This window comes from Microtus oregoni, unplaced genomic scaffold, assembly GCF_018167655.1.
Source record: "Microtus oregoni isolate MIOR12 unplaced genomic scaffold, Mior012 000165F_ref0000029, whole genome shotgun sequence".
Classification (NCBI taxonomy): domain Eukaryota; kingdom Metazoa; phylum Chordata; class Mammalia; order Rodentia; family Cricetidae; genus Microtus; species Microtus oregoni.
In genome coordinates, this window is record NW_024544820.1 from 42009 (window position 1) to 114097 (window position 72089).

Here is a 72089-nt window from a genome sequence, read left to right on the forward strand (position 1 = left end):
TATGGGATTAGTAGAAATATGACAATGTGAGTACCATTCTATGCCAATAATATTCGTGAATTATCCATTCATGAAGTCACATTTTCATACTTTAGTCATCTATCAAGTTTTGTACCTCTCAGTAACACTGCATAGAGAATTTTATCTCAATATACATATTTCTTGAGAATATGAATATTTATTCCATAGCAAATTTAAGTATTTTTAAAGAATATTTCTTTTTTATTTTTTCATTGAGCTGTACATTTTTGTTCACTCCCTTCCCTCCCTCCTCTCTCCCATTCCACCCTCTCCTGTCACCTCCATGCCCCTCTGTAGTTCTTATCTTTTCCTCCTTCCTATGTAGATCTCTCTTAGAATCCTCTTTGTTGTCTAGGTTCTCTGGGGTTGTATTCTGTAGGTTGGTTTTTCTTTGCTTTATGTCTAAAAGCAAATTCAAGTATTACTTACAAGAAATTAGATTAAATGAGAAAAAATCTACATGGAAGTGAGTGTCAGGTAGCAGGACTTTTTAAGAAAAAACTTAGATCTATTTACAGATGAGAAGAAAGTAGAGATGGAGAGGTTAATAAGGAAGGGAGATTTTGCTCTGAAAACATATGTAATCACTGATGGAGTAGGAACTTTGAAAGGAGTGGAGACAGAACTCAGAGCTAAGGGCATAATGAATCGTTAGCTTGAACAGAAAGACTACCGCTATTTCTGGTATAGAAGAGTGGAATGACACAAAGGAATACTTTCATATTCAGATCCAGGATCCATATGATTCCTAAACTTACAAATATTGCAGCATAAGCCGGGCGGTGGTGGCGCACACCTTTAATCCCAGCACTTGGGAGGCAGAGGCAGGCGGATCTCAGTGAGTTAGAGACCAGACTGTTCTACAAGAGCTAGTTCCAGGACAGGAACCAAAAGCTGCGGAGAAACCCTGTCTCAAAAAATCAAAAAAAAAATATTGCTGCTTACTGAGCTCTTACTATATTGTATAGGTCTCATGACAAGTGCTTCTGATTACATGTTTCTAAGTACTTGCCTGGTGCCCCCATGTGTCTATGAGCTGATTTAAATCAAATAGTGTGTTATTTGTATGTAAATAGATCGATGTTTCAGTATGGGTACATCCCCAGGTTGTGAAAAATAGTACCTGAACCCGGAGACACTTTCAAATGCCAGCAATCAAAAAAGAGTCAGAGAGAGATGTGCAAAGCGAATCTCCAAAGTCATTAGTTGAAAGAGAGCATAATGAAGTCCTCCTCATAAGGACAGGGATTTTTATTTGTGGCATATTCCCAGTGTCTAAAACAATACCCATTGTATAGTATCCATTAAAAATATTTATCAAAGGAATAAATAATGATGTATAAACACATACATGAAATTAAGGGTAATAAAAACATCATCGGAAATTTTGGACAATATATTGTTTAAAACTAGGCATTTATCCTTTGTAAAACAATCTAAATTTGCTAAATAATAATAATAATAAAAAAAAATCCCTAATGCCTAGCTTGGGGCTCTTGTACTTTTTCATTGGTCTCTTGCGCCACCTGCCTTTCAATAAAAATAATGCTGAAGATCTGAAGATCGCAAAGCAATTGTTTTTTACTCCTACATTAGTTTCCCCTTATGTAATTAACACCTTAACTTTTTTAATTGTGCAATTTTCTGGAATTATAGCAATTATAATGTCAAACCAGAACTTTCGTCATCCCAAACAGAGATTTCATCACAGACTCTAGTAAAGTCTACATTCTGTCACCAGAAGTTTCCCTATTCTCAGCATGTCATCTAACTGCTAATAAACTGTATCTGTCTGTCTTTGTCAAGTTCATTTGACTTAGCTCTCTTTAAAGATTATTTATGCTGTAGTCTGGAGCTGTATCAGAGTTTCATTTTTTTAAGGCTGACCAACATACTATATGATATATATATATATATATATATATATATATATATCCCATACATCTATATCTTCTGGCTTATATTTAACTTATCCTTCCTTTGTACAAGTGAATAATACTGTTATCTGTACTAACATGAGGTCATCAATCCTTAATATTAATTTTTATGTACCTACTGTGAACAGGATTGCTAAATTGTGATAATTGTGTACTGAGATGTTTGATGAATTGATAAACTATTTTGGACAAAGCTGCACCACTTTTCATATTCCCTGAGAAATATTTCAGGCATTTATTTATTTCACATCCTTGCCAACACTTGTTACATCTTGGTTAAAAATCTGAAAATATGCCTTAGTTTGTATTTTTTGTTGGTCTTGCTAATTGCTGTCCTAATAAATCTGAAAAAGCATCCAATTGTATTTTTTCTCATTTTTCTAATCACTAATGATATTGGCCATCATTTTCTATGACTATTGACTATGTATGTATCTGCTGAAGAGAAATTTCTACATAGTTTGTTCATTTTAAAATAATGCTCTTTTCATTTCTATATTGTAGGATTTATTTGTATAATCTGAACATTACTCTTTTATGAGTATCTTTTAAAAACATTTTCTCCTTTTCCCAGGGCTATATTTTTACCTGACATAAACTTTTGATAAATAAAAGCTTTTATTTTTCATGACCATCATGTTTTTTTTTCCATTGCCAGTGCTCTTGGCATCATGTTCAAGTGGTACTAAGGGTTATTTAAATAATCAAAATTTGCCTACTTTTGTTACAAAAGTAGCTTGTGAAATGATACATATGTTAGTCTGCTTCAATGTAAGAGAAAAAATATAAACTTATATGCCATAGCCTCATATTTTCAAAACTCAAATACATACATTGTAACAATAATCCATACAAAACAATATTAGAGTAAACAAAACACTAGTACAGTTAATAGTATAAGTTAAATATGCAAAAATCATTAACATTTCTATACACTAGCAACTAATAAATTAAAAATAAAATTAAGAAGATAATTTCAGGTATCTGGAGGAATAATAATAAAGATGTAAGACATACCTAAGTCAACTAAATCCTATTTTATGTTTTAAATACTTAGTGTTAAAATAGCAATACCATCTAAAACAATCTATGAATTAATGTAATCTGTATTTTAAAACTTTGAAGTACTCTTTAATATTTCAAATAAAAAAGCATGGATCCCAAAGACTTATATAAAATTTTAAGGTTTCTCTAATTTCCTCAAGCGTTGCTGTGAGTAGAACTCATATGTGCTTACTTCAGTTTATCAGGAACCCACAGTTATCAAGAGAAATGCAAGGATAAGTACATAAACAGATTGTTTCAAATACAGTATAAAATAAAGCTTTACTTCCATGCTTATGATTCAATGAAATATGCTAGAACAATTTAATACTCACGGATTAAAAAAAAAAGAATTTAGAACCTTACCTTAATCCACACAGAGCAATTAAATGAAAGTAAGTCAAATATCTCAACGCACAAAAATTCTAATAAAGAGTATGTAATTCTTTGTAATCCTTGATTTTGACAATAGTTTCTTTGATATGAAATTAAAATTTCAAACAATGAACAGGTAGGAGATACTTTTAATATCATAAAATAGAGAAACTATTTATTTATTAAAAATTTCCACCCCCTCCCATCCTCCCATTACCCTCTCACTCCCCCCATTCCCACTCGCCCCAAGCCCCTCCCCCTCCATCCAGGTCTAGGAAGGTGAGCATCCAAACAGACTAGGCTCCCAATAAGCCAGTGCATGAAGTAGAAAAAAAATCTGGTGTCATTATCATTGGCTTCTCAGTCCGCCCTCATTGTCAGCCACATTCAGAGAGTCCAGTTTGACCACATGCTTGTTCAGTCCCAGTCCAGCTGGCCTTGGTGAGCTCCCATTAGATCAGTCACACCGTCTCTGTGGGTGGACGCACCCCTCGCGGTCCTAACTTCCTTGTTCATCTTCTCCCTCCTTCTGCTCTTCAACTGGACCTTGGGATCTCAGTCCAGTGCTCCAATGTGGGTTTCTGTCTCTATCTCCATCCATTGTCAGATGAAGGTTTTATGGTGATATGTAAGATATCCATCAGTGTGGCTATGGGACAAGGCCAGTTCAGGCACCCTCTCCTCTGCTGCCCACGGACCTAGCTGGGGACATCCCCTTGGACACCTGGGAACCCCTCTAGAGCCAAGTCTCTTGCCAACCCTAAAATGGCTCCCTTAATTAAGATATCTTCTTCCCTGCTCCCATATCCACCCTTCCTCCATCGCAACCACCCCATTCCCCCACTCTCTCCCCATCTTCCCTTTCTCTCTTCTCTCTCTCCATCTCCCCTTCCCCTCAACACACCATCCTGTTCCCAACTATTTCCCAGCGATATTGTCTACTTCCAATGTCCAGGATGATAAATATGTTTTTCTTTAGGTTCACCTTCTTATTTAGCTTCTCTAGGATCCCGAATTATAGGCTCAATGTCCTTTGTTTATGGATAGAATCCACTTATGAGTGAGTACATACCACATTCCTCTTTTTGGGTCTGGGTTATCTCGGTAAAGTGTTTTCTATTTACATCCATTTGCATGCAAAATTCAAGATGTCATTGTTTTTTACTGCTGAGTAGAACTCTAAAGTGTATATTGCCACACCTTCTTTATCCATTATTCAGTTGAGGGGCACCTAGGTTGTTTCCAGGTTCTGGCTATTACAAATAGTGATGCTATGAACATAGTAGAACAAACGTTTTTTTTGTAGTATGAATGGGCATCTCTTGGTTATATTACGAAAAGTGGAATTGTGGGATCCTGAGGTAGGTTGACTTCCAGTTTACTGAGAAACCGCCACACTGATCTCCAAAGTGGTTGCACAAGTTTGCATTCCCATCAACAATGGATGAGTGTTCCCCTTACTCCACAACCTCTCCAGCGTAGGCTATCATTGGTGTTTTTGATTTTAGCCATTCTGACAGGTGTAAGATGGTATCTCAAAGTTGTTTTGATTTGCATTTCCCTGATTGCTAAGGAGGTTGAGCATGACCTTAAGTGTCTTTTGGCCATTTGAACTTCTATTGAGAATTCTCTGTTCAGTTCAGTACCCCATTTTTAATTGGGTTAATTAGAGTTTTAATGTCTAGTTTCTTGAGTTCTTTATATATTTTGAAGATCAGACCTTTTTCTGTTGCGGGGTTGGTGAAGATTTTCTCCCAATCAGTAGGATGCCTTTTTGTCTTAATGACAGTGCCTTTTGCATTACAGAAGCTTCTCAGTTTCAGGAGGTCCCATTTATTCATTGCTGCTCTTATTGTCTGTGCTACTGGGGTTATATATAGGAAGTGGTTTCCTGTGCCCATGTGCTGCAGTCTACTTCCCACTTTCTCTTCTATCAGATTCAGTGTGGTCAGATTTATATTGAGGTCTTTAATCCATTTGAACTCGAGTTTTATGTATGGTAATAGATATGAATCTATTTTCATTCTTCTACATGTTGACATCCAGTTATGCCAGCACCATATGTTAAAGATTATTTCTTTCTTCTATTGTATAATTTTAGCTCCTTTGTCAAAAATCAGGTGTTCATATGTTTGTGGGTTAAAATCCAGGTCTTCGATTTGATTCCATTGGTCAACATCTCTGTTTTTATACCAATACCAAGCTGTTTTCATTACTGTAGCTCTGTAATAGAGCTTGAAGTCAGGGATGGTAATGCCTCCAGAAGTACTTTTATTGTATAGAATTGTTTTGGCTTTCCTGGATTTTTTGTTTTTCCATATAAAGTTGATTATTGTCCTCTCAAGGTCTGTGAAGAATTTTGTTGGGATTTTGATGGGGATTGCATTGACTCTATAGATTGCTTTTGGTAGAATTGCCATTTTTACTATGTTGATCCTCCCAATCCAAGAGCAAGGTAGATCCATCCATTTTCTGGTATCCTCTTCAATTTCTTTCTTCAAAGACTTAATGTTCTTGTCAAATAGATCTTTCACTTCCTTGGTTAGAGTTACCCCAAGATACTTTATGCTATTTGTGACTATCATGAAAGGTGATGCTTCTCTGATTTCCCTCTCTGATACTTTATCCTTTGTGTATAGGAGGGCAACTGATTTTTTGGAGTTGATCTTGTATCCTGCCACATTACTAAAGGTGTTTATCAGCTGTAGGAGTTCTTTGGGTGATGGGGGAGAGTCTTCTGTTTTGTGTTAATTTCATTGGTTAAATAAAGAGACTGCCTTGGCCCTTTAATAGGTCAGAAAATTAGGTAGGCGGAGTAGACTGAACAGAATGCTGGGAGAAAGAAGCAGATTGAGGAGTCACCATGATTCTCCTACTGGACACAGACACAGGTTAAGATCTTCCCTGGTAAGACACCTCGTGGGGCTACACAGATTATTCGAAATGGGTTAGGTCAATATGTAAGAGCTAGCCAATAAGAGGCTGGAACTAATGGGCCAGGCCGTGTTTAAAAGAATACAGTTTCCGTGTTATTATTTCGGGGCATAAGCTAGCCATGCGGGCGGCCGGGTGCTGGGGATGTAGCCTTGCTGCTCCTAATACAACATTTGGGGGGGGGGGGGCTTCATATTAAACTTGTAGTTTTATTCGGGTTTGATTTTTAACAAATGTGTCGGAGAACTGCAGGAAAGGGTGAAGCCCATGGGGGCAAGACCCTCCCAGATGCCTAAGGAGGGATCATGTCTGACCCCCACTCTTCTCTTTACCCCTAAAGGGGCTTGGGAAAGAGATACAGGCAGAGAAGGGGGCTGGTTCCCAGTCTATACAAGTGATGCTTGGGGGTGAAGGACTATGGAGAGCAGGAGAGCAGACTGGGATAAAGGACACAGACCATTTGCCAGAATCCACAGCTTTCTGATTCCAAATTGAATTAAAAAAAATAATGGAGGTGGGGGGACCTAAACCACAAGCAATACCTTTCCCCCTTTCCCCCACAAGGGCTGTGAGGGCAGAGGCAGGTGGCTTCACCAAGGCCATGGCTCCCTCATTCCTGGCCAAGGGAGCTAGGTGAATTGCAGGGTCTCCCCGACAGTTTGAAGGGGTGAGGAAAACCAAAATAAAACTTCAAATAAATTGTATAGGAGTCCAGCCAAGGCCCCAGCCAGAGCAGAACCCAACTGGGGGAAGGGCCTCTGTAGGCTCAAGGATCACTGATGCCACCATCACCACCCTGGGAGCCAGTTATTTTGCCATGGCCTTGATTGCAACAGCTGCCTCCTCTGTCATGGCAGACAGCACCATGATCAGGATCTCTTCTCCACAGTCATACTTCTGGTCAATCTCCTTGCCAAGGTCTCCCTCAGGCAGACGAAGGTCCTCTTGTACCTCCCCACTGTCCTGGAGCAGGGATAGGTATCCATCCTGGATGCCAATCAGCTGGAAATCGTTCCTTTTGATGTTGGGGACATCCATATTGTGAGTTGATGGGCAGATATCTTCATATTACCTGGCAGGGGAGATACCATGATCACGAAAGTGGTTTTCCCAGGGCGAGGCTTATCCATTGCACTCCGGATGTGCTTACCCCTGCAATTTCCCCAAATGCGGGAAACTTGACTGCATAATTTGTGGTAGTGGGGGACTGCGTTCACGCTCTCCAATTAAAAAAAAAAGACAAAAAAAATGTCAATACCAACCAGGTGGACCTTGGCATGGCCATGCTTGCCAGTCTTTGAAGTAGACATCTCAACGATCTTAAATGGCTGGCCTTTGAGCACCACAAAACCATTCTTACGTAATGCTGAGCCCTGCATGGGGAAGGTGGCTGAGGCCCCTGCATCACCTGTCTGGAAGTCCAAGTCATCTGCCATTTTTTTGTTTTTGTTTTTGTTTTTTTTTTTTTGGTTTTTCGAGACAGGGTTTCTCTGTGGTTTTGGAGCCTGTCCTGGAACTAGGTCTTGAGGCTTCGATTCCAACTACTGACTCAACCCCGTCTGCTCGCCTTGAGCCCAACTGCTGCCTCCGAACCCGCTGCCGCTGCCTTTGCTGCCTCTAGCGCCGCTGCCGCCACTGCTGCACACGGGTCTTAGTACGCAGGTGCCAACTCCCCACTTTGTAGGAGTTCTTCGGTAGAGTTTTTGGGGTGGCTTATGTACACTATCATATCATCTGCAAATAGCAAAAGTTTGACTTCCTCCTTTCCAATTCAAATCTCCTTGATCTCCTTATGTTGTCTTATTAATATTGCTAGAACTTCAAGCACTATATTGAAGAGGTATGAAGAGAGTGGACAGCCTTGTCTTGTTCCTGATTTTAGTCGAATAGCTTTGTGTTTCTCTCCATTTAATTTGATGTTAGCTTGCTGTATATTTCTTTTATTATATTTAGGTATGAACCTTGTAGTCCTAATTTCTCCAAGACCTTTATCATAAAGGGGTGTTGAATTTTGTCAAATGCTTTTTCAGCATCTAATGAAATGATCATGTTTTTTTTTCTTTTTATTTATATGATGGATTACATTGATAGATTTTTGTATCTTGAACCAGCCCTCCATCTCTGGGATGAATCCTACTTGATCATAATGTATAATTTTTTGGATATATTTTTAGATTCGGTTTCCCAGGATTTTATTGAGAATTTTTGCTTCGATGTTCCTGAGTGAGATAGGCCTGTAATTCTTGTTTGAGTCTTTGTGTTGTTTTGGTATCAGTGTAACTGTGGCTTCATAAAAGGAGTTTGGCAATGGCTCTTCTGTTTCTATATTGTGAAATACATTAAGGAGTATAGTTATTAGTTCTTCTTGGAAGTTCTGGTAGAATTCCGCTTTGCAATCACCTGGTCCAGGGCTTGCTTTTTTTTTTTTTTTTTGGTAGGAAGGTTTTTGATGACAGCTTCTAATTCCTTGTGACTTACAGGTCTATTTAAATTGTTCACCTGCTCTTGAATTAATTTTGGTATGTGGTCCATTTCTTTTACATTTTCTAATTTTGTGGCATACAGGCTTTTGTAGTAAGATCTAATGATTCTCTGACTTTCCTCTGTGTCTGTGGTTATGTCCTCATTTTCATTTATGATCTTATTAATTTGTGTGTTCTCTCTCTCTGCCATTTGATTAGTTTGGATAGGGGTTAGTCAATTTTGTTGATTTTCTCCAAGAACCAGCTTTTTGTTTCATTGATTCTTTGGATTGTTTTCTGTGTTTCTGTTTTGTTGATTTCAGCCCTCAGTTTGATTATTTCAAGTCTTCTACACCTCCTGGGTTAGTCTGCTTTTTTTCTAGAGTTTTCAGGTGTGCTGTTAAGTCTCTAATGTGTGCTTTCTCTGTTTTCTTTATATGGGCACTTAGTGCTATGAACTTTCCTCTTAGCACTGCTTTCATCGTGTCCCATAGGTTTGAGTATTCTGTCTCTTTATTTTCATGAAATTCAAGGAAGACTTAAATTTTTTTTATTTCTTCCTTGACCCAGGGGTGGTTAAGTAGTTGACTGTTCAGTTTCCATGAGTTTGTAGGCTTTCTGGGGGTAGAACTGTTGCTGAATTCTAGCTTTATTCCATGGTGATCCAATCGTACACAGGTGGTTACTACAATTTCTTTGTATCTATGGATTTTTGCTTTGTTACCAAGTATGTGTTCAATTTTTGAGAAGGTTCCATGATATGCTGAGAAGAAGGTATATTCTTTTCTGTTTAGGTGGAATGTTCTATAGATGTCTGTTAAGTCCATTTGCTTCATTACCTCCATTAATTCTCTAATTTCTCTGTTAGGTTTCTGTCTGATTGACCTGTCCATTGGTGAGAGAGGAGTGGTGAAATCTCCTACTATTAGAGTGTGGGGTTTGATGTATGCTTTGAGTTCTAGTAATGTTTTTTTACATATGTGGGTGATTTTATATTAGGGGCATAGATATTCAGGATTGAGACTTCATCCTGATGAATTGTTCCTGTTATGAGTATAAAGTGTCATTCTCCATCTCTTCTGATTGATTTTAATTTGAAGTCAGTTTTGTTAGATATTAGTATAGCCATACCCGCTTGTTTCTTTGGTCCATTTGATTGGAAAACCTTTTCCCAACCCTTTACTCTGAGGTAGTGTCTGTCTTTGAGACTGAGGTGTGTTTCTTGTAAAGAGCAGAATGTTGGATCCTGTTTTTTGTATCCATTCTCTTAACCTGTGCCTTTTTATAGGTGAATTGAGTCCATTAATATTAAATCATATCAATAACCAGTGGTTGCTAACTCCAGTTATTTTTTCTGGTTGTAGTGTTTGTGTGTTTCCCTTCTTTGAGATGTGCTGGCAGAGGATTGTTAGGTGCTTGTGTTATTATAAGTGTTTTTGGCTTCCTTGGTTTGTGGTTTTCCTTTTAGTATTTTCTGTAAGGCTGGGTTTGTGGCTATGTATTGTTTAAATCTGATTTCTTGCTGGAATATCTTGTTTTCTCCATCAATGGTGAATGCAAGTTTGGCTGGGTATAGTAGTCTGGGCTTGCATCTATGGTCTCTTAGTGTCTTCAGCACATCTATCCAAAACCTTCTGGCTTTCATGGTTTCCATTGAGAAGTCAGGTGTAATTCTGATAGATTTCCCTTTATATGTTACTTGACCTTTTCCCCTTGCAGCTCTTAATATTTGTTCTTTATTCTGTATGTTTTGTGTTTTGATAATTATATGGCGAGGGGATTTTTTTTTTTGGTTCAGTCTATTTGGTGCTCTGTATTCTTCTTGTACCTTCATTAGAAATATTCTTCTTTAGATTGAGGAAGTTTTCTTCTATAATTTTGTTGAATATATTTTCTGAGCCTTTGAGCTGTAATTCTTCTCCTTCTTCTATTCCTATTATTCTTAGGTTTGGTCTTTTCGTGGTGTCCCAGATTTCCTGGTTGTTTTGTGCTAAGAATTTCTTGGATTTGTTATTTTCTTTAATCAATGAGTTTATTTCCTCTATAGTATCTCCAATGTCTGAGATTCTTTCTTTTATCTTTTGTATTCTGTTGGTTATACTTGTCTCTGTAGTTCCTGTTCGTTTACCCAGAATTTCCAAATCCAGCCATTCCTCTGTTTTTGTTTTCTTCATTACCTCCATTTTATTTTTCCAGTCTTGAACTATTTCCATTACCTGTTTGGTTACTTTATCTTGGTTTTCTTGGGTATCTTTGAGAGATTTATTCATTTTAACATCCTGTTTAAGGTCCTCTATTATTTTCATAATGCTACGTTTAAAGTCAATTTCGTCTGCTTCTTCTGGAATAGGGTGTTCAAGTCTTCTTGTTGCGTGATCCCTGGAATCTGGTGTTGTCATGTTGCCTTTCTGGTTGTTGGAGGAATTCTTGTATTATCACCTGCCCATCTCTTCCTTCAAATGCAGCCAGGAGACTCTTGGCATATTGGTCCAATCTATGCTGTGACTGACCCTAGGTGGATCTCCTCAGTGCAGGAGCAAGAACTGTTCCTGAGCCAAGGTCCTCACAGACAATAGGGCAGGGGGAGGCAGGGTCATGTGGAACAAAGAAGCCCCTGCAGCAGGAGCTGGAGGGGCCCTGTGCTCCTTTCCCAGACGTTCCACCCTGCCCAGGGATGGCACCCACTCACTGGTCTGGATGGTTCTCCTTAGTACAGGGACAGGGACTCCTGGAGGTCCAAGCACCCCACAGACAAAAGGGCAAACTTGAGGGTGAGGGGAGGGTCATGTGGAACAAAGAAGCCCCTGCAGCAGGAGCTAAATGTGCCCTGCACTCCCTTCCAGCCAGGAGGGTGCACACTCCCTCCTCTGGGTAGATAGCCTCAGTGCAGGAGTAGGAACTGTTCCTGGGACAAGGATCACAGACAATAGGGCAGGCTTGGGGGAGGCAGGGTCCTGTGGAACAAAGAAGCCCTTGAAGCAGGAGGTGAAGGGGCCCTGTACTCCTTTCCCAGACGTTCTGCCCTGCCTCGGGATGGCACCCACTCACCCATCTGGATGGTTGCCCTTAGCACAGGGACAGGGACTCCTCAAAATTGAGAAACTTCTATCAGCCAATAAAATTTTCTAAAAAGTGAAAAGACAGCCTATAATCATAGGACATTTTATATTTAATTTTAAAAAATTGTCCAGGAGATAAAAGAATTTATGTAACTTAAAAAGAAATGTTGGAAATGTAATTTAAAATGAGTAGAATATGAACTAGTATTTCTTCCATATAGTTGTACAAAGGGCTAACAAAAACAATTAAGGAAACTCAGCCATATTAAAATTAGTGTTTAGTGAACTTCGAATTTAAAGGCACATTACTTTTTAAAGCAAATTACAGCTGATGTTGAGAACTTGGACCAATTGAAACCCAAGTACACGTCTAACAGGAATGCAGAATAGAATTCTCCCATGCAATGCACTCTAGCTTTCCTCAGTATGTTAAATGTGGAATTACCTCATAATCCAGCTATTTAATTATTTTGTTTATGTAGAAAATAATTAAAAACATATATACAAACAGAAATTCATTTATGATCATTGAAGCATTATTCAAATAACTAAAAGATGGTAATAATCCAAATGTCAGTTGACTGTCAAACTAAAAACAAAAAACAAAATTTGATATATCTATATGGTGGAATTCTAATCCATAGAAAATAAAGTGGTGATACAAGTTAAAACATAGATTACCTTGAGTCCATATATAAAGGCTCAAAGAGTGTATGTTTCTATTTATATAAAATATTCATGAGATACATTCATGAAAGCGAAAATCAGATTAATGTTTTCTAGATGTTGAGGAAAGTGACAATGTGAATGACTATTCATATGGGGTTTCCATTCTTGGTGAAGAAATTTTCCTAAAAGTAGATATCAACAGTGATTGCACTGCACTGTGAATATACCAAACACTATTAAGTATAAATTTTATGCTATGCCATTTTTACAGAATATAAGATGACAAGAAAATTTTTAATAAAGAAGGACAAACATTTATTGAATAATGCAATGAGGGGTAGGCTATAAACCACTCTATAGATATAAGGTATAAAATATTTGTTTGGCCTGAAAACAAATGAGTTAGGTAATTTGATAAATGAGTAGTAAGTTAGAAACGTAAGATTAAATACAACCCACTGATTAGTTACTTCATTATATAATTGTAAAAATAAAGGAGAAGGTGGGAGAGGGGAGGAAGGAAGGAGAAAAAGGGAGAGAAGGAAGGAGAAGGAAAAGAAGGAGGAAAATAGAGATTATTTTTAAAATTTCTCAGCAATGTTTGGTTTATTCCTTCTCTTTCCACCATTTGTATTAGGGAACAACTTTTTGAATGTAGTTTATCTGCATCATGTCAGCAATAAAAAGTATGACGTGCATTTCTGGTCTACATACAAAACCAAACACTAAAGGCAAATAATGCTTTTCATTTGATTGTGGTGTGTAATGATGTAACTGAGGAAAAGAATGCTGAGAGAAGCTGAAACACAGAAAGATGGACCACAGCTCTCAACCTGCTAATTTAGCTGCTAGAAAATTCCCAATTTAAACTATTTTCTCTTCACATTTGAGAGGTAAAATATTTTACTCAGTTATCAGTCATGTTGCAGATCCAACCCCGATGTTTCTACAAACATATTATAAACTTATAAGCAAGAATTTTAGAGGAAACGTGTCGCAAGCTAAATGGATCAGCATGTTTAAGGCATGTGAAGGACTTACGTCTCACGTATCTTGATGTTTTGTTAGCCCTGCATGTGGGAGAAGGGGATAGCTAGCTCTTTGAATTTTCTTTCATATGAACACTCTCTCAACAAGTCAACATCATCATTATGACATAATCAGGTTCCAAAAACTCTACCTCCTAAGACCAATACAATGGGGACTGTGAGCTCAGTCCAGTGCTCTGATGTGGGTCTCTGTCTCTATCTCCATCCATCACCGGACAAAGGTTCTATGGTGATACTCGAGATATTCACCAGTGTGACTTTGGGACAAGGCCAGTTCAGGCACCCTCTCCTCTGCTGCCCAAGGAACAAGCTGGGGACATCCCTGTGGACACCTGGGATCCCCTCTAGAGCCAAGTCTCTTGCCAACCCTAAAATGGTTCCCTTAATTAAAATATCTTCTTCCCTGTTCCTATATACACCCTTCCTCCATCTCAACCCTCCCACTCCCCCAAGCTCTGCCCAATCCTTCCCTTCTCCTTTCTCTCTCCCTCTCTCTACTTCCCCCAACCCCACACCTACATCCACCCCCTTGCTCCCAACTTTTGCCCTGCAATCTTGTCTGCTTCCAATTTCTAAGAGGATCTATATATGCTTTTCTTTGGATTCACCTTATTATTTGGCTTCTCTAGGTTTGTGAACTATAGGCTCAATGTCCCTTGTTTATGGCTAGAGGTCCAATTGAAGGGCAGAAGGAGGGAGATGAGCAAGGAAGTCTGGACCACGAGAGGTTGGTCCACCCACTGAGACAGTGTGCCTTATCTAATGGGAGCTCACCAAAGCCAGCTTACTGGGACCGAACGAGCATGTGACCAGACCGGACTCTCTGAATGTGGCTGACGATGGGGGCTGACTGAGAAGCCATTGATAATGTCACTGGGACTTTTTTCTACTACATCTACTAGCTTTTTGAGACCCTAGTCTGTTTGGATTCACAGCTTTCTAAGCCTGGTTGGAGCGGGGAGGGCCTTGAATTTCCCACAGGGCAGAACCCTGACTTCTCTTAAGACTGGAGGAGGAGGAAGGAGGGTGAGTGGGGGAGCGGGAGGGGAATGGGAGGAGGGGAGGAAGTGAAAATTTTTAAATGGAAAAATTAAAAAAAAACAATAGGGATTGTGATTTCAACGTAGGAGGTAATATAAACATCAATTACAGCAATACAATGATGGCATTTCATAGTTATATAAACTATTTTATCAGTGGAGTGGGATAAAATATCTAACATTTCATAGTTTCACTATTCTGGATGATTTATTTAGGTTCTTTGTCCCTGTACCTTTCATCTGTAACAGAGATAATGAAGTCATCTATTTCATAGGGTTGTGGGAGTTAAATGAGTTAAAATATATACATGCAAAAATTTTAGAATAGTTATTAGCAATTTTTAACTGCTATATAACTATTAAAACATTTTTTGTCTTTTAATCATGTCTCATTTATTATTTCTATGTTCTTTTTATCAATTTTTTAAATTTATTTATTTATTTATTAAAGATTTCTGCCTCCTCCCCGCCACCACTTCCCATTTCCCTTCCTCTCCCCCAATCAAGTCTCCCTCCCTAGTCAGCCCAAAGAGCAATCAGGGTTCCCTGCCCTGTGGGAAGTCCAAGGACCAATCACCTCCATCCAGATCTAGTAAGGTGAGCATCCAAACTGTCTAGGCTCCCACAAAGCCAGTACATGCAGTAGGATCAAAAACCCATCGCCATTGTTCTTGAGTTCTCAGTAGTCTTCATTGTCCGCTATGTTCAGCGAGTCCAGTTTTATCCCACGCTTTTTCAGACCCAGGCCAGATGGCCTTGGTGAGTTCCCAATAGAACACCCCCATTGTCTCAGTGTGTGGGTGCACCAAAACTCAAGTCCAAATGGATTAAAGACCTCTATATCAGTCTGAACACACTGAACCTGAGAGAAGAGAAAGTGGGAAGTACTCTACAACACATGGCACAGGAGACCACTTCCTATGTATAACCCCAGCAGCACAGACATTAAGGGCAACATTGAATAAATGGGGCCTCCTGAGACTGAGAAGCTTCTGTAAAGCAAAGGACAATGTCACTAAGACAAAAAGGCAACCCACTGACTGGGAGAAGATCTTCACCAACCCCGCAACTGACAAAGGTCTGATCTCCAAAATATATAAAGAACTCAAGAAACTAGACTGTAAAAGGCTAATCAACCCAATTATAAAATGGGGCACTGAGCTGAACAGAGAATTCTCAACAGAAGTTCAAATGGCCAAAAGACACTTAAGGTCATGCTCAACTTCCTTAGCAATCAGGGAAATGCAAATCAAAACAACTTTAAGATACCATCTTACACCTGTCAGAATGGCTAAACTCAAAAACACCAATGATAGCCTTTGCTGGAGAGGTTGTGGAGTAAGGGGTACACTCATCCATTGCTGGTGGGAATGCAAACTTGTGCAACCACTTTGGAAAGCAGTGTGGCGGTTTCTCAGGAAATTTGAGATCAACCTACCCCTGGACCCAGCAATACCACTCTTGGGAATATATCCAAGAGATGCCCTATCATACAACAAAAGTATATGCTCAACTATGTTCATAGCAGCATTGTTTATAATAGCCAGAACCTGGAAACAACCTAGATGCCCTTCCACGGAAGAATGGATGAAGAGTGTATGGAATATATACTTATTAGAGTACTACTCAGCAGTAAAAAACAATGACTTGAATCTTCTGTTTAATCCTAATGCTCTTAATAGTACTTCTCATCATATAGTTTCTATACCAGCTTTCCCTGATGGATCCATAAGACATAAACTCATGTTCTTGTCCTCTTCATAGTCCCAAGTCCTATCTGTGGGAACACAGATTAAGCACTAATTTCCATGATGATTTTCCCCATAACCTCTTCTGCTCTGTGCCATTTCCACACTCCGTGGCTTTGCTCTGGTAACACAAGTTCATTCACTGGCTTTCTCTGCCATGTACCATAAGAACAGATCTTGCTCCAGTGCCTTGATATGATACCTACTTCTCAATACACACATTGCTTAGCCATTTTCCTACTGCAAAAACCTCGGCTGTCAGAGTTATCCCCATGTCCCCAGTCCTACTTCTGATCACACCGTTATGTAACTGCCTTGCCTTGTGAGTGCCCCTATTCCATATACACCTCCTTTATCTCCAAATATAAAGCCCTAGACCTGAATGCAGAATCAGTCATCAGTTTTCCTCATGACACTCAACTTATCCTTTGCTATGTCTGGACTAGCCAACTGTGCATTGGCTTTGCATGGGAATTTTCCAAGAATAACATTTCACAGCCTCAAAACCACACTTCTTTTTTTTTTGAGATACAATAATATTTACTTTTTTTTAGAATTTATACATGCTTTTTTAAATTTATTTATTTATTAAGGATTTCTGCCTCCTCCCCGCAACCGCTTCCCATTTCCCTCCCCCTCCCCCGATCAAGTCCCCCTCCCTCATCTGCTCGAAGAGCAATCAGGGTTCCCTGACCTGTGGGAAGCCCAAGGACTGCCCACCTCTATCCAGGTCTCGTAAGGTGAGCATCCAAACTGCCTAGGCTCCCCCAAAGCCAGTACGTGCAGTAGGATCAAAAACCCACTGCCATTGTTCTTGAGTTCTCAGTAGTCCTCATTGTCCGCTATGTTCAGAGAGTCCGGTTTTATCCCAGGCTTTTTCAGACCCAGGCCCGCTGGCCTTGGTGAGTTCCCGATAGAACATCCCCATTGCCTCAGTCTGTGGGTGTACCCCTCGCGGTCCTGAGTTCCTTGCTTGTGCTCCCTCTCCTTCTGGACCTGATTTGGACCTTGAGATTTCTGTCCGGTGCTCCCATGTGGGTCTCTGTCTCTGTCTCCTTTCATCGCCTGATGAAGGTTAATATTCAGGAGGATGCCTATGTGTACCCAACCAGTAGTCATGCAAGTCCTACATCAGATTTCATCAAATACAAATTCATCTGATCCATCTCTACACTTCAGTTCGACCCCGTGTTTGCAGGAATCTAACACATGATTGGCTCAGGACAAAAGACGGATACCACATGAGAACTGAAGGAGACTTTGAAAGGACAAACAAGACCCATACCCATTCAAACCAGACCATATGCCAGTATTATTAACTGTGTAGCAGACACAAAAAATCTCCACTAACCAAGAAGATATTTGCAATTGATACTTGCTGGAAAAAGAAGATCAGAGCTGCCACCGTGCGTCCCTGCATGTGTGCACATTACCTCAGCTGGTCCGCCCGAGACCCCCTGAGCGCAAACCCTAGTCCCCCGAATGGCCCCATTTCCACTCCGACAAGATGAAAGAAATGATCATGAACCAGGAAAAACTGGCCAAGCTGCAGGCACAAGTGCGCATTGGTGGGAAAGGAACTGCTCGCAGAAAGAAGAAGGTGGTTCACAGAACAGCCACAGCAGATGATAAAAAACTGCAGTTCTCCTTAAAGAAGCTCTCTGGTATTGAAGAGGTGAACATGTTCACAAACCAAGGAACAGTGATCCATTTTAACAACCCTAAAGTTCAGGCGTCTCTGGTAGCAAACACCTTCACCGTTACAGGCCACGCCGAGACAAAGCAACTGACAGAAATGCTTCCCAGCATTCTAAACCAGCTTGGGGCAGACAGTCTGACTAGTTTAAGGAGACTGGCTGAAGCTCTGCCCAAACAATCTGTGGATGGAAAAGCACCCCTTGCTACTGGAGAGGATGATGATGATGAAGTCCCAGATCTGGTGGAAAATTTTGAAGAGGCTTCTAAGAATGAGGCAAACTGTACGGAGGCGTCTTCTGAAGAACTGACACTTGCAGAAGTTACAGGAGCTGCTATTTTATATCATGGCTGCTTTTAAAAGGTCTTTTGTTTATGGATCTGATCAAATCTATATCGCTAATATTTTTAAGCCCAAGCCCCTTGGACACTGCAGCTCTTTTCAGTTTTTGCTTAAACACAATTCATTCTTTGCAGCAAATTAAGCTGAAGAAGCCTGGGAATAAAGTTTGGAAAAGGGTTAATAAAATTCTTTGCCTAGAAAAAAAATAAAAAAAAAATCAGTTTTGTTGAATGGAATATAACTGGGAATACTCAATACATTCCAGTGTAGGCTTCATAACTAGCAGTAGCTGGCCAATGCAAACCTTATGCCATGTGTTCATTTTGTATTTTCATCTTTCTAGTATTAAGATTTTTTCAGGGAGATAGAGAAAGCAAAGACTGGACAAGTGGGCAGGTAGAGATGTGGGAAACAAAGGGAGTCGAAAACGTTGTTGAAGGGAGAAATCATGATAAATTTATTTTATGAGAATTTTTTCAAATTAATCCTAGATTAATTTATACCTTTAATAGATTAATTATATCTCTAAAGGTTTGTACATATGAGAGGGACATTAACCACTCTGGCCCTTTAAGACTATATGTCTTGACTTTGGTTCTTTGCTCATAATGTGACATTCATCTCTGGTAGCTACGGAAACAAGAATTTTTTAAAGTCACTCTCTCATACTGGGCAGTCACTAGCATTTAGCCTTCATAGAAGGGAAGAAAGGCAAGTATTTTATGTTTTCTACATGGTTTCTGTTAAAAACTTTCAATTTCAGGAGACATAGAAGGTCAAAGAAGTCAATGACCTAAGATTCAACTCTTTGTTGATATCATTTCTATGTCAGTAAACTCTACTGAATATAAGTACTGGGAATCCCTGTGTAGCTGTGAAGGCTCTGTAGCCTGTATTGACCTTTATACATTTGTAGTTTCCTGAAACTGAGTATGTGAATTAGACTTTCTGTGGTTTTTTTCTGTTTATATAATGGGGTAATGATTGCGTGAATCTCATTGGAGGGTCAGGACTATCAGATGGGCTAATATCCCTGAAGAGTATAAATGAGGCTTCAACTAAGCAAAGCAGAGGAAGGGGTTGGTTTGTGTGAACCAGGGGTTGATGGTGAGACACCATTCTGAGCTGAAATATCTGGCTCACAGAACTTCTTTTACTGAAGGTGATTCAACTCTTGTGCGACTCCCTGTCTGTTCAACATTTCCTGCTATATGGAAGATATTTATGACCTCGACATTTCTCAAATGGATCTCTTCCTCCTTGAAAAACAATGGTAAAAGCTTAAGATGAGCTTCATGGAGGGTTTCAAATTGGATCTTTATGAAGCATAAGCACCTCTTCCATAGGTTTCAGACATGGGCAAAACTAAATCTTGCCATGCTAGCTCATTTGTCTTGCACAACAGAATTTTCCACCCTGATTCTGGTTGTGCTTCAAAACTCACTGATTCTGACATCAAAAGGCTCAGATCTGCCTTAACAAGGAAGAGGGCATGGGTAGGGTGTTACTGAATTCATACTAGATTTTAAAGTCACCTTGCTGATATGAATTCCCAATTTAGTAGAGCTACTGCCTTCACCCTGTTAGGAAGTACATTCCACAGAGAATGGGGAATAGTGGGAAGCTGGTAGCAAAATTTTTGTGGCAAGGAGGGACAGTTTGTAGTGCACTCAAACCTTCTGCATTGGAGGTGGCAATGTTATCATGTACATGCCTGAACTTTATTTATGCTCAAGAACACAGTGACATCCTTCAGGTCATAGTTATTTCATGAACATTAACCTTACATCCAAAGATATGAACCAATAAGTGATCTAAATAAGTTGGTGGATACAGTAAATGTATAGTATTAATTTGGTGCTTGAGAAGATAGTTTCTCACATAGGACAGTTGGGATACTTCATATTCAGCAATGAAATGAAGGTAATTTTATAATGTGTATGTTTGAGTAAGTCATGAGAAATGATTGAAATATTCATGAGGGCTCATGTTTCACATACAGATTTTAATTTTGGTCACATAATAATAATTCAGGTTTTCCAATATGTTTTCCGATAACACATACACTAGCATACACATGTAGAAATATAGCAGACAATATAGGTGAATTAAATTTGTATAAGTTCACTACCATAATTTATAGATATTTGTGCATTTTTCTGCTTATACCTCTCATTTAAGCTATTTATCTTATTTATGTATTGTAAACACTGCTTAATTAAACATTTAACATGTGTTGTAAATTATTGAGTATTAATTCCAAGCATTAACATGTTTAGTTAACAAATTTGCACATTTCACCATTTGATAGATATAGTGAAATTGCTAATCAAAACCTCATATAGAGGAAACTTTGGCCATAGGTATATTACTTAAATACAACTTTTTGTGACAGCAAGGACAAGGTATGAGAACTTATTCCTCTGTAAACCATGACTCATTTTGTTTTCCACTGTCCCTTGTGTTCCTGACTTGACTATATACTTGTTCAATTTCATCTTCAGACTTGCCAATGCGAAGGAGTACCTCTTCAAGTTTAGTGGCCTCCTCTGCAGCCTATCAGCCTTGGTGTTTGAGATAGTCATCGCAAGCAGCCAATTCTGGCGCATCGCGGAATTCAATGACAAGCTTGTGCAATTCGTGTCTTTTGGCCTGTGGGAAGCTTACTACCCTCAAGAATTTAATGTTTCAGGCACTGTGACCAAGATTCTGGTGCACACACCTATCAATTCCACGTGGACCATTTCACCTGAATTTCAGTACGCACAGACCCTGATAATGTGGGCTGTTACGATGAAGCCTGTAGTTCTAATTTTCAGTGCAATCGCCATTAATATCGGCTGCATGAAAGACCCATTCATTGAGATGCAGTTATATTTCTACAAGGTTGCTGCCTTAGTATTGTGTGTTAGCAACATCTTCACATTTGTTTCTGTGAGCTGGAACCACTTTGTAGATCATTATGGCCAAACCACTCTTGACTTTCCACCTGACTTTCCGGTTAAAAAAGAAGCCTTAATAAGCAAACACTATACTGTTGTGTTCCCAATAGGGGTACTGATTGCCACCATGTCACTCTTTGGTGTTATCTTCTTTCTCTTTGAGATAAACTCTTTGAAACTAAAGAATCAGGTGAAGGCCAAGTGTGCTTCCATAGTGGCTGATCAAGAGATATGAAGTGAGAACTACATTTGCAACATCTGTCAGAAGGTTCCTAGAAGAAAGCTCCTATTCAAATAAAAACTCTTGTAGTTCTCAACTCGTTCTAAATAAAGCATCAACTTTATTTTCTTGGTCTGTCTAAAAGACGTCCTCCTCTGTCTAACCTGTTTTTTTCTTTGGGTATTTTCGTATCCTAATCTCTGAAGGCCATGATCATGCGTTCAGATATTTCCGACAGGGCAGTAGCAGGGAAAAGTAATGGTGAAATGCATGTTGCAAAGATATTTATCACAGGATAAATATCAAGTGAAAGAAGGTTTGTAAGGAACCTGACACATAAACAGAAAAGTAAACACAATTCTGTCTGGAGACACTCTGAAACTCAGGTCTCCTGAAGGCAGAGCTGGACTTCATAGTGATAGCTCTGCAGATAGTGTGTTCCCTTGTCATGTAGTAGGAAGACTATGCTGTACACTGGACAGTCATGCATATCTTTCTGTTTATGAGTATCACAAATTGCTGAGCATTCCCTGTGTGCTCTGATAGAAAATATGGTGTAAAGATCAGAGGGCTGCTTGTCCGAGTTGTTTTTCTTGTTTTTACCTTCAGAAACACTAGGTTCAAACCCACATTAAGCTTGGTGACAAGCTTACATAGCTACTGGGCAATCTCACTAACTTCAAATATACCCCACTTCACATTAAGGATATCCCATGCTTGGCATCCATAGAATGTAGGCCATTTTATAAAGTAAAAGAAATTTGCTTGCAAATGGGTAGAACTAGAAAAGGTCATCCTGAGTGAGGTAACCCAGACCCAGAAAGACAATTATTGTATGTACTCACGTATAAGTGATTTTTAGCTGTAAGGTAACCATGATGCAATCACAGGCCCAGAGAGGATAACCATGCTACCATCACAGGCTCAGAGAGAAGCTAATTAACAAGGGGTCACAATGGGGCTTGAGAATCTCACTGTGAAAGGGTAATAGAATAGACATCATTGATGGATGGGGGAGGGGTCTAGATGGGGGCAAGGAATGAGAACAGAATGGATCAGGTGAGGGGAAAATGGAGAGAGAGGTACTGAGTGAGACAGCTGGCTTCTGGGACATCTCTGGGATGAGCTATAAACCCAGTAAAATGGAAATTCCCAGCAATCTAACCCATTCCTCTCCATCTTGCCTTGTACTCCATCCACTCTTCCTCCTCTGTTTCTCTTCAGAAAAGGGTGGGCCTCCCATGGTTTTCAGTCAATCATGGAATATCAAGTTGCAGTGAGACTAGGCATCTCCTGTTTTATTTAGGCTGGATGAGGTAATCTGGTAGGCAGAAAGGGTCCCCAAAGTAGGCAACAGCATCAGAGATAGCCCCTGTTGCCATTGTTAGGAGTCCCACAAGAAGACCAATCTACATGGCTGCAACACACACACACACACATACACACACGCACACATATACGTACACAGAAGGCCTAGGGTTTCTGTTTTTCCTTGTTAGATTTACATATCTTTTTTTCACCAGGGCAATGTCTAACCACAAAGACCTATTTCCTGCATCTCTGCTACTATATGGATTCCCTGCTTAATCCCATTAAAGCCAGGCCTACCAGAATAATCTGCAATCCTCAAGTCCTGACTGTGAATGAATATATTATACATTGGAATCCCCTGTTGCTTTTGACCATATCTTACTCTTCTTTTTGTGTAATAGTTCAGGTTTAATAATTAAAGCAGAGGAAGCCTGATCCTTCGGCGCCAGGAGACCCAGCATTGGGGTGAGTTTCTGGCCCACGGCGCCAGCCTGGGACGGGGAGCTCGGGGGTTCCTTGGCCCCCTGTCCTTCTTGGGCTCTCTGCAGGGCCTCTACTCCCTGGGTGCTGCCTCTTTCTTCCTGGCCCACCCAGCTTCCGTCCAGAGCCCTCCCCAATTCGGCCCCACCGCCCTCTTTTGGCATGTGGCATCGCCCAGCCCAGCCTATCTGGGCGCTGGGTCCGAGTACTCGGGGCTCCCGGGCAGGCAGCAGTTCCTTTGTTTCTGTGGCCTGCCTGCACCAAGCAGGGTAGGTGCTTTGTTTGCGAGCTGCCCAACCAGCACGGAGGCCTGATCTCTCGGCGCCAGGAGAGCCAACATTGGGGAGAGCCAGCGTTTGGTAGGCAAGGAGACCTGATCCGGTAAAAGAAGATCCATAGGGAGCATTTGGAAGAAGAGATGGGCCGACGTCAAGGCAAGAATTCGCCCAACAAGCTGAAAAGCAACATGAAGCCACCAGAAACAAGCGACCTCACAACGGGAGGGCAAGAACCCCTTAATCAAGAAGAAGGAGAAAAGATTGACTTCATGAAAGTGATTGACACCCTTAAACAGCATGTAAAAAACGCCCTTATAGAAATGGATGAGAAATATAACAGAAAGTTTGAAGAATTGAATAAATCAGTGAATGATACCCTAGAAAACCAAGGAAAAACAATCAAACAGATAATGGAAACAGTTCAAGACCTGAAAACTGAAATGGAGGCAAAGAAGAAAACACAAACAGAGGGCCAGCTGGACATGGAAAATCTAGGTAAACGAATAGAGACTACAGAAACAAGCATAACCAGCAGAATACAAGAGATAGAAGAAAGACTCTCGGATTCTGAAGATACCATAGAGAAAATAAACACACTGATCAAAGAAAACAGCAAGTCCAAAAAACTCTCATCACAAAACATTCAGGAAATATGGGACACAATAAAAAGAACAAACCTAAGAATAATAGGAGTAGAAGAAGGAGAAGAAGTGCAGCTCAATGGTCCAGAAAATATATTTAATAAAATTATAGAAGAAAACTTTCCCAACCAAAAGAAAGATATACCTATGAAGGTTCAAGAAGCATACAGAACACCGAATAGGCTGGATCAAAAAAAATCATCCCCTCGCCATATAATTATCAAAACACAAAGCATACAGAATAAGGAAAGAATATTAAGAGCTGCAAAGGAAAAAGGCCAAATTACTTATAAAGGTAAACCTATCAGACTTACACCTGACTTCTCCATGGAAACCATGAAAGCCAGAAGGTTCTGGATAGATGTACTGCAGAAACTGAGAGACCATGGGTGCAAGCCCAGATTACTATACCCAGCCAAGCTTTCATTCACTATAAATGGAGAAAATAAAATTTTCCAGGATAAAAACAAATTTAAAAAATACGCAGCCACAAATCCAGCCTTACAGAAAGTAATTGAAGGAAAATCACTAACCAAGGAGTCCAACAATGACCACAATAACTCAGACATCTAGAGACCCTTCACCAACACAAAACAAAGAAGGGAAACACACAAACTCTACGACTAAAAAAAAAAATGACCGGAGTTAACAACCACTGGTCATTAATATCACTTAATGTCAATGGACTCAACTCACCTATAAAAAGGCACAGGCTAAAAGATTGGATAAGAAAACAGGATCCAACATTCTGCTGTTTACAAGAAACACACCTCAACCACAAAGACAGGCACCTACTCAGAGTAAAGGGCTGGGAAAAGGCCTATCAAGCAAATGGACCTAAGAAACAGGCAGGTGTGGCCATACTAATCTCTAACAAAGTTGACTTCAAACTTAAATCAATCAGAAGAGATGGAGAGGGGTATTTTATACTCATAAAAGGAACAGTTCATCAGGATGAAGTCTCAATCCTGAACATCTATGCCCCTAATATAAAAGCACCCACGTACATAAAAGAAACATTGCTAAAATTCAAGGCAGCCATCAAACCGCACACACTAATAGTAGGAGACTTCAACACTCCTCTCTCACCAATGGACAGGTCAATCAGACAGAAACCTAACAGAGAAATAAGAGAATTAATGGAGGTAATGAATCAAATGGACTTAACAGACATCTATAGAACATTCCATCCAAATAGGAATGAATATACCTTCTTCTCTGCAGCTCATGGAACCTTCTCGAAAATCGACCACATAGTCGGTAACAAAGCAAACATCCACAGTTACAAAAAAATATTAGTAACCACCTGTGTCTTATCAGATCACCATGGATTAAAATTAGAATTCAACAATAATGCTACCCCCAGAAAGCATACAAAGTCATGGAAACTGAACAGTCAACTATTGAACCATACCTGGATTAAGGAAGAAATAAAGAAAGAAATTAAAGTCTTCCTGGAATTCAATGAAAATAAAGAAAAAACATACTCAAACTTATAGGACACTATGAAAGCAGTCCTAAGAGGAAAGTTCATAGCACTAAGTGCCCACTTAAAGAAAACAGAGAAAGCTCACATTGGAGACTTAACAGCCCACCTGAAAGCTCTAGAAAAAAAAGAAGCAGACTCACCTAGGAGGAGTAGAAGACTGGAAATAATCAAACTGAGGGCTGAAATCAACAAAATAGAAACACAGAAAACAATCCAAAGAATCAATGAAACAAAAAGCTGGTTCCTGGAGAAAATCAACAAGATTGACAAACCACTATCCAAGCTAATCAAACGGCAGAGAGAGAATTTGCAAATTAATAAGATCAGAAATGAAAAGGGGGACATAACCACAGACACAGAGGAAATTCAGAGAATCATTAGATCTTACTACAAAAGCCTGTATGCCACAAAATTAGAAAATGTAAAGGAAATGGATACTTTTTTAGATAAATATCATATACCAAAGTTAAATCAGGACCTGGTGAACAATCTAAATAGACCTGTTAGTCGCGAAGAATTAGAAGAGTTTATCAAAAACCTCCCTACCAAAAAAAGCCCAGGACCAGATGGTTTCAATGCGGAATTCTACCAGAACTTCCAAGAAGATCTAATACCTATACTCCTTAATGTATTCCACAAGATAGAAACAGAAGGGTCATTACCAAACTCCTTTTATGAAGCCACAATTACTCTGATACCAAAACCACTCAAAGACTCAACCAGGAAAGAGAACTACAGGCCAATCTCACTCATGAATATCGATGCAAAAATCCTCAACAAAATACTGGTAAATCGAATCCAAGAACACATCCGAAAAATTATCCATTATGATCAAGTAGGCTTCATTCCTGAGATGCAGGGCTGGTTCAACATACAAAAATCTATCAATGTAATCCAGCATATAAATAAACTGAAAGAAAAAAACCATATGATCATTTCATTAGATGCTGAAAAAGCATTTGACAAAATTCAACATCCATTTATGTTAAAAGTCTTGGAGAGATTAGGGATACAAGGGTCATACCTAAATATAATAAAAGCTATATACAGCAAGCCGACAGCTAACATCAAATTAAACGGAGAGAAACTCAAAGCCATCCCACTTAAATCAGGAACACGACAAGGCTGTCCACTTTCGCCATACCTCTTCAATATAGTGCTTGAAGTTCTAGCAATAGCAATAAGACAACATAATGGAATCAAGGGGATTCGAATTGGAAAGGAAGAAGTTAAACTTTCGTTATTTGCAGATGATATGATAGTGTACATAAGCGACCCCCAAAACTCCACCAAAGAACTTTTACAGCTGATAAACAGCTTTAGTAATGTGGCAGGATACAAGATCAACTCCAAAAAATCAGTCGCCCTCTTATACACAAAGGATATGGAAGCAGAGAGGGAAATCAGAGAAGCTTCACCATTCACAATAGCCAAAAACAGCATAAAATATCTTGGGGTACATCTAACCAAGGAAGTGAAAGATCTATTTGACCAGAACTTTAAGGCATTGAAGAAAGAAATTGAAGAGGATACCAAAAAATGGATGGACCTCCCTTGCTCTTGGATTGGGAGGATCAACATAGTAAAAATGGCAATTCTACCAAAGGCAATTTATAGATTCAATGCAATCCCCATCAAGATACCATCAAAATTCTTCACAGATCTTGAGAGGACAATAATCAACTTTATATGGAAAAACAAAAAACCCAGGATAGCCCAAACAATCCTATACAATAAAGGATCTTCTGGAGGCATTACCATCCCTGACTTCAAACTCTATTACAGAGCTACAGTAATGAAAACAGTGTGGTACTGGCATAAAAACAGAGAAGTCGACCAATGGAATCGTATAGAAGACCCGGATTTTATCCCACAAACCTATGAACACCTCATTTTTGATAAAGGAGATAAACGTATACAATGGAAGAAAGAAAGCATCTTCAACAAATGGTGCTGGCACAACTGGATTTCATCGTGTAGAAAGAATAAAAATAGACCCTTATCTATCACCGTGCACAAAACTTAAGTCCAAATGGATTAAAGACCTCAATATCAGCCCGAACACACTGAACCTGATAGAAGAGAAAGTGGGAAGTACCCCACAGGAGATGGGCACAGGAGATCGCTTCCTATATATAACCCCAGAAGCACAGACATTAAGGGCAACATTGAATAAATGGGACCTACTTAAACTGAGAACCTTCTGTAAAGCAAAGGACATAGTCACTAAGACACAAAGGCAACCTACTGACTGGGAGAAGATCTTCACCAATCCCACAACTGACAAAGGTCTAATCTCCAAAATATATAGAGAACTCAAGAAACTAGACTTTAAAATGCTAATTAACCCAATTAAAAAATGGGGCACTGAACTGAACAGAGAATTCTCAGCAGAGGAAGTTCAAATGGCCAAAAGACACTTAAAGTCGTGCTCAACTTCCTTAGCAATCAGGGAAATGCAAATCAAAACAACTTTGAGATATCATCTTACACCTGTCAGAATGGCTAAAGTCAAAAACACCAAGGATAACCTTTGCTGGAGAGGCTGTGGAGGAACGGGTACCCTCATCCATTGCTGGTGGGAATGCAATCTTGTGCAACCACTGTGGAAGTCAGTGTTTCGGTTTCTCAGGAAATTCGGGATCAACTTACCCCTGGACCCAGCAATACCACTCCTGGGAATATACCCAAGAGATGCTCTATCATATGACAAAAGCATTTGTTCAACTATGTTCATAGCAGTATTATTTGTAATAGCCAGAACCTGGAAACAACCTAGATGCCCTTCAATGGAAGAATGGATGAAGAAAATATGGAATATATACACGCTAGAGTACTACGCTGCGGTAAAAAACAATGACTTCTTGCATTTTGCATGCAAATGGATGGAAATAGAAAACACTATCCTGAGTGAGGTGTCCCAGACCCAAAAAGATGAACATGGGATGTACTCGCTCATAATTGGTTTCTAGCCATAAATAAGGGCCACGGAGTCTACAATAGGTGAACCTAAAGAAGCTAAGTAAGAAGGTGAACCCAAGGAAAAACATATAGTTATCCTCTTGGCTAAGGGAAGTAGACCAAATTGCCGGGGAGAAAATTAGGATCTTGGGGGTGGGGTGGGTTGGGGGTAAGGGGAGATGGGGAGAGAAAAGGTAGAAGGGAAGGAGGGGGGACTTGGGGAAACAGGAGAATTGGGATAAAGGAAAGGTGGATAGGGGAGCACGGAACCACAATTCTTAGTTAAGGGAGCCACTTTAGGGTGGGCAAGAGATTTGACCCTAGAGGGGCTCCCAAGTGCCCAAGATGAGGTTCCCAGTTAGTTCCTTGGGCAGCTGAGGATTGGGAATCTGAAATGACCCTATCCTAGAGCAATACTGACGAATATCTTGCATATCATCATAGAACCTTCATCTGGTGATGGATAGAGATAGAGACAGAGACCCACACATGAGCACTGGATTGAACTCCCAAGGTCCCAATGAGGAGCAGAAGGAGGGAGAACATGAGCAAAGAAGTCGGGACCACGAGGCGTGCACCCACCCACTGAGACAGTGGAGCTGATCTACTGGGAGCTCACCAAGGCCAGCTGGACTGTGACCAAAAAAGCATGGGATAAAACCGGACTCTCTGAACATGGTGAACAATGAGGGCTGATGAGACGCCAAGGACAATGGCAAGGGGTTTTGATCCTACTTAATGAGCTGGCTTTGTGGAAGCCTAGCCAGTTTGGATGTTCACCTTCCTAGATATGGACGGAGGGGGGAGGACCTAGGACTTACCACAGGGCAGGGAACCCGGACTGCTCTGTGGACTGGAGAGGGAGGGGGAGAGGAGTGGGGGGAGGGGGAGAAGGGTGGGAGGAGGGGGAGGGAAATGGGAGGCAAAAAAAAAAGAAATATAAATCAAAAAATAAAAAAATAAAGAGAAGAATAAAAAAAAGATAAAGGAGAACATACATGATGTCTTTCAAATACAAGGAGAAAGTATCACAAAATCTTTATCATACTTTTGTTGTGGAATATTATTTTAAGGTGTTGCATGTTTATGCTGTGGAACATTTGCTTTAATGATGCAACGGTGTGTTGCAATCTTCTATGTTACATTGTTTTAGCTCTGTGAAACTGATATTTTGCCACCTGATGGTCTATAAAATAGCTGAATGGCCAATAGTAATGTAGGAGAAAAAATAAGCTGGGCTGGCAGCAGAGAGAATAAAGGGGAGAAGAAGCAAGAGAACAAGGAGAGGAGGACACTAGGGGCCAGTCATCCAGTCACGAGGCTAGCTATGGAATGAGAGTAAAAGGAAGACACACGGAAGTAATAACAGGAAAAAGCATAGAGGTAAATGGTAGATGGGATAATTTAAGTTAAGAAAAGCTGACTAGAAATTAGTCAATCTAAGGTCGGGCATTTATAAATAAGAATGAGACTTCGTTTGTGATTTTTTTGGGGAGCTGGATGGCGGGCCCCCAAAAGAGGAATGAAGAGTAAAGAGTCAAGAGAAAAAAAAAGAGTAAAAATAACAAGCAAATAACCCCTTTCATATTTATTATATACATTATATACATGCATATTATATGTACAATATATATAAACTGCTGCACTCTATGCTTATCTTATATGGTATTGTTTGTCTGTTTTGCTACTTTTAAAATTTGTGACCAGCTCCTATTTTTTTCTTGTTTTATTTTACTATATTTTAGTATATTGTTTTGAAGACTTACTTCCTATATTTCTAACCATTTCTACATTTAGTTAACTACATTTAAGACTACAATTCTCTTTCTCATAATTTCCTTCACTTTGAAGGTCTCCTACATAGTTTGGTATTTAGCAGCCTTATTGGTCTTCTTTAAAATAAACTTTGAATTTGCATGGATCAAAAAAAAAATAAAATAATTAAAGCAATAATCAAATAACAACATATGTCAAATGATCAGAAGAGGTTAAGCAGCTTGTGCCACAGAAACAATATGTTATGTTCTGTGGACTTAAGGGCCTATTGCTTCAAAAGCAACAGGAAGAATGTGTTTATAACACTAGTTGAAAATAAATGATAAATATGACCATAGGAATGTAGTAGGTGAAAATATTCTACACATGAAAAAGACAAAATATTCAGAAAATGATTAACTGGGCATGCTTATTTATTTATTTATTTATTTAAGATTTCTGTCTCCTCCCCACCACCACCTCCCATTCCCCTCCCCCTCCCCCTCCCCCTCCCCCAATCCTTCTCTCTCATCAGCCCTAAGAGCAATCAGGGTTCCCTGCCCTGTGGGGAGTCCAAGGACCTCCCACCTCCTTCCAGGTCTAGTAAGGTGAGCATCCAAACAGCCTAGGCTCCCACAAAGCCAGTACGTGCAGTAGGATCTAAACCCATCGCCATTGTTCTTGAGTTCTCAGCAGTCCTCATTGTCCGCTATGTTCAGCGAGTCCGGCTTTATCCCATGCTTTTTCAGACCCAGGCCAGCTGCCCTTGGTGAGTTCTCGATAGAACATTCCCATTGTCTCAGTGTGTGGGTGCACCCCTCTCTGTCCGGAGTTCCTTGCCTGTGCTGTCTTGTCCTTCTGCTCCTGATTTGGACCTTGGGGTTTCAGTCCTGTGCTGCAATGTGGAACTCTGTCTCTGTCTCCTTTCATCACCTGATGAAGGTTAATGTCCAGGAGGATGACTATATGCTTTTCTTTGGGTTCACCTTCTTATTTAGCTTCTCTAGGATAACGAATTATAGGCTCAATGACCTTTATTTATGGCTAGAAACCAATTATGAGTGAGTACATCAGGAGGCCGCTTCCTACATATAACCGCAGCAGCATAGACATTAAGGGCAACATTGAATAAATGGGGCCTCCTGAGACTGAGAAGCTTCTGTAAAGAAAAGGACAATGTCACTAAGACAAAAAGGCAACCCACTGACTGGGAGAAGATCTTCACCAACCCCGCAACTGACAAAGGTCTGATCTCCAAAATATATAAAGAACTCAAGAAACTAGACTGTAAAAGGCTAATCAACCCAATTATAAAATGAGGCACTGAGCTGAACAGAGAATTCTCCACAGAAGAAGTTCAAATGGCCAAAAGACACTTAAGGTCATGCTCAACTTCCTTAGCGATCAGGGAAATGCAAATCAAGACAACTTTAAGATATCATCTTACACCTGTCAGAATGGCTAAAATCAAAAACACCAAGGATAGCCTTTGCTGGAGAGGTTGTGGAGAAAGGGGTACACTCACCCATTGCTGGTGGGAATGCAAACTTGTGCAACCACTTTGGAAAGCAGTGTGGCGGTTTCTCAGGCAATTCGGGATCAAGTACCCCTGGACACAGCTATACCACTCTTAGGATTATACCCAAGAGAGGCCCTATCATATTAAAACATTTTAATTCTATGTATGTTTCTAGACAACAACTTTTGCTGAACTTTGTAGTTGTTACACACTTATACATACTTATGGGATTTGGAATGGTAATTTAACACATGTATTCAATGTGCAATGATCAAAGCAAGTCAATAACCTGAAACATTTATATCATATGAATTTTATTACTCACTTATCTTTCATGTTTAACCCTATATCTTCCCAGAGCGAAAATAAGTCTATTCAAGGCTGGAGAGATGGCAAAGTGGTTGAGAATGCTTATTGCTCTTGTGAAACACCAAAGTCCAAGTCCCAACATCTACATCAGGTGGGTTACTGCTCCAGAGAAATCCTATACCTCTGGCCTCCACGAAACCTGCCTTCATATGTACAAAATATATGCACAGCTGGACAGTGATGGTGAATGCCTTTATCCCAAGCATTTGGGAGGCTGAGGCAGGAGGATGTCAGTGAGTTTGAGGACAGCCTAGTCTACAGAGTGAGTTCCAGGACAACCAGGACTGTTATACAGAGAAAATCTATCTCAAAAAATCAAAAAAAAAAAGATACACACATACACATAAAAAGAAATATAAGAACTTCTGAAAATAATGAAAATGATTGTTAAAATTGAGTGACAGAGCCAGGAATATAACAGGCGCTACACATTAACTACAAGACACACCACAGAGTATAAGGGAGAGTAATGAACACTGCTTAAAAAAAAGCAACAAACTGCTGAAAGTATCTATTTCCTTTTAGAATTTTTACAAACCTGTTCAAGCAAGCTCTGTTGGAAACAAGGCTGAATGATGCTGGATAGCCACCAGATGGCAATATTGCAGAACAAATGTAAACACCCTAACAAACATCAGGACAAGTTAGATTCTTCTTGCTCTCTCATCTCAGAACTTCAATTTACTGTTTCTTTCCTTCATTATGGATCTCCCCATTCCTGTCCCAGGCTCTTCATAGATCTGCCTGGCATTCCAACCTCTCTTCCATTGCTAGAGGAAGGACATGGTATTTTGTCTACTCTTCTTCAGAACTGCATTTCTAATTCATATGTGATTTATCCATTGTTTACTTTATATGCATTAAACACATTGATAAGAATTAAATTAGTAGCCAATCAAAGCATTTTAGGATATGTGCCATATCAAGGATTATATATAATGTTTCATTAAATCACCACAGTGGATATTTATGAAGTCTTTAAAAATAACTATTTTAAAATAGTTGGATTTGGACTTCTAGGTAAGAAAATAGACTGGGCCCCACAAACATATGACCTAGCGAAGACGAATAGATCCAGAGTACAAGAAGATGAACTCTATTCTAGAGAGAAAAGAACTTCAATAATCAACAAAGATAAAGATAAAACATTTAAAAATTGTGGAATAATGGGTGGGAATAAAAATAAAGTTGAACACAGTTCCAGCTACACGGCTTCTTGTAAAAGGTTATCCAGCCAATGGTGACAGCAGACTGACCATTCAAATGCCACCAAAAGCTTACAAAACTCTAAGTCAACTGTTGGTGTGTGTGTGTGTGTGTGTGTGTGTGTGTGTGTGTGTGTGTGTGTGAGAGAGAGAGAGAGAGAGAGAGAGAGAGAGAGAGAGAGAGAGAGAGAGAGAGATTATTCCTGTCACTAGTGATGGAGAATCTTATTTTGTGACTTGGAAGTCAGTACTATGTACGCTCAAATGAAGTTTCTTACTGCGTGCATGTAAGGAGAGCTCTCCAGTTTTAAAGGACTCAGAAACAAGCTACTCCACCACTTGTTCGTTTTCACCTTGCTTTCCTTTTCTGCAATTTTGTATGCATTTAGCAGTAGCTTCACTCTACTGTACTTAAGAATACATTTCACTTTTTTATTCTCTGTGGTTACATTCAGGTAACTTTTGAAATTAATTTTTCATTACTAAACAAGCCTTTTCTTAATCTTTATTTTTCCTTATCTTTTGTCCGATGTATTTATTCATTTTTCCTCTATTATTTTAGTAGCATTTTAACTGCATCTTACTGAGAACAATTTTAGCTGAACTTGTCTCCCCATCCCTGCATTCCCACCATCGGCCCTTGCAACCTCTGACCCCCCCCCCCAAATTAAAGTGATAAGAGCTAAAAATAAAAACAAGAAACAAAAATCTTGCCATGGAAGCTGTGGTGTGTCATGGTGCATCACCCAGTCTACCTTTTGCCCAAACAGCTTTACTTGCAAATGTTCATTGCAATGAGTCAGTGGTCTGGTTCAAGGCCTCTGGCTTCTGTTATACTATCAGTACTGAATCCTCACTGGGACTCCTCTTAGATATACAGTTGTTACCTTGTGTCACGGAGGTCCTGCAGCTTTGCTTCTGCAGGACCAGCCCCTTCACATGCTCCAGCACTGCTTAGATGAGGTCATGTTGTGGTGGGGCAACTCAAAGTCCTGGATCTGGGCCAGGGTGGTATCTGAGTTATTCAGCCTGCCTGCTCTCCTATACCCACACCACCAGGCCCAACTCTCTCACATTACCCAGAGGAGATGCAGGGCCCACTCTCCTGAGTACTGCAGGAGGCTTAGGGAATGGCCTGCTCTCCTGTACCAACCCAGAAAGGCATAGGGCCAGCTCTCTGGCGTCCACTCCTCCAGGGACAACTGTCCCATGCTGCTCTGTTAGGGAGCAGGGCTAGCTCTTCCTTCTACCACAGATAGTGAGGGGTAGGGTGATCTCTCCTGTACTCACGCCCTCAGGGCTGGCCCACTACATCAGGGCCAGCTCTACTATGCTGCCCAGGTAAGCTGCCGGGCCTGCTCTCCCAAGTGCTGCAGTTGGTGAGGAGTGGTATCAGCTCTCTATCCTGCCTTAGCTGACCAGGGCGGCGGCATCTTTCCTCCCTCTTGCTCCCACAACACCACATGGTCAACAAGGGGTAAGGCCAACTCTCCTGAGCTCACACCTTCAGGGCTGGTTCACCCTTACCACCATCACCAGAGCTAGCGATACTGTACTTCCCAAGCAGAGTAAGGGGCCAGCAGGCCAGCTCTCCTAGATGATGCAGCTTCATGGGGGGAGGCCAGCAATTCCTTTCTCATGCCCTCGGGGCTAACTCTCCCATGCTGCTCAGGTGAGGAATGGTGTCAACTCTTAGGAATGGAACTTTGTACCCATGACCCTTCTCCACATTGTGACTCTTGTTTGCTTGAGCATGCAAGATTCTAGTGCATATTTTCATGAACTAACTCTGTGAGTTTATGTGTGCAGCTGTCCTGCTGTATCCAAAAGACAGGCTTCCCTATTAGTTTTCTACCATTTCAGGCTCTTTTTTTTAAAAAAATTTAAATAAACGAACTTTATTTCTTACTTTTAATGTTTATAGCTTTTTAATTTATTAATTGTTTCTATTAAGCCTTGGGAGGAGAGTTTATGAAGTATATGTCTCATTTAGGGCTTAGTGTTCCGCAGCCTCTTGGTCTCTATATCCTGTGAGTCTGTTGGTAGAGGATGTTCGTTTGTTCCTGATTGCCCTGACTTCAAATATTCACACAGAAACTGCATTAATTACATTAATGCTTGACCTATTTGCTTATATATTTTTAGATAACTCTTACATCTTAAATTAACCCATTTCTATTAATATTTGCATCACCATGAGGTCATGACCTACCGGCAAGTTTCCAGTGTCTGTCTCCTCTGGCGGCAGCTACATGGCCTCTCCCTGACTCCACTTACTCTCTCTCTACATCTCTATTTGGATTTCCTGCCTGGCTTTACTCTGTTAAGCCATTGACTGAAAACATCTTTATTCATTAACCAATAAAAGCAACACATACACAGAAGGACTTCCCACACCATGGGTTTATGTTTTCATTACCATCTGTTGTAGAAGAAGCTTCTTAGATGAAAGTTAACATTAGGAGTAGGTTTAATACTATATCCACTTAAAAGAATGATAATAGTTGGTTCTTCCCTATGATAGCCTATCTAAATAAAGGTTCATGGCCCAATAATAGTAACAAGTATGGGTTTTATCTTGCTAAGTGGGACTTTGTTACTTCCATAACACTCTTGCTACTATTGCACAAATGAGAATGTCTTTTCAGGCTGGCTATTATTTAACTCAGAGTTCATGGCATGGTTCAGATAGTGAATTCTTTTCACCTCCAGTAGCATGTATAGAACCCTCCAACATTATGAAAGTTAGCCAGTAGGAATGAATCTTCCACAATAGTGCCAACTTGATATTTTCAAGTATGAGGTGTTTTACACAATAGGGTTGAACCATCAAGTTCTGGAAGGTTACTAAAAGCATTAGCAATAGCCTGCACTACTTGGGAACTTAGGAAACTTCATTGTACAAAAATTCCAAAAGAAAAAACCTGTTTATCAACTTTTTTTTTTTTTTTACTTATTAGCCTACGGTGTCTAGTAGGGACATTGTGATTCATCATGCTATAATAGGTTAACTCCATTTCATATCTCTCATGCTCTCTCTTTCTCTTTCTCATGTGTGTAGTATATAAGTATATAATAGGCAGACTTCCATGTGACTTTTTGAATGATGTTTCTTGTTACTGATTCCTTCCTATAGTTCTTCCTCAACCAGGACCTTTCATCCTCAGCCCTAATTTAACCCCCCTTCTACTTTAGTTTTTGGTGGCACACACTGGTAGGATTTGCTAAAGGAGGCAGAGGCAGGAGGATCACGATTTTGAGGCCAGCCTGGGCTACTTTAGTTTTTATATCATTGCATTCTACCTTTACATCAATCTTTCTTTCTAAGCCTAAGTTACATCACTTAGAGAGATTGTCTCAAGTTCCATCCATTTGCCTGCAAATTGCATATTTTATTTCCCTGTTATGCAACAACACAGACATCATGATAACTCATGAAATGAAAGAAAATTCTGTACAGTTAATTTGTCTTTAGTTTTCCCTTCCACCTCATTCATTTTTTCCATTTACTTAATCTTGACTTTCTTGTATTTATGGCCTCTACCTAGTCCTCCGATTTATCTCACTACTTTATTATGTTCATATTTATCCTAAATAACATTTAAAAACATAGCATCTTCTACATTTGATTTTGCATTTTCTGAATTATGATTGTTTGTGATTCATTAGTGGACTCTAATGATTTTCAGCATATATCCCTATGTTTATTGTTTATTGTTCTTACTATTATGCCTGACTCCTCATTGGGAGTTTAGATTTTTGAGTTGTCCACGTTGGCTTCCCAAGTGTCTGCAACAATTTTCAGTCTCACCAACAGTAAATTAGATTTCCCCTTTCCTCACATTCTTGTCAGCGTTTGTTTTTCATTGTTTTCTTGATTCTAATCATTTTGACTGGGTAAAATATAATCTCTACACAGTGTGAATTTTGAATTTTCCTAATTTATTTGGATGTTGAACAATTTTAGATGTTCCTGATTCATTTGTATTTCTTGTTTTGAAAACGCGTTCTTCATATCCATTGCCCATTTTGTAATTGTGCTGTTTGTTTGGTTCACTCTTTGTATTTTAGAATTTTTATATATCCTGGATATTAATCCTCTGTCAAATGTATAGTTTGCAAAGATTTTCTCCCTCTCTGTGAGGTTTCTGTTCATTCAGTTGTCTCCTTATCCATGTATATGGCTTTTTTAAATCAGTTTTATGAGATCCCATTTATCAATTTTTAACCTTAATTGCTAAAGAAAAGTATGAAGTACTTGAGAAATCCAGTCCCAAGATCTCAGTCCCAAATGCAGAAGATGCCAGAAAATGGAAAGATGTCCCATGCCATCTTACCAAAAGCAATCTACAGATTTAATGCAATGCCCATCAAAATCCCAACAAAATTCTTCACAGACCTTGAAAGAACAATACTCAACTTCATATGGAAAAGCAAAAAACCCAGAATAGCCAGAACAATCCTGTACAATAAAGGAACTTCTGGAGGCATCACATTCCCTGACTTCAAACTCTACTGCAAAGTTGCAGTACTGAAAATAGCCTGGTATTGGCATAAAAACAGAGGAGGACCAATGGAACTGAAGATCCAGAAATTAATCCACACACCTATGAACATCTAATTTCTCATTTTTTCAAAGATTCGACTCAAAATGCATCCAAGACCTCTACATTCAATCTGATACACTGAAACTGTTATGAAAAAGGAGAACATATGCTTCGATGTGCAGGCATGGTATGGAATTTCTAAATAAGACCCACAATTGACAACTGGTATTTTTTTTTTTAATTAAAAGGCTTCTTCTCTACAGCCAAGGACACTTCTTTTTCTGAGTGAATAGGCATCCCAGAGAACAGAAGAACACCTGGCCAGGTTTTCATCCAAAAAAAGAAATGATTAATGTCTAGAATATATGAAGGACTCACAAAATTAAATGTTTTACCAGTCCTTGACTTCGGAAATGGTCTCTGTGTGCTACAGACTGTTTTTGTGGGTCTAAACTACATAAAAAATCATAAAATTAAACTCATCATTGATTTCTTAAATGATCTCTATGCGCTGCTACAGGTTGTGCATAGGAAGTGTGTGTGTGTGTGTGTGTGTGTGTGTGTGTGCAATTAAAAATGAGAGTGTGAGGCTGAAAGTGAATGAGGAGGGGTAGGAGGAATTTGGGGTGAAATGTATGAGGTAAAAATGAGGTAGATACAGGTATGGAATTCTCAAAACTATAAAAAAGAAAACAAAACTTTTCTATAGTTAGCAATTAACAGCTCACAACTGGTCTGTCTGAAAGAATAAGAGCTTACAGAGTTTTCAGTCCCAAGTGGGACATATATATCATGCCTTTGTCACCCAAATCTCAGGGGTCATTAAAGAAGAGTAAGCAGAAAGCTAGGAGGAGCCAGTTGTGGAATATGACTCATTGAAACAGTGCTTTATATATGCAAGGCAGCTGCACGAATGAATCGGTTGGAGTGCAACCTGCACATATCAGGTCAGACAAAAATCTCAGATTCCAGGATAAGACTGTCAGGATGGTCCATCCTTAGCTGAGGAACTATTGACAATATGTCCTGGAGAAAGGGGGTTAATTTTTTTTTCAGGGATGTAGTGCCTGCAAGACTATTCCTTTTCCAGTAGGTGGCCCTATACACTTGAATATACTAGCAGCATCAAGTGGGCTCGATGGGTTAAATTTAAAAAAAAAAAAAAGCAAAGGGAATGGTGGTACTGGGAAAAGGGAACGATTATGGAGAGGACATGATCAAAGCACATTTTGTGCATTATGAAATTCTCAATCAATTTTTAAAAAGATATCAAACAGCACAATTTTAAAAAACGATCTTGGACCTAAGCAGAGAATTCTCAAATGAAGAAACATAAATGGCTAGGAAATGCATGTCAAAATGTACAACCTCCTTAACAACCAGGGAAATGAATGAAAATTAACATACTTTAAGATTCCATCTCACCCAGTTAGAGGGATTTATTTATCTTTCATCATTAGGAATACAACTGCATATGAGTGACATATTGATGGGGGTATAAATTAGTTCAGCTTCTTTGGAAATCTTTCAGAGGCATCTCAAAAATACTAGAAATAAAACCAGCAAATGTCCCAGCTATAACACTATCGGACATATACCCAAAGGACCTTATATCCTACTACAGAGATATTTGCACATTCATTTTCGTGACTCCTATATTCACAATAACAAAAAATTAATTAATCTAAATGTCCATCAACAGATGAATAGATTAAAATGTGGTGCATATACATAATAAAATATTAAATAGCTAAGCTGTAATGAAAATTGACATAAACTTTCCAGGTAAAAGGAGGATATTTGAAAATTTTATACTGAGGAAAGGAACTCAGGGCCAGAAAGACAAAATTCCTATGTGCATTCTGATATATGTATCCTTTTCTCCAGTCTTTCATTCCTTTTATTTAACTTGGAGGATAATTGGGAATCAAGAAATTACAAAGGAGCTGTGGAGAGTAACATGTTAAGGGAAGAATTATAGCATATTAAAGGAAACACAAGATCGGAGACATGGAATACTGGGAGCAGAAAGACATAAGCAAGAACATGGAAAGATAAGGGAGGGAGAATTGCTAATCCAAACACAGAGAGGTATGGAAATCTATGTCAAAGTCTGCTATTCCATTGCCCAATTTAAAAAATATTTGGAGAGCTAGTAGAACAAATGTGAAGTGAAAGAAGAGAGAGGAATACTAGGAGTAAAGGATTAAGCAGGGATGACTGCATGTGTGCAAAATTGGAAGAGAAATGAATAGTACGTAGGAAACTAATGTATGAAAAAGCTGTATGAAAATTCTCTATTTAGCAAAATTAATTTGAAAACATATAACATTTGAAATGAATTAAAGCATAATTATCATGTGTGGCTGAGAAAATTTTCTACCAGAATTGATTGCAAAATAAAATCACAGTGCATCGCATGAGATAACTCCCTACGATTTATAGGATCAGGAGGTTCCAAAACAACAAAGGATATTGCTTTCCCTTGGTTGCCAACCATGACAACGTGACAAAGCTCTATTGCTGAAGTCATCACAGATTTTGGTTGCAGGACATAAAGAAAGAATAGGTTGAAAACTGACCAGGACACCCCTCGTACTTGCTAACTTTAAACGTGCCAGAAGGCAGTATGCACACTGCTGGGAAAGAAAATCAAGTGTGGACTTACCTAGCTCTAGGACATACGTGTTGCAATAGTGACCAGCTAGACAAGCAGTGTTAGTTGGTACCACAATGGCTCCTGTTTATGGGGGTAACTAACTTTCCATTTGATTGGATTTAAGGCATATTCCAGAGAAGGATATTTCATGTCCTGTATTGTAATCCTAGTCCAAGGTCCATGGCTGAAAATGGCAGAGACCCTAAGACAGAATCTACAATTTTCAGTTTCCTGAATGGTCATGCTGTAGAAATCCTGCCTAAATATTTTTGTTGATATCCATAGGCCTGTGAGGCTGTCAACCTTAATCAGAGAAGCTTCTTTTTGTAGTGAACTGTAGTCGAAGGAAAGAAGCATAACATTGACAAGCTGAGAATAAGATACTGGGTGCTCAACCCTAAATGAGATATCTGTATCAACCTCAACTCCCCAGTCGAGACACATTGTAGAAGAGGAGATAAAAAAGAGTATAAGAGCCAGAGGAAGTGGAGGAATCCTGTGAAATGCTGTCTTCTGGATATGATGTATCTATTATAGTCATAAACTCATGGAAGCTGAGATTACCTGCAAAAGACCTACACTAGATCAAGCCATTACAGTTCTATCACAGATGATATAGATGCTCTCTAAGATCATCCCTAAGTGAGGGTTTATTGGAAGATGATAATTTCTGAAGAAGAAAAAAATCATTAATTTTTAATGGAAGTGACTGTTGTTAGGATTTCCATGCTCCAGTGGATGGCTCCAAAATCATGTCTACGTGAGCAGCACTAACTGGAATCAGTAAGTTATGAAAAAAAATAAAAGAAAGGAACTTGAGAGAAGTATGTTTTGGGGAAGATATGGAGGAGTCAGAGGGTTAAAATATTGGTAGATATGATCAGATTTCATTGTATATATGTATAATTTTCTCTAGAGTAATGAAAAAAAATAAATGATTTTTTAAAAAAAGAGTAGTAGACTCCACAATAGAAAAGACCAAAAAGTAAAATTGGAAAAGATCCTCCAATCCAACAGATGAGCAAATGGAATCATATAAAGACAAAAATAGAAAATGCGAGGCAGCATGACTCATGCAAAATATCACAACCCTTTAATAGATAAATTCAAATATATTTAAATGCATAAAATATTGGATGAAAATTTCAAAAGTTTACTAGTTAAAAAAAATCAATGAATTCAAAGAAAATCCAAGTAAGTAACTGAATTCAATTTGGGATCTAAACAGGAAAATTAGCAATATAGAAGAGAAATTCAGTAAAGTGGGTGAAAAAAGTCACTAACATGGAAGAAGGAAAGAATAAAGAAATCAACATTTGGGGAAGTAAGGACTGAAAACATTGAAAACGAAAAACTCAGTTAACTAAATAAAAAACACAGTGGAAGGCATCACTAATAAACTCAAATAAAGTACTTGTTACTTTTCCTAATTCTGTGCTAAAAATAAGCCACTGAGAAAAACAAGATAAAGAATAAAGGACTTATTTGTCTTTCTATTGAATGGTACAGGCCAACATAGTGCAGAACTCTGGCAGTGGGAACTAGAGGTTAACTGGTGACATTCTACACAATCAGAAAACAGAATGGTGAATTATTAGCTGGGCTGATGCTCAGCTCACCTTCTTCAGTCTGCAATGCCATCCCGTGGAACGGTGCTGCTGACATTCAGCCTATACTCAGGGTAGATCACTCCTCACAGATATGCAGAGAGGCTTGTCCTCAGTCTGATTCTAGATCCTGTCAAGATTGCAATCAGTGTAAAACAGCACTCCAAGCAGAAGAAAGAGTATCATGGATAGAAAGAAAGCTCTACGGTTAAATGCCGAGTAAAAAATATAAGCAGCTACAAGCACAAGAACTCTACTATACTTTCAAACCTAAAATCCCACAATATATAAGAAGAAGCTGAAAAAAAAACCCAAATATCTAGAGACTATATACAATTGTGTTAATTAAACTGCAGCAGAAAATGTTCCCAAATTTATAAAAAGAAATGTACATCCAAATGTGAGATGCTGGTAGAATGTCAAGCAGATATGAACAAATAAGAAATTATCTATAACATATTATATTCAAGTAGTCAAAAATATACTGCAAACATTTCTTAAATCTGCAAGAAAAATGCCATTGTAAGATAAAATATCACAATAACATAAGATCTTTCATCTTAAAATCCTGGCAGAAGGCTGGCACTATAGAACATTTGAGAAAATGCTTGCCTAGCAAGCCAAAAACCATAAGTTTAGTCCAGAATACCACATAAACTAAGTTTAGTACTACATGTTTGTAATCATAGCACATGCAATGTGAAATCAGGTGTATCAAAAGTTCAAGGTCAGGTCATCTTTGAATACATAGTGGAAATGAATGAACTAATGCCTAGCCACTAAGATACTAATAATTGAACCGTCCCATTGTCACTTAGATCTGCTGAGAGAGGAAAAAAATCAGTTTTCTTTAATAGGATGACACTGGGCAGGCCTCTTGTTTAGGAGGATTTGGCCAGCATAATGGACTCCACAGTTAGTTTTGTGTTTTTCTTTGGTTACAGTTTGGTGTTATGATTTTTTTTTCTGGAGTAGTGTTTTTTTTTTGTTATGTTTTCTTTTTGAGGGAGGATGGGTTGTGGTTATATTGGGTTTTGGATTTGTTTCATGAGAAATAACTTAAAGTTGGCTGGGTAGGGAAGGAAAAATAAAGGACTTGGAAAGACATGGTGGGGGGAAGAATATGATGAAAATATATTTAAATTTAAAAATTATTTAAATATACTAAAACAAAAAATAAAAACACAGCATCTAGAAATTCATGAACTACTTCAAAGCATGAAAATAAACAAATGCTAGCCAATATTACTGTTCCAGCAAAACTCCCTTTTAAAATTGATTAATGTGATTTTTACTTAAGTTGACAAAATACAAACTATATCTATGCAATAAAATATAAAAAGAAAGTTTAGATTTAAAAAGTGATGAATATTAATATAAGAGAAATAGCTAAAGAAAACAGAGATAATACTTGGAGGTAATCCCTTCAAGAATAACCAGCCAAAATACCAGTGCCCAACTGCACCACACTGCTTACACTGTCTGAAGTCACCTTTAGCCACTAGTGAAGTGTCTCATGTACATGATCAATAACAGCTGGAGAGAGACGGTTCCAGATGTGGGGAAGTAATCAGAAAATGCATAAAGCATGCATAGAGAGTCAGGTGAAGAACAGTTGGCATTGGAGAGAGACAAAGTAATGCGGCATGAAGGTGAAACCAAGAAATATTCAGCGGAGAGGGCAAAGCTTACCTCACCACTGCCTGGGTGAAACAAGGCATTACTAGAAGTATTCTATAGACCAGAAATTGGAGCCCTGAAGTCACGGGAAATGGAAACTCAAACAGCTATGCTTTCTGTGTGAGCTTAGTACCTTTGCCACCAAAAATTCTATGAATGGAAATACCTATGCCAGAACACATGAGCATGGGCATGGACTCAAACTAGGGAAATCTGGCAGAAATTAGGTCTCAGTCACAGAAATCTTTATAACTAGGACACCCTGAATTTAAGTCTTCAAATATCTGTGCTGGAAGTTCTCCTCAGAATTTGTAGAGACTGACAAAAAGCTAATCCAAGATTAGAGGCAAACCGTATCATACAAAAACTGACAGAGGTATTGTTTATTTGTAAATGTTTTATTATTTACAGTTTTACTTTGTATACCTGTTTTAACTATTGTCTTATTATAAACAGTTCTTAGTACTGTCCTATCTTTTATATACCTATAAATGTCTTTCTATTAAATTCTGAAACTGAACATTCATTTTACCATTGTACTGTTACTTTGTCCCGTCTCTTTCTTTTTACCATTAACTCTTCAATTCTTTACTTAAACGTTTATATCCTTAGGTTTAAAAGATAAAAACTAAGTTGTGGCTCAGTGGGGTCCCACAAATCTCTACATTTTGTAGGCTATCGCCATTGTTTTTGGTTCCCTTCAAGAACTGGACAGTAAGTGCCTATTATTGAAGGTACGTACCCCTTACTTAATTCATTGAATAAGACAAATCTAGTTGGTACTGACACGAAACCTTTATCTCTACTAGCTAGTTTTCACAGTTCTGGAATGTAGCAATGCACACTACTGGATGAGAAAAGTAATCATCAGGGTTACCCAACTGTGAACCCTGTGAATTACAGCAACAACTTGCCAGGAAAGGTATGCCCACCCACAAGTACACTGTTATGGGGGTAATGAACTAAACTACTTTTTGATTTAATTTAAAGCATGTTCCACATATGACATATGACACTGCTTACTGAAACCATTAACAAGGTCAAGAACGTGAGGCCAGATAACTGCATCTTTCAGTCCTCATCAGAAGAGCTACTACTTTACCGTGGATGGTGGCTAACAGAAACTCACCACTTGTCAACATGCGGAGAATAAGATTAGATTGTGAAGTACACAGCCCGAAGGTATTTATATTGCATCCCTCCTCCAAAAATTCAGGGATCACTGTGAAAGCAGGTCCAGAAAGATTGTATCAGGCAAAGGCAGTAATCCACTACAGCAAAACGATGTTTGCTGAACAAAATAGGGCAGTTACACAAGACATGCACAAGATCAAGCGAGAAAAAAATTTCAAACTGTAATGGGGTGGTGTTCAGGCAGTCCCACCCTAGCTGAAGATACTTTAGCAGTTGAGGGGTACTTTGAATGGGGATCACTTTTCTTCTGTAATGAGGCCCCTAAGAAACTACCCATGCTCTAATAAATGGCCTTATACCCATGTACATTTTGACAGTACAAAAGTGTACTACATTGTTTAAAAAAGTAAAGAAAAGGAAGCACGAAGCAGAAGGGAATAGTTTTGTGTTGGTAGAGATACTGCAGGAATTTTAGGCAATGAAAATGGGGATGAACTTGATTACAAAAATATTATATGCAAATGTAGCATTCCCAATCAATAAAAATGTATAAGCACTATTATACCCAAACAGTTCCCTGTTACCATTTGCTCTGAAATTTAATGCAGATGAAAAGTTCACAAATGTTTTCTACTAAACGTTAGCAGTGTGAATGACGTTAAATAATTATACGTATTACTTCAGTCACATCTTCAAAGTACACAGTTGACTGTGTATTACCCCATCTCTAAATGAGACATCTATAGCTCAAACCCTACATCCAGGGTTCAGGGAACATTGTAGACAAGGGAGAGGAATGATTCTAAAAGCTAGAGGGCCATAAGGATCCTTGCAAACTAATGCCTTTTGATCATGACAAAAGGTTGCACCTATGACCTCTTAGAAAATGGCTGCCTGCAAAGAACTTTCACAAAATCACACCAGCTATTCAAAGGAAAATAGCTAGCAAGCCCCACTTCAAGTTGAAAAGATATAAGCAGTACCTAGTAGTTGGAGGTGAAAAAGAGTCTATTTTGTTTAGGGGTAAATCCTTTGATAGGTTGTCGATGACCAAACGGTCAGTCCAACATCCACGCCTATATGGATATTGCCAATTTGATTCAATAGGATACAGACACACAGACACATACACATACAAAAATCACATGAATGACATAAATTTAATAGGGGAATTGGGGCATGGTAGAAGTTAAGGGGAGTAGAAAGGGTGTACACAAATATTTCATACTCAAGTATGAAATTCTGAAATTAAATCAATGAACAAAACTGTGAGAAAGACAATATTATTAATAAAAGTTGTAAGAGAAAATGTTAACTCACAGGGACAAAATTATGACAACAGCTGTAAATCTTATCAGCCACCTCTAAAGTCAGGAATGCATGGAATGATATGTTTCAGTCTCAGAAAGAAAATGACTGTGAACTGAGATATTGCTGTATGCCAAACCAATCCTTAAAATTTATAAGGAAATACTTCAAAGCAAGAGAATCAAGGCAATTCATGAAACCAAACCAGAAATATAGAAAATAGAGGAATACTGTGCATTTAGAAAGAAAAAAAGGAAGAAAAAGAAGAAGGGGAAGAGGAGGAGGATGTTTAGAAGGACCAGGTCTATCCTTATGTCTTAAAGCATGCTCTCTACTTTTGTCTCAAACAGTTTTAACATTTCACATATTACATCTTTGATACTTTTGGTATTGATTTTTCTGGTGAGAGGTAAAGATTTTACTTCATTATTTTACATGTAGCAATCCAGTTTCCCATCTTCATCTTTGAAGATGTTTTATTTTCTTCAATGAGAATATTTCTTTTTTTCTTGTAAATTTTTCTAGTTTTATTTTTTCTTTTTTTGTTTATTTATTTTAGGTGTTGAAAAAAATTTCCACCTTCTCCCCGTTTCCCATTTCCCTCCCCTTCCTCCCACACATCGCCCCCTCCCTCCTCCACTCCCCTCCCCCTCTCCCCACTCCTATCCCCCTCCCCCCACTCCATTCCCCCTCCCTCTCGAGACTGAAGATCAGTCCAGATTCCCTGCCCTGCAGGAAGTCCAGGGTCCTCCCATTTCTATCCAGGTCCAGGAAGGTGAGCATCCAAACAGGCTAGACTCCCACAAAGCCAGTTCATGCATTAGGATCAAAACCTAGTGCCATTGTCCTTGGCTTCTCATCAGCCTTCATTGTCTGCCATGTTCAGAGAGTCCGGTCTCATCCCATATTTATTCAGTCCCAGTCCAGCTGGCCTTGGTGAGTTCCCAGTAGATCAGTTTCCCTGTCACAGTGGGTGTGTGCACCCCTAGTGGTCCTGACTTCCTTGTGTATATCCCCAGCAGCACAGACATTAAGGACAACATTGAATAAATGGGACCTCCTGAAACTGAGAAGCTTCTGTAAAGAAAAGGACACTGTCGCTAAGACAAAAAGGCAACCTACTGACTGGGAGAAGATCTTCACCAACCCCGCATCAGACAAAGGTCTGATCTCCAAAATATATAAAGAACTCAAGAAACTAGACTTTAAAATGCTAATTAACCCAATTAAAAAAGGGGGCACTGAACTGAACAGAGCATTCTCAACAGAAGAAATTCAAATGGCCAAAAGACACTTAAGGTCATGCTCAACCTCCTTAGTGATCAGGGAAATGCACATTAAAACAACTCTGAGATACCATCTTACACCTGTCAGAATGGCTAAAATCATAAATACCAATGATAGCCTTTGCTGGAGAGGTTGTTGAGTAAGAGGTATACTCATCTATTGCTGGTGGGAATGCAAACTTATGCAACCACTTTGGAAATCAGTGTGGCGATTTCTTAGGAAATTCGGGATCAACCTACCCCAAGATCCAGTAATACCACTCTTGGGAATATACCCAAGAGATGCCCTATCATATGACAAAATCATTTGTTCAACTATGTTCATAGCAGCATTATTTGTAAAAGCCAGAACCTGGAAACAACCTAGATGCCCTTCCATGGAAGAATGGATGAAGAAAGTGTGGAATGTATACATATTAGAGTACTACTCAGCGGTAAAAAACAATGACATCGTGAATTTTGCATGCAAATGGATGGAAATAGAAAACACTATCCTGAGTGAGAACCTTCATCTGGCGATGGATCGAGATAGAGACAGAGACCCAAATTGGAGCACCGGACTGAGCTCCTAAGGTCCAAATGAGGAGCAGAAGGAGGGAGAACATGAGCAATGAGAATATTTCTATAACAATGGAAATGGCAACATCTAAGCATGGCAAAATAAAATATAATAAGATAAAGGAGAAACTACCATATTAAAGCTGGACATGGCAAAACAACAGAAGGAAAGGAGACCCAGAAATAGTTACAAATCAGAGATCTACTTGTTCTCACAGTCAATTCTCCCATAAAAAAAAACTAAACTGAGAGGTATAATAAATACACAGAAGACCGGGTACAGACCCCAGCAGGTTCTGTGCTTTCTGCTTCCATCTCTGTGAGCTCATATGAGATTTGCTTAGTTGATTCAGAGAGCCTTGGTTTCCTGGTATCCTTCATCCCCTCTGGCTCTTACACTCTTTCTGTCTCATTTTCTCCAGAACCCTGAGCTCTGATGGTAGGTGTTGGATGAAGACATTTCACTTAGACTACCTCTCTATGGATAATGTCTGACTGTGAGTCTCCATATTCCCATCTGCTGCAGGAGGAAGCTTTTCTGATAATGGATAAATAAGACACTGATCTATGGGTATAATGAAACATCATTAGGAGTAATTTTATTAATCCTTTTTATAGAACAGTGGTGTTTGGTTTTACCCTAGGTCTCAGGGCTGTCTAGTCTCTTGTTCTTGGTTACAGAAGTAGTATTGCATATAGGTTCTTGCTTGTGGAGTGGGCCTTAAATCAAATCAGACACTAGTTGACTTCTCGCACATATTCGGTGCCACCATCACCCTAGCATATCATCCAGGCAGGGCAGATTGTGGGTCAAAGGCTTTGTGGCTGGGTTGCTTTCCACATTTCTCTTTCAGTAGACTACAGAGTTCCTTTCCTCACCAAAGAAACTACAATACAGGGGTAAAGGCTCCAACTCAACTACTCCATGTTCACTGAGTTATATGGGTGTTATCCTTGACAATGGGACACTGCTGTCAGTTTAGCAAACCTTTGTCTTAGCAACAGCCTGGGTGGTTTATGGATTAATATGGAACTTCTTTGGCCAACAATGCAATTGAATGAAACCCAGTTCCATCATTGGAATTCTCACATGGTGACAAGAGATGACCTGTGGAGATTCTATATTCTGCATTACTAGGAGTCCTTATTAGGGTCACCTTCACACAGTCTCTGTGAGTCCCTATGAGCCCAGTCATTCTCTGAGTTTTCTTGTGGTATCTTTGAACCCTCTGGCTCTTACAATCTTTTCTCCCCCTCTTCTGGAAGATTCTCTAAGACCTGTCTAATGTTTGACTGTGGGTCTGCATCTCTTTCCATTAGTTGCACACCCCTGCACAGGGCAGTAACATGCATCTGATGAGAACTGGGCTAGTCACCAATATGGTCATAGGAGATGGCCAATTCAGGCCATGTATCCACTATTGCTAAGAGTCTTAGTTGGGATCATCCTTGTGGATTTCTGGGAATTTCCCTTGCATCAGGTTTGTACATGGCCCCAGAATGAACCCTCATTCTACTAGTCACTTTCACTATTCTCCCTCTCTTCTGCACACACCCCCAGCTTTATTGCTCATGCTCCTATCTTCACCCATCGTCAGGTCAGTGTACTCATGAAATCTCTTCTACTCCCCTTCTGAGGAAAATTCGGGCATCCCCTCATAGTTTCTGCTTGTTACCTAATCTCTCTGGGTCTCTCTATTATAGCATATATAATATATGTATATTATATATATGCTAATATTATATAATATATTATATATGCTAATAACCACTTATGAGTGAGTATGTACCATGTTTGTTTGCTTGTCTTTCTTGATCTGGGTTACCTCATTCAAAATGATTTTTTTTCTAGTTCCATCTATTTGTCTTCAAATTTCCTGATGTCCTTGTTTTTAACAACTGAGTATAACTTCTTTGTGTAAATGTACCACATTTTCTTTAGCCATTCCTTCCGCACTTGATGGACACCTAGGTTGTTTCCAGGTTGTAACTGAAGCTGGGGAGCTTGCATAGGACCAAACTATGACCTCTGTGTGCTGTCAACAGTTGCATAGCCTGGATTGTTTGTGGGTCTTCTGGAAGTGGGACCAGGATCTATCCCTGGTGTTTGAGTTGGCTTCTGGGGTCTATTCCATATGGTGGGATGACTTGCTCAGACTTAATGCAGGGGAGAGGGGCTTGGTCCTTCCCCAACTGAATCTGCCAGGCTTTGTTGACTCCCCATGGGAGGTCTTACCTTTCTGAGGAGTGAATGGTGGTGAAGTTAGGGGGAGGTCTGGAAGAGAGGGATGAAGGAGAAACTGTTGTTGGTGTGTAATACTAATTTTAAAAAGTAAAATATTCGGGCTGCCAGGGACTCAATGCAGGGCTTCACGCATGCTAGGTGAGCATTCTGCCTGCCAACTGGGCTACCTCCCCAGGCCTACCTTCAGCTGCCTTTACAGCAAAGCTAACATTAAATTCCTACCTTGCCGCCTCCTTCCTAAAAAAAAAAATAATAATAATAAAAAATAAAAAGTAAAATAAAAATAAGACAGTCATAAACATAATTGAACAAGTGTTTGTGTGGTACAATTGAGCATCCTTTGGATACATGCCCAAGAGGGGTATAGCTTGGTCTTGTGCTAGATTGATTTCCAGTATTTTGAGAACCCACCACAGTGACTTCCAAAGTGACTGTACAACTTTGCACATCCACCAGCAGAGGGGCAGTGTTCCTCTTGCTCCAAATTAACTCCAGTGTGAGCTGTCACTTGTGTTTTTGATTTTAGCTATTCTGACAGGTGTAAGATAAAATCTCAGAGTCATTTTGATTTGCATTTCTCTAATGGTTAAGGATATTGAACATCTTCATAAGTGTTTCTCAGTCACTTGAGATTCTTCTGCTGAGAATTTTCTGTTTAAATACATGTCCCCTTTGAAGTGGAATATTCAATTTATTGATATCTACTTTCTTGAGTTCTTTATATATTTTGGGAATCAGCCCTCTATCAGAAGTGAGGTTAGTGAAGATCGTTTCCCATTCTATAAGCTGCTGCTTTATCTTTTTGATGGTGTCCTTTGCCTTACAGAAGCATTTCAATTTCATAGGGTCCCATTTATTAATTGTTGATCTTAGTGCCTGTTCTGTTGATGTTCTACTCAGGAAGTTGCCTCCTGTGTCAATGCATATGAGATTATTTCCCACTTTTCTTCTATCAGATTCAGTGTACTTGGATTTTTGATGTCCTCTATGATCCATTTGGACTTGAGTTTTGTGACGGGTGATAGAGGGATATGGATCTATCTGCATTCTTCTACATGCCATCATACAGTTATATCAGCACTATTTGTTGAAGATATTTTCTTTTTCCACTGTATAATTTTGGCTTTGAAAATCAGGTATCCACAGGTGTGTGAATTTATGGCTGTGCCTTCAATTCAATTTCAGTGATCCACCTGTGTGGTTTTATGCCAATATCATGTTGTTTTTACTACTATAGCTCTGTAGTAAAGCTTAAAGTCAGGAATGGTGATAATTGCAGAAGTTTATTAAACAAGATTGAATATTTTTTGAATAGCTATCCTGAGTTTTTCTTTTTCCATATAAAATTGAGTATTGAATTTTCAAGGTCTATAAATAATTGTGTTGGGATTTTGATGGGCATTGCATTGAATCTGTAGATTGCCTTTGGCAAGATGATTATTTTAAGTTAATTCTACTATATCTATGAGCATGGGCATCTTTCCATCTTCTGATATCTTCTTCAATTTATATCTCATTTTTTTGGTCTCTGAGGGAGTTTAAGACTAGACAGTTATAGTTTTTCTTGTTTACCTGATGTAGAAAGCAAGTTATTATAAAAATATAAATAAGGTACAAGACTTTGGACTCACCAAGATAGCATACATATGGAGTATTTTCTCTGAATTTGTCAAATGCAAATGAACTAGACATTGTTGATGTATGTATTGCCTGTATGTATTATATACAGTGATTGTATTTGTTCTATATAGTTTTTCTTAGATTAGTTAGGGTCTTCTTATTTATTTTAGACAAAATGGGAAATATAGAGATATTTCATTTATATTTTAGTAAATAAAGGTTTCCTCAAGATTAGAGAGTAAAACAGCACCACTGATCATTCTTACAGACAAGACAGTGGTGACATATACCTTTAATCTCAGTAGTCACACTAGTTTGCCAAAGAAGCTGGGTGGTAGTAGAGCATGCCATTAATCCCAGTATTACAGAAGAATATAAGACAGGAGGAGACAGATTGCAGACTCAGTCTCATTATGAGAATTCCTGGAGGCAGGATCACTATTTGTAGACCAAGGTAGAGGTAAGAGACAATGGCTAGCTGCTTTGCTTTTCTGGTCTTCAGATTGAACCCCAATATCTGTCTCTGGGTTTTTATTAATTGTGCTGAAATCTATCATCTTCATAAAGTTATTTTAAGGTCTTTTTCTTGTGCTTCATCTGTTTTGGATTTTCATGGTGTCCTAGGATAGCCAGACTCTGATGATGCCATATTGCCCTTTCTGTTATTGCCCAGGCAAGGTACAGTGCCTGTTCTCCTCAGTGCAATAGCTGGTGTGGAGTGAGAACAGCTCTCCCACTCTCATGGCCTCTCCACATGCCTCAAGTGGCAAGGGGTCATGAGTGAGGGCTTCTATCACTTGCCCATACCACTATATGGCAGATGAGGGACATGTCTAGTTCTTCCATGTCATATTCTCAGAGCTGTTTCCCCTGTGCCCTTGTCAACCTAGTCAGCTCCACTGTGGTGCCCAGGAAAGATGTCTGCCCATTTTCTCAGGTGCTGCAGCTGGTAAGGGGCTGGGTCAGCTCCCCCACTTGCCATAGGTGGCAAGGGTGAGAGGGGAGGGTATCTTTTCCTCTCCCATGCCACCACATGGCAGACAGGAGGAGTGGGACCAGTTATCCCACTCTCACACCCCAAGGCTGGCTCCCTATCTTCCCCATGTCACTGTGAACAGGGTAAACTCTATTGTGCTGTGCAGAGGAGCTCCAGGACCTGTTCTCTGACCAGATATCCTTAGTGTTGCAGCCAGTGGGGGGTGGGGTCATCTCTGTGCAGCCCTATCATCTTGACTTTGATGTTAACAAGAGCCACAAATCAGCATAGATCCATACCATAGACACAAACATGGGCCTTGGCAGGAACCCAGGCCCAGATATCACCAGAGCCCCAAGTGGCAAGCAAGCCACTCACCTCAGGCTGCTCTTCACCACTTTAAACTCTTAATATCTGCCTCTCTTCATAGGATATGAACCATTCTGTCTCTCTCCCTGACCCCACCATATATCTGCTCACCATAATAGTGCCACATGGCACTGGGAAGCCTGTGTTTTCTCCATGTTACTAAGGGCAGACCAACCTGGAAAGGTTCTTGGGACTCCTTATCCTGCTCAGTTGTAATACCAAGGATCCTATTTTCTAATCCAATCTCCCAGTTAATGTATTCAGATAGAGAAATTGAGGCCATTAATATTCAGTGTTTCTATTGCAAGATATGTTCTGATGCCTATCATTTTGTTATTCTTCGATGCTTCATGTCTATTAGTTCTCTATTCCTTGTTTTAGTTTTTAAAAATTATTTTCAATACAATATATTCTGATTCTATTTTCTATCCTCCAATTCCTCCCAGATCCTACCCATCTAACTTTGTGGTCTTCTTATTTCTCAAAAAATGAAGAAAAACAAGAAAACAAAAATCAAAGCAAACAGACTAAAAAAAAGAAAAAAAAACCAATAGGACAAAAAAGACCAAAACAAAAGTGTACAAAATATCATGCTGCCCATTTTCTCTGGCCAAATACTCCTGGGCATGGGAACTGCCCTGGAATGTGTTTTATATACTTAGAAATACTCCATTGAAGAAAATTGACGTTCCCTTTCCCAGAAGTCATCAATTGCAAATAACTTCTTTGTTAAGAGTGAGACTTTGTGTCCACGTCCCCTTCTAAGTAGTCCTTTTTTCTAATTGAGTTATTGTCCTGTTTCTAACCTGTAACTGCTTCTATGTGTTTATCTTTCTCTTTAGGGCACAGTATTCCTTAAAGTATGTTTATATGGTTATTTTGGAGATAGCAAATTCTTTATCATGTTTCTGTCATGGAAAGTTTTAATTTCTCCAAATTTATGATTGAGTTTTGTCATGTTTACTACCTGGGGTCAGGACTGTGTTTTTTCAGAACTTGAAATACATCTTCCCAAACTCTATTGAGTTTGACATTTCTGCTAAACTCTGGGGGTAGGAGAGATGACTCATTGGTTAAAATCACATGCTGCTTTCCAAAGGACCAAAGTTTAATTCCAAGCACCCATTTTAAGCACCTCAGAGTCGTTTGAATTACAGCTACTAGAGGACACCTTTGGCTTCTGCAGCATCTTTACTCTTGTGTACATATACGTGAATGCATGTAGACACACACACAAGTAAAAATAATAAAATAAAATAAACAGTTACACAAGAGAGCTCAAAGTTTAAGCTGCCACATGGTTAGGGTAAGGATCTTGATTCAGACTAGACAATTTAAGTAGGTCCCATTTATTCAATGTTGCCCTTAATGTCTGTGCTTTTGGGGTTATACATAGGAAGCGATCTCCTGTGCCCATCTGTTGTAGGGTATTTCCCACTTTCTCTTCTATCAGGTTCAGTGTGTTCGGGCTGATATTGAGGTCTTTAATCCATTTGGACTTGAGTTTTGTGCACGGTGAAAGATATGGGTCTATTTTCATTCTTCTACAGGTTGACATCCAGTTGTGCCAGCACCATTTGTTGAAGATGCTTTCTTTCTTCCATTGTATACTTTTAGCTCCTTTATCGAAAATGAGGTGTTCATAGGTTTGTGGGATAAAATCCGGGTCTTCTATACGATTCCATTGGTCGACTTCTCTGTTTTTATGCCAGTACCACACTGTTTTCATTACTGTAGCTCTGTAATAGAGTTTGAAGTCAGGGATGGTAATGTAAAGGGAGATGGGGAGAGAAAAGGTAGAAGGGAAGGAGGGGGGACCTGGGAAACAGGAGAATTGGGATAAAGGAAAGGTGGATAGGGGAGCACGGAACCACAATTCTTAGTTAAGGGAGCCAGTTTAGGGTGGGCAAGAGACTTGACCCTAGAGGGGCTCCCTAGTGCCCAAGATGAGGTTCCCAGTTAGTTCCTTGGGCAGCTGAGGATTGGGAACCTGAAATGACCCTATCCTAGAGCAATGCTGACGAATATCTTGCATATCATCTTAGAATCTTCATCTGGTGATGGATAGAGATAGAGACAGAGACAAGACACACTGTAGATGAGACTCTTTTTTGGGGTCTTGTCTTGGAGGGTCAGAGTGGAAGGGTAGTGGAGGTATAAGATGAAAGTCCTGTGTCAGGTTCAGCAAAGCAATTCATACATAAAGCTCCTAGTTCGACCTAGGTCAAGAGTTCTGACAGATGTGACTCCTTCCCAGAATTGGAGGGGCAGTACATAAGAGTTCTGTAGAATGATCAGTCTGGCCAAATATCTGCAATCATGCAATAATGTTATTGTTTTCTTGGGGTTTGCCAACAATTGTTCAGCTGGACTTAATTCCCACTCAATAGGAAACTCATGCCTTGCACTTTAAACTTACTCAACTCTTCATGAATGGAGAAGGCATAATACTGGAGGAAAACCTGCCAATGTTGTTTCCTTAAACTCATGTAATTTCTGTTTTCTAAATATTTATTCTTATACCTAAAAATAATTATAACTTTCAACCCCCATTTATGGTTTTGCAGGAGATACATAGTACTCCAGAGATCTACAACTGGTCAGAATGCAGAGAGTATGTGACAACAGGGTGACCAACCACAATTCATACATCTACAACACAACTCATATCCTTGTGAGGCCCTATTAGTCATAGGTTACAGTCTACCATGGTGTGGCAGATCTCTCCAAGATCAGCAACCTGGAGGACTCCCTCCCCTGGCAGGGGGCTTCCTGCTCTCAGTCTGTCCTTATCCAGAGAATGTCTCTGAGCCCAGATTCCAAGCTTATCTCTGGTGTGACTCTTGACACATTCTTCCGGTAAAAACTTTCTTTCTGCTTCCCATATGGTAACTAGACTTGTACTAGGAGCCTCATGATAGGAATGCGCTGTTTGGTGAAAATTAGGTGATTCTTCAGCCTCTGTCCCCATCCTTTATATCTCCCTTAATTCTGGAATAAAGTTGAACTGTCTCACTAAAGCTGTGTCTGAGAAGGGTATTTCTACCATGTTTGCAGGTGGTACAAAGCTCTCTGTTCCTGTTTCTTCCCCTTTGTTCGCATGAACTGGTGGCAAATGTGCTGCAAGGGAAAAGAGGACAGCGCACTATACCTAAGGCTCAGGTATTATTACATACAGAGAGGTAGAAAGATTATAAGAGCGAGAGGATGACAACAGTGGCTGACAGAGTCTTGTAGACATGATAGAAATGCTGCACCAATGAATTTTCCAAAATACTGCTGCATAGACTAAAATCTGCAAAGGAACAAGACTAATAAACAAACCAATGCATGCAACTTGGTATTTCTCTTGTGCACTTTTCAATATTCTTCCTTTTTTCTGTATGTTAAGTGTTTAAAATTTGATACGGCATGTGCAGTTTCTTTTCCACCATTATTGGTTGTTCTGTAGGTCTTTTTTATTGATATGAGTAAATCTTCCCTAAATTTGAGTTTTCCTATATGACCCCGCTGAAAATACTTTCTAAGCGTTATGATTTTTCTAGTCTCATAATTCATTAATTTTGTGTTTTCATGGTGTCTCAAAGATCTACCATGTTTCAATCATACTTTAAAATTATCCCAGAACTTGATTAAAAAATTCAGGTTCTGTACCTTATCTTCAACCTTGACATTTTGTCTTCCACATGATTCATTATTATTACACATTTTATTTGACTTTTTAAATTTTTCATTTCCATCCTCATTTCAGTGTGGTGTTCCTTCAGTACTTCTATCTCTTTACCAAATTCCATTATAATTATACTACATTTTATGGATCAGTCTTTTAGTATTAACTTTAAAAATTGATTGCCTAACTTATATTAAATTTCTTTATCATAAAAATAAGTTTACATGTATGCTTTTATGTATCATATTTGTATGCATCAATTGTAATTTTCAGAATATAAATCCTCTACATTATTTTTGGTTTATATAAAAGTATGAAGTTATAATGATTAAAAAATGCCCTTAATGTCAATTTAATTTCAAATGATTTTTGCTAGTAGATAAGAATGTAATTTACTTATTTGAGTTAATCTTTTGTTCTAAGAGTTGTTTATTAAATTTATAAAGAATTTTTAATTGTTGAAATTTTCTCTATAGCCAATTATTTTATCTGCAAACAAGAGTTGATATATTTCTTGTTTTCCAATGTTTATATTCTTTAGTTTATTTATTACCCACTGCAGTGCCCAGAATATCTGATGATATATTAGAAAAAAATGTGAAAGTTGAAATGTTTACTTTATTCATAACTTTGGGGAAGGAGTGGCTTTAAGCTTTTTTCTCTTTTATTTTTGGGATTATGATAGAATTATATAACTTCCCTCTTCCCTTTCTTCATTCCAAACCTCCCATATATTTCACCTTGCGCTCTTTCATATTCATGACCTCTATTTTCATTAACCATTATATGCGAATACACATATACATACACACATGTATAGATATAGATATATAGATATTCCCAAATGTAACCTGCTCAGTCTGTACAATGTTCTTACATGCATTTTTTAGGGGCTTACCATTTGGTATTGGAAAACCGACTAATAAGTTCTTCCTTGATGAAAATTATTACTCCCATTCTTAGCATTCATTAGCTTCTTGTAGTTCTTTGTACAGATTTGAGGCCTCTTGGGCCTTCTCCAGAACATTTTGACATCTCTCTTGGTGTTGTCCATATTCAGTTTATGTTTGGGAAACCGTGGTGAGACTTTGGCTGTAGCTTCTGACATTAGTAGGAGACAAAATTGCACAGTAAACTTCCTGATCTTCTGGCTCTTGCAGTCTTTATATCCTCTTCTGCAACATTCTCTCAGACAAAGATGTAGGGATTGGTGTGTGTTTTGTGTGTGTGTGTGTGTGTTTGTGTGTGTGTATAGTTCGCTCTTTTGAGACATGTTTTCTCTGTATAATAAATAGCTCTGGGTCTCCTGGAACTCGCATTATAGCCTAAACTGGCCTCAAAGAGATCTGTCTGCATCTGCCTTATGAGTACTGAGATTTAAGATATGTACCAATCCCACGTGGCTATCCACTTTTAACATTAGAATAAAAGCTATACTTATTGGTACTTAATAAATTACAGATGTTTCTCTTTAAACTTTTCTGAGATGGCTTAAACAATATGAGTAGCTAGAAGATTATCTTAAATGTACCAAGCCCACGTGGCTATCCACTTTTAACATTAAAATAAAAGCTATACATATTAGCACTTAATAAATTACAGATGTTTCTCTTTAAACTTTTCTGAGATGGCTTAAACAATATGAATAGCTAGAAGGTTATCTTAAATATGTTTTATGTGGAAATTAATCTAGCCAATATGTTTGTTTTGATGAGATAGATTATGAAATAGTTGAAAATATTACAAATAAAATTCAGTTTATTTTATAGAATTATTTTTTATGCATTGATATATTTGTTTACTAATACTTTTAAATGTGATAAAATGACTTGTCTTTTTTGAACTTTTATAGTTTGGGTATTAGGATAATGGACATCCTATAAAATTAATTTACAAATAAACTTCTCATTATTGGTGTTATAAATGTAAGTTGATATTATAATGTATATTTAATTGTTTGTTTACTTTTATATTAAATAATATTGGTCTAAATATTTCCTCTCCCTCCACTATCCCCAGTTTTCTGGCATCTCCACTATCCCGATACAGTCTCCCTACCCTCACCTCAGAAAAGAGCACACCTCCCAGGAACAACAAACAAACAAAGCATGCCACAGAACAACATGCTTCAACAAGACAAAGGGACATACCATTACACCAATGCTGGATGAGACAACCCAGTAGAAGTAAAAGTGTCCCACTGTAGGTGACAAAGTCAGAGACAGCCCCCCACACTCACTTTTAGGAATCCCACAATAGCAGCAAGCTACTAGTAATAACATATATGTAGAGGACCTAAGTGAGACCCCTAGAGGTTCCCTGATCTCTGCAAGTCCCCATGAGTCCCTGTCAGTTGATTTTTTTAAATTTTTCTTTTATTTTCTTTGAAAAAAAACTTATTATTTTTTTATTTTACATATGAATCCAAGCTCCAACTCCCTCCTGTCCTCCCATTCCCTCCTCTTATCCCCACCCCCACCTCCCATACACTCCTCAGAGAGGGTAAGGCACATTGCTTTGGGGAAGGTCCAAGGCCCTCCCTACTATATCTAAGCTGAGCAAGGTATCCATCCAAAGAGAACAGATTCCCAAAAAGCCAGAACAAGCAGTAGGGATAAATCCTGGTGCCACTGCCAGTGGCCCTGCAGTCTGCCGCAGCCATGCAACTGTCACTTACATTCAGAGAGACCAGTTTGCACCTATGCTCGTTCCTTCCCTGTCTGTCTGGAGTTGGCGAGCTCTCATTATTTCAGGTAAACTCTTTCAGTGGGTGTTTCTGTCATGGTCTTGACCTTTTTGTTCATATTCTCATTCCTCCTACTCTTCAACTGGACATTGGAAGCTCAGTCCAAAACTCTGCTATGGGTCTCTACCTCTGTTTCCATCAGTTGCTGGATGAAGGTTCTATGGTGATATTTAATATATTCATCAGTCTGACTACAGGGCAAAGCCAGTTGGGGCATCCTTTCATGTATTGCTTAAGGTCTTAGCTGGGATCATCCTTGTGGATTCCTGAGAATTTCCCTAGTACCAGGTTTCTTACTAGCCCCGTAATGGCTCCCTCAATCAAAATATTTTTTTCCTTGTTCTCATCTCTGTCCTTCCTCCATCTCATATCTTACTCCCTCAAGTTCTCTTCACCCTTCCCCTTCTCCACCTTCTTCCCCTTCTATTCTCCCTTCTCCCCTGACCCCCATGCTCTCAATTTTGTCAAGCGATCTTGTTAAATGAGAAAAGATCTTTACCAACCCAACATCAGGCACTGATCTCTAAAATATATAAAGAACTCAAGAAAATAGATATCAAAATTCCAAATAACCCAATTTTAAAAGTGGAGTACAGAACTAAACAGAGAATTCTCAATGGAAGAATCTCAAATGGCCAAAAGACACTTAAGGAAATGTTCAACATCCTTTGACATCAGGGAAATGCAAATTAAAACAAATCTGTGATACCATCTTATACCTGTCAGACTATCTAAGATCAAAAACACCAATGATAGCTTATGCTGGAGAGGAAGTGGAGTAAGGGGAACAATCCTCCATTGCTGGTGGGAATGCAAACTTGTACAACCACTTTGGAAATCAGTATGTCAGTTTCTCTGAAAATTGGGAATCAACCTACCTCAGGACCCAGCAATAACCACTCTGAGGTATATACCCAAAAGATTTTCAATCATACTACAAGGACATGTGCTCAACTATATGTTCATAGGAGCATTATTTGCAGTAGCCAGAACCTGGAAACAACCTACATGCCCCTCAACCAAAGAATGGATAAAGAAAATGTGGCACATTTACACATTGGAGTACTACTCAGTAGTAAAAAACAATGACATCTTGAAATTTGCATGTAAGTGCATGGAGCTAGAAAAAAAATCATCCTGAGTGAGGTAAACTCAGACACAGAAAGATGAGCATGGTATGTACTCACTCAGAAGTGGATACTAGATGTAAAGCAATGGATATTGAGCCTATAGTTCATGATCCTAAAGAAGCTTCGTAACAGGGTGAACCCTAAGAAAAACATACATAGATCCATCTGGAAAGGATGATTCTGTGGGTTATGTTCTTGTGGTGTCCTGATCCCTCTGATTACTCTGATCCTTCCTCCCCTACTACACAGGATTCTCCTAGCTCTACCTAATGTTTGACTGTGGGACTCTGCATCTGCTCCTATCAGTTGCTGAATGAAATCTCTCTGGTCTATTAGATGAGGATACAGCTGGCATCTGGTGCCAGAACACTCTGCAGATAGAACAAACTGTAGTTCAAATATTTTATAGCTGGCTTGTTTTCCCAATCCCTCCACTTGTATCCTTGCCTGGTTAATAGATGACCAATTCCAGACTTTGTTAACATCCATGGGAGCCCTTACCCTTTGGATGGACTGGATGGGGATGGGCTGGAGAGGATGCATTGTGGAGAGGCAGGAGGAGGGCTTGGAGAGAACTGTGGATGGAACGCAAAATGAAATTAAAAAAATAAATTGTTATTTTTTTAAAAAAGATGGCTGATTCATGCGTCATGTACTCCATTACTAGGAGTCTTTGCTAGGATTGTTTGATTCTCATAAATTCCATGAAGTTCCCATTGCACCAGGTTTCCACCCCTGAAATGCCCCACCAATTTGAGTAGTTTTACCCAGTATTTTCTCCCTTCCCCCAACATGAGCCCTCCAGTCCTCAATTCTATAATTTTTCCATTCATTTTCCTTCAAATTTCCTGGTGTCCTTATTTTTAATAGCTGAGTAGTACTCTATTGTATAAATGTAACACTTTATAATCTATTTTTCATTTGAAGTTTATCTAGATTGCTTCTAGGTTCTGGCTATTATAAACGAAGCTGCTATGAATATAGTTGAACAAGTGTCCTTGTGGTATGATTGTTCATCCTTTGGGTATATACCCAAGAGTGGATACCTGGGTCTTGAGGTAAATCCATTTCCAATTTTCTAACATACCAGCATATTGATTTCCAAAGTGTCTGTATATGCTTGAACTCCCGCCATCAGTGGAGGAGTGGTTCCCTTGATCCACAACCTCAACAGCATGAATGGTCTCTTGTGTTTTTGATCTTAGCCATTCTGACAGGTGTAAGAAAGAATGTTAAAATTATTTTGGTTGGCATTTTCCTGATGGCTTAGGATGTTGAAGATTTCTTTAAGTGTTTCTTGGTCATTTGAGCTTTCCTCTGTTGAGAATTTGATGGAGGAGTTAATTTCATTGGTTAATAAAGAAACTGCCTTGGCCCATTTGATAGGCCAGCCCTTAGGTGAGTGGAGGAGACAGAACAGAATGCTGGGAGAAAGAAGCCAAGTCAGGCAGTCACCATGATTCTCCCACTCCAGACAGACGCAGGTTAAGAATCTCCCCGGTAAGCCAGCTCATGGTGCTACACAGAATATTAGAAATGGGTTAGATCAATAATTAAGAGCTAGCTAGTAAGAGGTTAAAACTAATGGGCCAAGCAGTGTTTAAAAGAATACAGTTTCCGTGTAATTATTTTGGTTAAAGCTAGCCGTGCGGGCAGCCAGGTGGCGGGAACGCAGCCCACCGCAACTCCTACAACAAAGTGGCACTCCAACGTGATGGACTAAATCCACTTAAAAACCTGAGAGGGCTTTAAAAAAGGGGGGAGAGAGAGTTTAACACAGCTTTTGGCTGTTTGTGGGTGGCTTGCCACAAAGAAATTTTCCTGACTCAGCAGCAGGAAAAAACTGTCTATTTTAAAATGCTGGCTTTCTGGGCTGTACCACCATTGCAATCTCTGTCTGGCTCCTGTGGGAGACAGAGTCTTTGAATGGAGCATTTGGAGTAAAGTAATATGATTTGTTTGATGGCAACAAGACTCGCTGTGTGCCTAAAAGGAAATCATTGCGTGCTGTGGCTCAGAGGCACAAGCAGCTCCACCATGTTGGACCAGGTGGGGCAAGCAGGTAGTACCTATTTTTGACTTAGGAATGTCACAGCTTAGATTCTTAAGTGCTTAGCTATTTAAAGGCGCAAAACAAAGTGCTCCTGGATAGCAAAAAAATTACAGATTCACAATAAAACAGATTTCAGACATAGAAGACCTATAAATGGATCACAATGTTGGATGAGTATATGTAGGCTTGAGAGATAGAAGAAATATAATATAGAAAATAAACTTAATGGTTTAAAAAAAGTAACGTCTTTAAAGAGACAAAGTACAGATAGTTATAGATTAAGAGAAATAAAGAAAAATGAGCCATGTAAAAATGGAAAATCCACAGAGAGTCTGGATTCTTTGTATTACTATGTTTTCTTTAAACTTTTTGACTATAAAGGAGCTAAGTACAGAGAGACATTTCATTACATGGGCTGCCAAGCTAAACCAGATTGGATATAAAGGGTATTATGATTTCAAAAATTGGGGCTAAGGATATGATGCTTTGGAGAGGATCTTCTTTTGTTTTCACAGAGGATGAGACCTTGTGGATTGCTTCTATCCCAATATGGTATGATAGACCACGTCCTCCTGAAATGTTGATGTGAACACCCTCAAAAAATTACTTCACTCAACTGCCAACTGAGATAAACCTGGCACACAGGTTACACCCTAAACGATCTGATTAACAGCGCCCCCATTCAGCAGGAAGCAGTTTAGAGAGAAAAAAACTGTGCCCATGTTCCCAAATATGGTTTGTAAAGTTTTTTTACATTTAAAGGGGGATATGAGATAGATATGAATAATTTACATTGGTATGGATTTAAGGTCAATTTTGTTATATGCATATGTATTTCTAATATTGATTAAGGTATTGTGATTGTGTAGTTCATTTTTAAAATGTAATGTATAATTAGGAAATATAGGTTGTTAATGGATAATCATCAATAATAGTCAAGCTTGTAGTCATGTTAGTTAGATTTTCTAGATATATAGAGATAGGCATTCTTCATATCTTTCAAAGACTGCAGAATATGGAATTTAAAATGTTTTAATAACTTAGGGCTTTACATGGCAATGAGACACGTCTGCTCCTGGTAGCACCAATCTATTTCAAGAGGAAGATGGGCATCGAAGAGGCTCCTTATGGAGTTTGATAGCCATTTGGGCAAGAAACTGCTCTTGCCTGGACTGTTGCATAAACTGGACACAGAGAACCTGCAGAGAGAGGACTGCTGAACTTGCCTAAAGGTGAGATGGTCTTTTGGGGTTCCTGACTCATGAAAGAGTCTGCAAGACATTCTGCAGGACACAGCAGAAAATGACTGAACTGTCTTTGGAATTTCTTGCTTGATGAAAATGTCTGCTGGATACTATGGGCCTGAAGGCTGAAGATGGATGCCCCAACGGTACAAAAGAACTTTGGGTGACTGTCCAGGCAGCGAGACGTCTCTGTCATTTCTAGAATTTGAAGTTTCTTACTTCTTGTTTACTTAGGTAATATTATATCCTTCTGGAGTATTTGATGGAGTTGAAGAATGGATAGATAATTATAGTTTTCCTTAGTTATGATAAAAGATAAAATAGATATAAATATTGTAACTGTAATTCTTGCTTGATAACTGTTTTGTTATATGTAATCTTACTATGTTAAAGTGAAGGCCATTCTTTTTTGTTTAAACAGAAAAAGGTGAAATGACGGAGGAGTTAATTTCATTGGTTAATAAAGAAACTGCCTTAGCCCATTTGATAGGCCAGCCTTTAGGTGGGTGGAGTAGACAGAACAGAATGCTGGGAGAAAGAAGCCAAGTCAGGCAGTCACCATGATTCTCCCACTCCAGACAGATGCAGGTTAAGAATCTCCCTGGTAAGCCAGCTCATGGTGCTACATAGAATATTAGAAATGGGTTAGATCAATAATTAAGAGCTAGCCAGTAAGAGGTTAAAACTAATGAGCCAAGCGGTGTTTAAAAGAATACAGTTCCCGTGTAATTATTTTGGGTAAAGCTAGCTGTGCGGGCAGCCAGGTGGCGGGACGCAGCCCACCACTCCTACAAGAATTCTATTTAGATATCTACTCAATTTTTAAATTGATTTATTTAGTTTTTGCATATTTTTGATATTACCCCTCTGTCAGATGTGGAGTTGGTAAAAATCTTTTCCTATTCTGTGGCTGTCTTTTTGTTCTATTGACTGTGCCCTTTGCCTTAAAGAAGCTTCTAAGTCTCATTCAGTACAATTTATTAATTGTTGATCTTGATGCCTGTGCTATTAATATTCTTTCTGTTCAGGAAGTTGTATCCTGTGACAATGCTTTCAAGGCTATTCCACACTTTCTCTAACAAAACTTAAAACACACCTTGAGTCTCACATATTATCAGTAGGAGTCTTCAATACTTCACTCATACCAATGGATTGGTCATACAGACACAAACTAAACAGAGAAATAATGGAGTTAAGAGATGTTGTGAGTATATACCATATTCATCCTTTCGGGTCTGGGTTACCTCACTCAGGATAATGTTTTCTATTTCCATCCATTTACATGCAAAATTCAAGATGTCATTGTTTTTTACTGCTGAGTAGAACTCTAAAGTGTTTATGTGCCACACCTTCTTTATTCCATTCTTCTATTGAGGGGCACCTAAGATGTTTCCAGGTTCTGGCTATTACAAATAATACTGCTATGAACATAGGTGAACAAATGCTTTTGTAGAATGATTGGTCACCTCTTGGGTATATTCCCAAGAGTGGAATTGCGGGGTCCTGAGGTAGGTTGACTCCCAGTTTCCTGAGAAACCACCACACTGATTTCCAAAGTGGTTGCACAAGTTTGCATTCCCATTAACAATGGATGAGTGTTCTCCTTACTCCACATCCTCTCCAGCATAGGCTATCATTGGTGTTTTTGATTTTAGCTATTCTGACAGGTGTAAGATGGTATCTCAGGGTTGTTTTGATTTGCATTTCCCTGATTGCTAAGGAGGTTGAGCATGACCTTAAGTGTCTTTTGGCCATTTGAACTTCTTCTGTTGAGAATTCTCTGTTCAGTTCAGTACCCCATTTTTTAATTGGGTTAAGTAAAGTTTTAATGTCTAGTTTCTTCAGTTCTTTATATATTATGGAGATCAGACTGTTGTCTGTTGCGGGGTTGGTGACGATCTTCTCCCAATCAGTAGAAGGTTTTTTTGTCTTAATGACAGTGTTCTTTGCATTACAGAAGCTTCTCAGTTTCAGGAGGTCCCATTTATTCATTGTTTCTCTTATTGTCTGTGCTACTGGGGTTATATGTAGAAAGTGGTCTCCTGTGCCCATGTGTTTACTTCCAACTTTCTCTTCTATCAGATTCAGTGTGGTCAGATTAATATTGAGGTCTTTAATCCATTTGGACTTGAGCTTTTTGCATGGTGATAGATGTAGATCTATTTTCATTCTTCTACAGGTTGACATCCAGTTATGCCAGCACCATTTGTTGAAGATGCCTTCTTTTTTCCATTACATACTTTTAGCTCATTTGTCAAAAATCAGGTGTTCATAGGTTTGTGGATTAATACCTGGGTCTTCGATTCGATTGCATTGGTCAACATCTCTGTTTTTGTGCCAATGCCAAACTGTTTCATTATTGTAGCTCTGTAATAGAGTTTCAAATCAGGGATGGTAATGCCTCCAGAGGTACTTTGATTGTATAGGATTGTTTTCGCTATCCTCATAAGTGGATTCTAGCTATAAATAAAGGACATTGAGCCTATAATTCGTGATCCTAGAGAAGCTAAATAAGAAGGTGAACCCAAAGAATAACATATAGTTATCCTCCTGGATACTGGAAATGAACAAGATTGCTGGACAGGGGTTGGGAACACAGGGGTGGGGGTGGGGTGGAGATAAGGGGAGATGGGGAGAGAGAAGGGAGAAGTGGAGAATTGGGAGAGCTTGAGGGAATGGGATGGTTGGGATGGAGGAGGGGTGGATATTGGAGCAGGGAAGTAGATATATTAATTAAGGGAGCCATTTTAGGGTTGGCAAGAGACTTGACTCTGGAGCGGTTCCCAGGTGTCCAAGGAGATGTCCCCAGCTTGTTCCTTGGGCAGCAGAGCAGCGGGTGCCTGAACAGGCCTTATCCTATAGCCACACTACTGAATATCTTGCATATCACTATAGAACCTTCATCTGGCTATGGATGGAGATAGAAACAGAGACCCACATTGGAGCGCTGGACTGAGCTCCCAAGGTCCATATGAAGAGCAGAAGGAGGGAGAAGATGAGCAAGGAAGTCAGGACCGCAAGGGGTGCATCCACCCACTAAGACTGTGGGACTGATCTAATGGGAGATCACCAAGGCCAGTTGGACTGGAACTGATGGAGCATGTGATCAAACCAGACTCTCTGAATGTGGCTGACAGTGGAGGCTGACTGAGAAGCCAAGGGCAATGGCACTGGGTTTTGATTCTACTGCATGGATGGGCTTTGTGGGAGCCTAGTCTGTTTGGCTGCTCACCTTCCTGGACCTGGGGGGAGCAGGGAGGTCCTTGGACTTCCCATAGGGTAGGGAACTCTGATTGCTCCTTGGACTTTAGAGGGAGGGGAAGGGGATTTGGAGGGAGGGGAGGAAAGTTGGAGGAGGGGAGGAAGTGGAAATTTTCAATAAAAAATAAAAAAAGAGATGTTATGAATCAAATGGACCTAGCGATTTCTACAGACTGTTTCACCCAAACACAAAAGAATGTACCTTCTTCTCAGTGCTTCAAGAAACATTCTCTAAAACTGACCATATGCTCTATCACAAAACCAGTCTCAACAGATACAAAAAAAAATCAAAGTAAGCCCCTGTGTCCTGCCAGACCACCACTTATTAAAGCTGGATACCAACAGCGATAACAGAAAGCCTACAAACTCATTGAAACTGAACAACTCCCTACTGAAAGACTACTGGGTCAAGAAAAAAGTACAGAAAGAAATTAAAAACTTCCTATAATTCAGTTGAACTGAATATATAACATATTCATACTTATGGAACACAATGAAAGCTGCACTAAGAGAAAATTTCATAGCACTAAGTGCTTCATAAAGAAATTTCAGAGGTCTCATACTAGCACACCTGAAAGCTCTGAAACAAAAACAATCAAACAACACACCCAAGAGGATTAAATGGCAGAAAATAACCAAACTCAGGGCTGAAATTAATAAAATAGAAACAAAAAAAACAACACAAAGAATCAATTAAACCAAGTTAGTTCTTTTAGAAAATCAACAAGATAGGCAAATCCTTACCCAATATAACTAAAGACAGACAGCTAATACCCAAGTATAGTGTTTCTTTACAATTTTCAATTTTGATAGAGGGATTTTCTTAGGCATCCCAGGCTCTCCTGGAGCTCATGATCCTTTTTACCCAGCCTCCTGAGGACCAAGATTACAGCTGTGTATAAGCACAGTAGGTACCCTAGTGATTTCTTTTTTTTCAAGGTATGATTGTTTGTTACCCTTAAAGACTTATTTTTTACTGGACTCAGAAGAAGCAGCTCTGAGCAAGGACAGCCTATATCTCCTGGCAATCTGTTCCTTGTGCTTTTCTTTGGCTTCCTTCTTTCTCTTGGTCCAAAGTTTAGCATATTCTTCAGCTGCCTCCTTGTTTTGCTTAGTATTTCCTAGTTGTTGTTTGTTTTTTTTCTTTTCAGAGCAATAAGTCAGTGTTTATGTTGACATGTAGAATAACAAGATCCTGGATCTTGGGTCCTTTGGTTCTGGGTTTATTATCTTCTTTGTTTAAGAACTTTCTGACAATGTGTTGGCTGACATCATCTTCTTTAGAGAGGTAAAAAGCTTTCGTATTCTGTTGCCTCTTTTCTGTCCCAACTGACAACGTACAGTAATTTCTGTTAATTGTGGAATATACTTCTCTCTGTTTTTTGATTTGTTTTGCTTTTATACATTATCCAAATTGAGAGCACTCAGATGGGTGTCCACACTGCATCCACATAACCCTCCTAATCTTCACCCACATAATCAGCAGTTCCTTTTGTGGTGATGCACTTCGCATAAAACATAAAATGTTTGCATCATAAAAAGACTTGCCCTTCCTCTTTCTAGTTTTCCTAAGGCTGTAACAATAATGCCCCTTACTCAATGGTGGGTCCACTCTGCCATGGGTCAAAACACCATGCTTCATGGGAAAACCTTTCTTTTCATTCTCACCCGTGTTTCAGACCACATAACCCTCCTAATCTTCACCCACATAATCAGCAGTTCCTTTTGTGGTGATGCACTTCGCATAAAACATAAAATGTTTGCATCATCATCCACTTCAATGATTTTCTGACAACCATTGGCAGGGACTGAGATATTCAGCTTCATCTTGAGACAACTAATTACATAGGAGGCGCCACAAAAAAGAAAGACCCTTGTGATTTCTCTAGTGTGGATGATGGCCCCTATTTCAATTATGTTTGGTGATCTGTGGTTTTGGTATTTTCCTCCATTTTTGTCAATCTTGCAAGAGATCTAAGAGATTTATCATTTATTTTTAAAGAAACTACATAATCTAAATTATAAAATTTTTATAAATTTTTTCTTATATCAGATTCATTAATTGAACTAATTTATGATTTGCTCTATATTATTTGCTTTTCAGTGCTTACATTTTGATTAATTATTTTAACTTTTTGAGTTGAAATCTTACTTTTTACCTGAAATAATTCCACATTTATAATATAAATATTAATAGGTATAAATTTTGTTTTCCTCATGTTTATGACGTCTGAAAACTTTGATATATTGTTATTTTCATTCGGTCTTAGGTATTTTTATCTTTTATTATTTTATGCATTATTTGTCATTTTTAAACCTTCCTTTGGTCCACAAGTCTTGATCCATGGTGTATGTAGAATTGTGTAGTTGAATACATAAGCACAATTGTCTTACTGGCTACAAATTTGATTTCATTATGGTCAGAGAAAATATTTCACACAATTTTAATTTTTCAAAACCTGTTTTACAAAATCTGTTTCTAGCTCAGGATGCACATTATCACTGTGAATATATTGTCGTCGCCTGAAGACAGGGCCATTATATTGTCTAGTGGAGGAGCATTTTACCCAGTGGTGGCCACATTTCCTGTGGTGTGAAAAAGAGTCACTGAAAATAATGTCAACTATAAGAATCCATTCAGTCCTAAGAAAGGGCATAGCACTGGGGGAGGAGAGGGAGGAGGGGGAGTGGGGGAGCAGGAGGGGAATGGGAGGAGGGTAGGAAGTGGAAATTTTGAATGGAAAAATTTTTAAAAATACATTAAAAAAAAGAAAAAAAAAGAACCCATTCATTCAGTTATGTCTATCCCTGGGGTCGAGTTAGTATCTTTCCCTGTACAAAATTCTTTCAGACCATGTATCAATGAAATTCATGTTTTTGAGGTCAGTTTGGGAGAATCTGAGTCTGTGAAGGTTCACTTTAATTTATTAATTTATTAGCAATAAAAGTAAATATTTAATAATTTATTCCCATTTCTGCAACTAATTCCATATGTGATATAAGTTTAAGCTTAAGTAAAGAAAACATTAGAACTTTTTGATCTTTTCTTTAATATTCCCGATTATCTGTGTTTCTGATTTACGAAATTGACAAACGAATTCTGTGACACTTTGCATTAGTTCTCCAAGCACTGACATTTAAGCTACTTAGTCTTAAAGCTACGTAGTTTTAAAGATCTCATTTATAAATCCATAAAAGTTCATTGGGAATTTTGTACATGTTTAATCATAGTCACACTCTCTCTTCCAACTCTTCCTTAAATCACCTCGCAGTTCCCTATCTGCACAATTTTGTATCTTCTCTTTTTGTTCCAATAAAATCCCGTTCGTTATGCTCCAATATCATTATATGTGTGCTCTTTCATTCTTAGATAAAACTGACCTTTTCTCTCCCTGTAGCTAACAATTTCCAACAGCTCCTATGCTTGGAGATGAACTTCATGCCAGTCTCCCTTTTATTGTTGAGAATTGGTTATTTGGATTTCACAGGTCTTGAATGCTGTCACCACCTCTGTGTGTTTATATGCACAATTTTTCTGTTGTGTTCAGAAGACATTGTTTCCTTATAATCATTCACTACATCTGGCTTTTAAACAATTCCTGCCTTCTGTTACACAAGGATCCATAAATTCTAAGAGGAGGGGATGGAATGGTTAATTTAGAACATAGAATTATGTATTCTGTTACTCCCTGTGACTTAAGTTGTGTGTCTGAGTTATTATCATCTAATCCAAATAGAAGCTTCTTAGAAGAAGTTTGAGAGTTGCATTAATTTATGGGTGTAATGATAATTCATTAAGAGCTCACTTTATACTATGTCTTTATATTATTTAATAGAATAATGTTAGTAAGTTCTCTCTTAAGGTCTATGATCTGTGTAGATAGAGGTTCTTGGCCAAGTAATGGTACCAGGTATGGATTTGATTTCAGGGAATGTGCTATAAACCCAATCAGAAACTAATTATTTGCTCCCATAAGTTTTGTGCCACTATTACATGAATGAGCATGTCTTTCTGTGCATGTTGATATAGCTCACAGGGTTCATGGATAGGTAAGACTGACTATTGTTTTTCTCCTCCAGTAGCTTTAATAGAACCTTAATAAAGCTGACCAGTATTGAGGAAGCTTCTAGGCCAAGTGTGTTGTGTCTTCAGCAATAGCATCTTACCATCAAACACTGGCAATTAGTCAAGAACATTGTCAAAATTCTCTGTGGTGCTTTGAATGAGAATGCTCTCATGGACTCATAAATTCAAATACTTGGTCTCCAGTTGTTGAAACTCTTGGGAAAATATTAGGAGGTGTACCCTTGTAGAATGTGTATACATATGGTCATGTTTTAAGCTTTCAAAATACACATACCATTCCAGGTGTTCTCTCTGTCTCACCCTTGCAGATTCAGATGTGAACTCTCACCTTTTCCTGCTACCATGTCTTTGTTCTACCATCAT

The 72089-nt window shown here is 39.0% G+C and overlaps 2 protein-coding genes, 1 non-coding gene and 1 pseudogene across 3 annotated transcripts; 3 read left to right on the forward strand and 1 right to left on the reverse strand.

Moving 5' to 3' along the window:
- Positions 1-7044: 7044 nt before the first annotated feature.
- LOC121445208 lies at positions 7045-7783 on the reverse strand (annotated as a pseudogene).
- Positions 7377-7537, forward strand: LOC121445212. Its single transcript, XR_005973901.1, has one exon. It is a non-coding gene; the product is annotated as a U1 spliceosomal RNA (small nuclear RNA).
- A 10062-nt stretch (positions 7784-17845) lies between the features above and the next one.
- LOC121445201 (transcription factor BTF3-like) lies at positions 17846-18394 on the forward strand. The gene has a single exon (XM_041647211.1). The coding sequence runs from the start codon at positions 17846-17848 to the stop codon at positions 18392-18394; it is 549 nt and encodes a 182-aa protein (XP_041503145.1).
- A 1916-nt stretch (positions 18395-20310) lies between these two features.
- Positions 20311-21599, forward strand: LOC121445205. Its single transcript, XM_041647229.1, has 2 exons — positions 20311-20324; positions 20881-21599. Exons 1-2 carry the CDS (start codon positions 20311-20313, stop codon positions 21551-21553), a joined length of 687 nt encoding a protein of 228 aa, XP_041503163.1. The 3' UTR covers positions 21554-21599.
- The last annotated feature ends 50490 nt before the right edge of the window (positions 21600-72089 follow it).

Coding starts and splice junctions, on each gene's coding strand:
- LOC121445201 (XM_041647211.1), top strand. CDS start 17,846: ATGAAAGAAATGATCATGAACCAGGAAAAACTGGCCAAGCTGCAGGCA.